The sequence below is a fragment of the Triturus cristatus genome, chromosome 3_2 (genome assembly GCF_964204655.1).
Source record: "Triturus cristatus chromosome 3_2, aTriCri1.1, whole genome shotgun sequence".
Lineage (NCBI taxonomy): Eukaryota > Metazoa > Chordata > Amphibia > Caudata > Salamandridae > Triturus > Triturus cristatus.
In genome coordinates this window covers 458611216-458683304 of record NC_140584.1, presented here as the reverse complement: position 1 = coordinate 458683304, position 72089 = coordinate 458611216, and the positions used below count along the sequence as shown (strand labels likewise).

Genomic DNA, 72089 nt, shown 5'->3' with positions numbered 1-72089 from the left:
TAGCCTGTTCTCAGGTTCGAGGGGCTCCTCTTTCCCTTATTCAGTTACCACTTACCTGATCAGGGTTAACATCTGTTCATGTAGCCGCAGCTGACTAGAAGAATAGGCTACCCTCTCATACAAGAACACGCAGCACATGTTAGTTCACTACAAACTGAGTACTTTATTACTCATTACATACACAATCACATAACATTACGATATAACACATAACCTGCAAAGAAAAGTGAAAGATTAAGTTGTACACTCTAATAAGAAAGGGTCGACATCACCTTAGTAGTATGTAGCCTGCACTCAGTGGTCATCTAGGTTCCCTTCTCGTCTGTGCCTCGGCTCGCCTGGAATCACCCTTCTCCGAGTCACTGGGACCTCTTCCTTATCGGCTACTCTCTCCTCTCTGGCTATTCTGCTAGGAGAGCATCTGTCTCTCGGTTCTTCTCCGCCTTCAAGATGGCGTCTGTCTTCCCTGGAATAAGTAGTAGCTTTACTGCTAACGGCTAGATGCCGCCTACGGACTGAACATTTAACTGCCTCAGACTTTCACTAATATAGAGGTGCGTTTCTTCATGGAAAATTCCGGCCCGTAACCTGCCGCCCACCAAATTCTTGTACCTCCCCGTACCAAGGACACGTTCCCAGCCGGCCGGCCTGATGTAGTGTCTTCGGCATGAAGAAAAATACAATCCTTCGATAAGGGCCGGCCTGAACCGGTTCTCTCCAAGCGAATAACACCTCATAACAAAAACATTACATTTGACCTAGAAGCATCCCAAGCTGCCGGAGCAGAAAGAAAGATGGAGTCTCTCCCGTTTGAGGCCTACCAGGCCTGAATTCAGAACAGCTCCATGAAATACCCTCACTACAGGACAGGTTATCCCTAATACTAACGAATCTATCCCCTAGGCTATGTGTGTAAGCCCTGATCTATGGGGAAGAGCACAGAATCATGTCGAAGTGCCTAGTAAATAGGCTCCATTCACTACTCTAACCCTTAGACTTGAATGATAAGAGACTGAAGTCACATTCCATCATTGTTCCTCACAAGAAGGCTGGGAAAATCGAGCAGAACATCTACCCAATCGACATTCCTTTGCAATCTTGGCCTCTGCCACCCCGGCATTTTGGGTGACCGATACTTGATTCCTGCAGAACGAGGGACCCACAAAATTCACCACCGGAATTCTAAAACCATCTCTGAAACCCCCAATTAAGGTTTTTGCAGAGGTTGCGCACCTATATCGATTTAACCAGGGCATCATGGTGTGGAGGAGGATGGGAGTCCTAGCTCTGGTGGAAACCCCTACCGTCGGGTTTCTTCCCCCCCCTATCTTTCTGCTTCTTAAGACACTTTGCCTCGCCCTGCCCTGCGTTACCACAGAAACTGCATGCATGTCTAAACCTGCATGTCCCTGGTGCCCTAACGCAGGAGCGTCTGTTGTAATCCCAGCAACAACCCTTCTTTCTGCCCCCCCCCCGCCCTGCGCAGCTGGGGGGAACGCCCGAAAGGGCTGAGGTTTTGGCGAGTCACTGACAGCCTCCGCTGAAAGGCCGCCCACATGATCCAACCATGAGATCCCCTCTACCTGATTCCACTTTAACGTAGGATCAGAAGCCCTGATACGCCTGAACTTCTTATCATACTCCAACCACCCCGAGCCCCCTTTTGTTGCCTGCGCCGTTGAAATCCTAGACATGTAGCATGCCATCGCCGGTGCCTCCTCAGGAAAACGCTCTGTCACCACCGCCATGTAGATTTTATATGCCAGCATCCAATGCCTAATGTTTTCCTCAACCCTATACTTTGACATTTCATTAGCCCACTCCCGCGCAGGCATATAATCCTTTTTTCTCCTCATCTCCTCCCTCTCCACATCATCTATCAGGAGTGAAAAAATATCGATATAGGTCCCCTTCCAAATGCGTTCCTTCACCTCCTGCGACAGGTGGCGCGAGAGTGATTCGTAAGACGTGCGTGCCTCACCCATGCCCAACATTGGCAATGTCTGTGGCTTACCCTGCGAAGTTCCCGGGATTTCCTTGGGGGCCCCAACCGCCGGCACGTCTTTAGGCTTTGCTAGTTCGACCAGCTGCTTCGCCCTTACCAACGCGTCCGCCCCGACAACACCCGCCGCACTCACGTTCAAACCCATGCCCCCCAGCCAGGGAAGCACAGCTGCTAAACTGGAAACAAAATCGGGAGGCAGCGTTGGAACCCCCCCAGGTGCGGGGGGAAGAGGTACCGAAAGCGCAGGCAGCGCCGGGACTGGCAGCGTTGGCGCCGGGGTAGGATTTGCCGGTGCAGGGGGAACAGGTAGAAAAGGATCTGGCATCGCTGGCACCGGAACCGCTGGTATTGGCACCGCTGGCGCGGGAATGGGGATAGGGGGTGCAGGCGGGACAAGAGGCGTCGCGGGGAGCAAAGGAACAGGCCCCCCTAGCGGGTCAACAGGCAGGGGCTCGCCCGCCGGTGCGTTAGGCAATGCGGGAAGTATAGGCAAAACTGGGGCCCCACCACTACCGGGGACAACCCACGGGCCTTTCTTAACTCTACTTCTTGGAGGTAAAGCGTCCCTGCGCGATCTCCCAGATGGCCCCTCCTGCGCATCCAGCCTTTCTGCCAGCTGTGCCATGGTACTATCCATCTCCCCAATCTTCCTCATGAGTGCGTCTAACACAGTCGCTATACCTGGGCGCCGCTCGCCGGGCTTAGCCTTTGGGGGCATGGCTACACTACTACCTGCACCAGACTTTACCAAATATTTTGATGGAGGAAACACGCGGGCCACTTCACCCTCGCTACCGGAGCCTCACTACTGGCTAACCCAGCAGGGCAGGTGGGCAAAAGGCTCCAACCCGCTTGGCTCCCAGCAGCGCCGGGGTGCAGTCCTCAGACCGTGTCCTCAGGCACTCTCCGATGTTACTGCCGCGTCCCACCGATGAGAAGGCACCTTCCTGCGCCTGGAGCTGCCTTTACCCGATCTGCGTAGTGCGTATAACAGCGTGCCTTCCTATGATGCAGGGAAAGAACAAAGTGATTAATAAATGCTTGGTATAATGCAATACTATTAACCTCTGATGGCGTCCAAGACCGTATAGATTTTACGCAAAACAACCAAATTTCAGGCGACCTGATGCCACCCTACCTGCCCACCAGCCGACAGTAATATTAAATTAGACACAAACCCCTGGTAAAACGGGCAAAACGCTGCTTAAATTGCACCCCACACTCACTACTACCAAACTCCCAGCAACGGTGAACCAGATCGCAATAGGCCCTCAAGGTCTGCTCTTAATGCACCGCCCGAGAGCGCGTTCCGGAACCCCCCCCCGCGCTACAAACCAAGAAGGCAAGGCGCGCTCGCGAACCAGCGGGACTTACAATCACCCGCACTCGGGCAGGGGAAACGGGAGCGGTGCCGCGCAGCCTCCGGGGGCCGACAATGACAATGAGATTTACACGCGCCGACCCCGGAAGCCACACGCTACACCGCCCGCGCTCCCCACACCGTACCTCGCACAAGAGGAAAAAATACCGCCGAAAAGTTATTCCCGCCTGTGTCCTCCACACGTGTCTGGCCGCAGCGTGTTCCTCGCCGTAATGTTGAAAAAACGGCCAAAGACTGCTTCGGGCGTCCCGCAATCCCCCACAAGCTGCCGCCAACTGGGTCCCGTCGCTCTACGAACTCCACACCGCAACAGGAACCTGTAATAAACAGAACTCAACACCGCAACGGGAACCTGAAATAAAAAGAAAAAAGCGGTTAAAGAGCCTCCCGAGGGAGGTAATGCACATGCACCCGATGTGCTACCAGGGGGAGGAAAAAGAGGAAAAAAGTGGTTAAAGAGCCTCCCGAGGGAGGTAACGCACATGCACCCGATGTGCTACCAGGGGGAGGAAAAAGAGAACGATTCCAGAGCTCCCCCCGGTTTTAAAGACCCGAGGGTCGCCCACGCCCCCGGAAGTGATCGGATCACTTCCGGGGCGAGGGGGAGCCTCACGTGACCCGGAAGTGATTCAATCACTTCCGGGGCACGACCGCCAGCGAGTGACCAGGACTGGGGGGCACAGTTCCGGTGGGGGGACGGCCGACCACCATAATGGCGGCGGGGCCGATGCTGGCCCCGCCTTCCTCATCTCTGTTGGTTTGGGCCTCTCCCTAAAAAAGGCCCAAATGTGGGTGGGAAGCATGGTAGGTGCCCTCCCATTTAGGATCACTCAACTGGTCGAAACCGCTCTTCGCACATAGGGGAGTGAGAAACTTGCGTGACCAGCGTGATCAGCTTATTCACACAAGACCACAGATGACAGAGAAAAAAACTGGCCCGTTTTTTACAGTAAGGGGTCTCCTACCCATTGTGGGCCACTTCCTTTACGGCTCTTGTTCAGTATGCCACCTAACCGCAGCCATAAAAACTATTGATTTTGACTCCAATCTCTGATGGACGTTTAGAAAGCACACCAATGGCAACACCACCCATGTAATCTACATGATCACATGTCCTTGCAACCTCTGTTAGAAGCAAAATCAGTTCCTTCTTGCCAGCTCCCCCTGCAACATTTCTCCTGTCTAGCTTGCCCACAGTCCATTACTCTCTGCTTCCTGTCTACCTGCTACCTCCTGTTTGGGCCTCCTCTGCTCATTTGTTGCTCTGTTTTGTCTTTTCTGATAGTTTTTCTAACCTCTGTTTTGCCTGTTTGTGCTAGTTTTACTGCCCTCTGTTTTGCCTTATTTTCAAATGTTTCTGTCCTTTGTGTTGCCTTTTCTGCTTGTTTTCTGCCCTCTGGTTTGCATTTTCTGCCCTCTGTTTTGCTCTCTTCTACTCTGTTTTGCCTTTTTTGCTCATTTCTTCCCACTGCTTCCCTACTCCTGCAGATTCCATCCTCCCACCACCCAGTGCCCCACCCACCTCAGGACCTACTTAATAGAGGCCCCAATGTGACCCTATTGAGCAGGTACTCATGCCAGCTCCCCCTGCAACAGTTCTCCTGTCCAGCTTCCAGCAGTCCACTATCCTCTGCTACTTCCTGTCCACCTGCTACCCCATGTTTGTACCTCCTCTGCTCGTTTCTTGCTCTGTTTTGCTTTTCATGCTCATTTTTCTGCCCTCCGTTTTGCATGTTTCTGCTAGTTTTTCTGCCCTCTGTTTTGATTTTCGTGCTCATTTCTCTGCCCACCACTTTGCCCTTTCCGCTCGTTTTCTGCCCTTATATTTGCCTTTTCTGCTTGTTTTTGTGCCCTCTGTTTTCCCTCTTCTGCTCTGTTTTGCCTTTTTTGCTCATTTTTCTGTCCTCAGTTTTGCCTTTTCTGCCCCCTGTTTTGCCCCCTGCTGCTCTCGTTTGCCTTTTCTGCTCATTTTTCAGCCCTCTATTTTGCCTTTTCTGGCCTCTGTTTTGCCTTTTCTGCATGCTCGTTAGTTTGTCCTCTGTTTTACCTTTTTCTGTTTGTTTCTTCCCTCTTCCTGTCGTTTCCTCAAGACCTGTTGCAGGAGGAGCTGGCACGACAGAGACCTCTCACCCCACACCCAGATACCCCCAGGGGTGACTGTGGCATGCTCTACAATTACTGTTTGATTGTTCAGATGCAAAAACTCAACCACACAGATGAGCAGCCACTTTTTGAGTCCCCAACAGTCTTCGAATAACTTGCAGTGAGTGGTCCTAGAAACTCTAGACCACGTCGACTCCCACGCAGACAGAAATCTGTTACAAAAAGAGCAATGCTAGATTTATCGACTGAAGACATTCAGCAATGGATTGCATGATAACATTCCATGGTCACAAGTTGCCCAATAAGGAATGTATAATGCGCCACATTCAGGACATCCACCATGCCCCTACCACAACCCCAGGGCAACTAGGGTCACCTCCATCTTTGTGATAGCTGATGGGGCAGCAACATAATATAGATGTAAGTATACAGATTGAATCAATTTACAGGAATTGATATGTGCTCATCAGATGATTCCCCAAATAATACACATGGCCAGACTAATGAGTGTCTACTATCGGCATTACGATTGCCGTATGCGCCCATGTAGGATGCTATTTGGATCATTTACGGGCCAGTTACGTATTAAAGATGTGAATATGCAAACTACGCCCTTCTACAAGAATAGACACATGATCACCTATTCATGTGGAGAAGTGTAGCTCACTGGTTAGAGGAGGCATACCCTGAAGCAGAGATCAGACCCGGGACCTGGGTTCGATTCCCGACGCGGCAGGGTCCAGAGCCCAATTGTCCACGGACTCGATAATTCTCGCTTCGGTGCCCACTCTAAGCACGAGTTCACACTATGCAGCTCTGGGCAACAAGCCTGCTTAATCTCCACAACGGCCCCCCGCGGCGGGATGCCTGGCTTTCACCTTGGGGATGCCCAGTACGGGTTATCTTACAGGGAAAAACCAGGACGGGTTCCCAATGCAAGTGCCAAGATGCCCGTAGGGTGATAGCTGCGCTCTATAAGTACATCAATCAATCAATCAATCATTTGATAAAAATCACATATTTCCTAACTAATGGTCTAACACTGGCACAACAATCGCCATTCACGTAACGTGCAGGATGCCATCATAACGATGACATCTCCAGAAGGGCCCGTTATTTTAATGGCCATTTCATTTTCACTTCATTTTTCACACTAGTTCTCATTTATCCCACAGTCAAAACATGTTGGAACCCTCTCCGATAAGTCTGTCCCCATATTTCATGATACAAATTTGAATATGCATGAAAACACTGAGTTTTTCCTCTCTCTGTAAACAAAAGACCCAAGCACTAGTAATGAACATTAACCATTAACATTCAGGTCGGGGAGGGTGCTAAGTATGTGCTAACACTCACGCTTTACCTGCAACGGAATGACTACATGCGCGTCTAAAATAGATGCTTATATTTAGCCTAAAGTTTCCTATCTATTTTATAGGATGCTTTGGCAAATGACCAGCCTCCTCGCGTCCTATGGGGCACATGCATTACCCTCCTAAGGTACCCCATAGTTTATTTCTTCCTTCATTATGATGTAATTTACCCACAAAGTATTCACTATTGAACAGTCCATTCCAAACTGTTTCACAATCCTATCAGCCTGCACTAATATCCCCATGCACCTCATACGAAGACTCCGTCTCCTCCCTCGTCCAATGGGCTAGATATCGAACCCATTCCTGGGTACTCCTGCAATATCACGAGGGCCGAAAAAAAAACTGTTTTAACCCCTTCGCTGCCAGGCCTTTTCCCCCTCCTGTGCCACGCCCTTTTTTGGCTATTTGGGGAAGTGCGCGCTGAGGCCCCTGTAACTTTTTGACCACATAAGGTACCCACGCCAAATTTGCGTCCTTTTCTTCCAACATCATGGGGATTCTGAGGGTACTCAGGGTTTGTGGATTCCACTGGAGGGGTCACAGAAATGAGCCAAAATACAGCAAAATTTAGTTTTTTGGGGGGAAAATGGGAAAAACGTTCTGCAAATGAAAGCATCTGGGTTTTTCCCTGCAAGTGTTATCAAAAAAGGATTTGTGGGTTTGATCTACTCATGCCTTGTGTCTTCTTCATCTTATTCACTATCAGAAATTGGAGCACAAACCGCGCGCCCACCCCATCCGCGTGTTTGACTCACAAAAGAAGTTCTGGGAACGTTCTTTGAACTGTGTGTATGCAGGTCCGAATATCATAATGCGTCTACTTCCCCGGTTACCCTACTCAAACTACAAAATCGTTCAGATTGCTGTTACGTTTCACAAACACAATTACTTTTGTGAGTATCTACCCAAAGAAACCATTACTCCTTGTTGCTGTGCATGATACACAGAATGGATGTTGTTTATACAATTTGGAAGGATGAATTAGCTACCTTGTTTTTGATTCATAGGGCACATTACCATGTCTGAATTAACAGTGGGGATTTAATAATCGTAATTATTGACTTATGCAATTTTTATAAGTCTCCCTGTCTATTTTACTCTCTTTATTTTCCAGGGAATATCAATTCACTTCCAAGCCTGTGTAAGTCAAGGCTCTTGCCATTTACATTCCAGTAAAGATTATACCATCTGGTACCATTGGGATTTTGGACATTGAGGTCCTGAAGAAACCCGATGACCTTTCCAGACGCAAGTAGGCTAAAACATATCGACCATATTGATAGATTTGAAAGATATATAACCCATCCCCTACACATCCCACTGTTTTTATCCATAACCCCATCCCAGTTTCAATAAATAGCACCCCCCTGGGATAGGAGGTAATTTTATTTCACTTTTCACAGATCCCTACATGACTCTACATCTAGAGACTTCCTCCGAGTGGAGGTAAGACCTGATGATGAAGTTACTGGCTATTAGTACATCAGTGGAGATAACATACCGCTGATGTAAACTAGTTTTCAAGAGAGTGGTGTAGTTTCACTCCCCTTGATGTTTTTTGTATTTCAATGGGAGGCTGAGTCAACCACCTTTTCCTTCTTCTTACTTCCCCCTGTAGATTTCTTTGAGCCCCTAGACATTCCCAGGGTGGTGAAGGCGAGGATGGAAGAGCTTTAAGCGGAGGAGCTGCGGGCGGCTCTACAAATGTTACCAAAAAATAAAGCTCCCAGGGAGGATTGGTTCCCAGATGAATTTTATCTAAGTTTTTCAGCTGGCATTGACTCAAAAACAGCTTTCAAGCTGGGGAGTTGGGGGTGCTCCTGTCAAGCATGTGAGAGGATCTTATATGTATGATGCCCAAACCAGGTGGGCATGAGTCGGACTCTTCATCATTTTGCCCCCTCACAATGATAAACTCCGATGTAAAGATCTTATGTAAGCTATTGGCCAATCGTCTGCCCCCACCATGAGTGGTCTGTTGCATACTGATCAACGCATCTTTATTCCCAGCAGCAGAACAACCATGAATTTGCGGCAGTTGACACATGTGCTTCATGAGGAAATGGCTTTGGCCTCAATTGACATCGAGAATGCTTTTGATACGGTGTACTAAGGGTATTTTTTGGGGATGATGCAGGCTATTGGGTTTGGCCCTCAGTGTCTGGCCTGGATACCACTACTTTATACTAGTCCGAGTGGGGCAGTATTGCTCTGGTCAATAAGCACATTGAGCGTGGAACCAGACAGGAGCTGTCCACTGTTGCCCCTCTTGTTTGCCTTGGCAATGGAGCAGCTGGCTATCCAGGTCCATCGGGTAATGCATGGCTGGGGAATTGAACTAGGGTACAATAGGCGCATTATATCAATTTATGCTAATAATGCTCTGTTTCATCTGCGCCCTGCTAGGAATACTTTGGCGGCATTGGTGGGGGTCCCTGCGGAGCAGCTCCCTGATCTGGAGTTGACGTGAGAACAACGATCATTTCTGATACCTGGGGGTGATGGTGGCGCATACTAAGGAAAAGCAATTGCTGTATAATATTGAGTGAGTGCTTGACTCTATGCATGCTTCTTTACGGTTTTGGAATACTTGCTGTCTTTAGCTCCTGAGGCACAGCCGGGAGCAGGGACAAACAGCTAATTTTACTTATTTCTAATAACTATTGTGAATTGTTTTAAAATCGCCGATTCTGTTGATCCCTCGCCACTCAGCTGATTGCTTGCTGACGTGGACAAGGTCTTACCAGCTGCCGCGACGTGATTGGCCTGTTGCCAGGACACGCCCACTAGCGAAGCCACGCCCCCTTTTAACCCCTCCCCTCCTCCGCCACAAAGCATGAGCCCCCACCGGAAGCGCAGCGGACGAGCGCAGCGGGCGCGACGATTGCGCGCCGAAGGCGCGCCTAAGGCAAGCCCGTCTGCGCCCGTCCGCGACCAGACGGGGCCAGGGGCCATAAACCCTGATCCCCACACTCTTCTGGTCAAGACCTATTCCTCGGCGGCCCTTCGTAGCATAGGCAGTGGAGTCGGTGCTCACTGTACCCATATCTACGCCCCTACAGAGCTTCCTACTCAATGCCCATTCTGTAAATATTCCTTCCGCCATCCCTATAAGTCTATTTTGGCACAAACATACCGCATGTTTGCCCTAAATTGCCGCTCCCTACCCAAACATAGCACGCAGATTGCTATGTTGCTAGAGGAACAAAAACCAGACGTCCTTTTCCTGACGGAGACATGGCTTAAGGCGCACTCCGAGCCAGACGTAGTATCAGCTCTACCTACAGGGTATCATATTGTCCGGCTAGACAGATCGGAAGGGAGAGGGGGAGGTCTGGCGATCGTATTGAAGACCCAGTACCAATGCCGCACCTCAACAGAAACCATTCCCGAGTGTGAGAGCATGGCTTTCTGCATCGAGATGAATGCTAATAGCTCTTTTTCCGGCACCCTGATTTATCGCCCCCCAGAACAACCTAAAATGTTCCACAGATCTCTTCCAGAGATTATAGCAGAAAGAACTATGGCTGCGGCCAACCACACGGTTTTAGGGGACCTTAATTTCCACTTTAACTCCCCCTCAGACCAATTCGCTAAGGAAATAACAGAGGACCTTGGAGCTCTTCAAATGTCCCAGCTGGTGTCAGCTCCAACTCACGAAAAGGGCAATTTGCTGGACCCCATATTCAGCAACTGCCCGGGTCTGACGGTCGATTTACCTATTCCCATCCCATGGTCGGACCACTTTCTGGTCCCGTTTACTTGGACCACACAAAAAGTCCCCCAGTTACCACCCCAATCCACGACCAGAAGAAATTGGAAAAAGCTCCCTGTGGATGCCTGGGTACACATTCTGGACGCTACTCGTCCACTACCCTGCCCAGACCCTAATGTGGCAAATAGTAATTTTGTAGACTGGATTACAAATTCATTGGACCCGATTCTCCCTCTTCGCAGATCTTCCTCAAAGAAAATACACAAATCTGCACCCTGGTTCTCCGAATCCCTGAGGGAACTAAAACGCCGTTGCAGGCAACAAGAGAGAGCCTGGCGACTAGATTTCCTTCCGGACAAAAAGGCCGCCTATAAAGAGGCGATTAAAACCTATAAAACAGGAATTAGGCTCGCCCAAGCAACCTACTACTCAGATAAAATTCCTGAAGCTAAATCTAAGCCGAAGGAAATCTTTAGTATAATAAAGCTATGCACCAGCCCCAATACAGCAACCCCGCCCAATAAAACCCAGGACCAATGTAATGAGCTTGCTAACTTTTTTCATGACAAAGTTGTAAAAATCTACTCTACATTCCCATCAGTAGCTACAAACCGGGACGCGACTGCCTCACCTCTTCCTAGATCGCACCTTCATCCCGAGCAGCCCTCCCTTGAGCACTTCCCTCTTCTGGATCTCGACACCTTAGATAAGGTGGCACGCCAAGTTAAATCAGGCTCCCCATGTGACCCTGCCCCCCCAGATGTCCTGCTGCAGGCATCTAAAACCACCTTGCCAATAATGCTGGAACTTCTCAACTCGTCCATCTCTGCATGCGTAGTCCCTACGACATGGAAGCAAGCCATGGTGCGGGCGCTGCTAAAAAAACCTAGCCTAGATCCCGATGATAACGCTAGCTATCGCCCCATCTCACTTCTCCCTTGGGTCAGCAAGGTCCTGGAGAAGTTTGTAAACGCCCAACTCGTTCAGTTCCTGGAGAACCATTCTCTGCTACACACATCGCAGACAGGCTTTAGACCAAAGCACGGTACTGAAACCGCCTTGCTAGCAGTCACAGAAGAATCTCGAAGGGTACTGGATCAGGGGGGATCAGTGGCAGTGACCCTCCTTGATCTAAGTGCCGCATTCGATACGGTCAGCCATAACACCTTGCTGAACCGTCTCCATGACATCGGAGTATCTGGCGACGCACTAAGGTGGTTTGAGTCTTTCCTGTCGGAGAGATCCTTTCGGATCTTTGATGGCGAGACAATGTCCTCCAGGAAAACCCTCAGCTGCGGAGTACCACAGGGCTCTTCCCTGAGCCCTGTGCTGTTCAACGTATACATGAGGCCGCTGGCGGGTGTCGTCGAACCGTATGGCATCAAAATTGTGTCATACGCCGACGACACTCAACTAGTGGTCTCATTGGCCGCTAGCAACAACAGGCAATGCCCGGCAGATCTGCTAAAATGCTTAGAGGATGTCAAGGGATGGATGACCTCCTCCTCCCTAAAACTGAATGGGGACAAGACGGAGCTAATGCTCCTAGGCCCAACCCCCCCAGTACCTTTCACCTCTCTATGGCCCTGTACTCTGGGTCCCCCCCCCACCCCCAAGGAAAGTGTGAAGAGCCTAGGAGTGTGGCTGGATAACAAACTCTCGTTTACCACCCAGGCCACGAAGTTGTCCGCCACATGCTTTGGCCTATTAAGAATTCTCAGAAAGATCCTTCCACTTCTACCGTTAGAAGCTAGAAAGGTGGCGGTACAAGGCCTCATTCAGTCTCGTCTGGACTCGAATAATGCCCTGTATGTTGGGGCTCCTGAAATGACCCTCCGGAAATTACAGATCGTGCAAAACTGTGCAGCTCGCACCCTGCTACAGATTCCACGATCCCAGTCAGCCAGACCTGCTCTGAAGAGTCTCCACTGGCTGCCAGTGAGGCAGAGAGTAGCATTCAAGGCGTTATGCATGGCACATCACGCCTTTTGGAAAACAGGCCCACCCATTAACAACGACCTTGTAACCCCCTATCACCCAAACAGGAACCTTAGGTCGATGGAAGCCTTTCTTGCTGTTGTTCCCAGAGTGAAGAGGGTCAGGTCGGGTGGCAGGCTGTTCTCTCTAAACACTGCCAAACTCTGGAACGCCCTTCCCCTCTCACTCCGATCGAATCCAAATCTGCTTTCATTCCGGAAAAACTTGAAGACACTACTGTTCGCTAAATCCTTCGTGTCTTAATTCCTCCGTTCCTGGTCTCTCCGCCTCAGCACAACTTAGCGCTTGGACGCCCCCGGGCAGCAATCGCGCTCAATAAATCTATTTTCATTTTCATTTCATTTCTCATGTGCAGAATCACTGTGTCCATGATGGTGCTGCTGCCTTGATGTTTGTACACCATCCAGAACTCGTAGTGCCTCTTTGGGCCACAGTTTTTCGAAGGGTCACTGCACTCCTCACCTCACTCCAATGGGCAGGTACACTGAGTAGAGTGGCTCATATGATGATAATGAGGGGTATGCGGATTGTGGGCTTGGGATGCCAAATCTGAATTCTTCTTATTATTATGTGTCTCGCATGCAGCATGCAGCCCAATGGATGGTTGAGGGGAAACACTGGGAAAAAGCATTGCTGGTGGAAATGGTGGAAGGTGGTAGGCTCCTGGAGATGTTGATGGCAGGGTCGGCTGTGCCATCTGCTGTCCCTTACATCGTGCATCAGACCGCTGATATATGGTGGAGAGTAGTCACAGTGGTGAGTAAGAAGACCCTCTTTCATGGGGAAATGCCGTTCTGGGTGTCAGTCCAGTTCCACCAGTTGGAAGGGGTCATGTCCTCCCAGACTTGGCATGATGAAGGCTGTGTGCTGCGTGGGGATCTGTAACCCAATAATATTTTTTTCTTTTTTGAGGATGTACAGTCTCAGTTTGGACTGGGTTCTGGACAATTCTTGCATTACGCAGGTATGGCCGAGATAGCCACCAGAACTTGTGATTCTTTCTGGCTGCACCGTTGGATGCGGCTGTGCTGAGTGCCCTGTTCAAGTTGGGTTCTGGGCGTCATCTTATCTCCTTGATGTATAAGGCGATGCAGGCGGGCATACTGCACAGACAGCTACGGGTTCAGCAGGCCTGGGAGCCGGATGTTGGGACCCTTTTACTGACGTGAATTGGGACAGGATCTGTGCGTTATTGAAATGTACGTCTACCAATGCCTGCTTAAAGTGTATTCATTTTAATTTTGTACATCGCACGTACATGACACCCGCGGGTATGCATAGGTTCAATTCTGTGCGGTCATCTGTCTATCCCCTGTGTGGTCTTGCGGATGCCGATTTTATGCATTTGGTGTGGGATTGTTAATTGGTAAGGGCCTTCTGGTTACTTGTGATGGGTAGACTACAAAGCACCATCGCCTTGACTTTTGAGCTTGCTCCTCAGCATTGTATGTTAGTGAATTTTGTTCATCCCAAGGAGCGGAAGATGGCATATTGCTTCTTGCATGTGACTCTAGTGTTGGCTAGGAGGCGGGTTGCATTACTTGGATGGGAGTTAAGGCCCCCACTGTGGACCTGTGGGTTCGGTACGTTTAAGAGTGGCCATTGGCTGCCAAACTGCATCTCCGACGTGCACGAACAGATGCTAAATTACAAACGGATCTGGAGGTTTTGGAGGCAATCTGCAACAAATTTCTGAGTGATGCGGGGGCATGCCTGACGATGAATATCCTGATAGTGACACATCTCTATCAACTGGAGAGGGCCCAGAGTACATTAGGTAAAGTATATCATCGATATGTTATACCCTCATTGATGACAGCTATATTACTACCTCTATGCACTGCATTACGTCTGTATTCGTAAATCTAGTGTGCATAAGAATGTATTCAGATATTTCAATGCAACCAATTGTTTTCAATCCTAATTTTGTACTTGTTTTTGGTAAGATGATAAATGATACATAAAGGATTTTAAAAATTTTTTTAGTTTACTGTGCAGCGTTCACTGTTCAGAGCACAGTTCAATATGTCTCAATTGGGAGGAGCCTAGCGCGCAACCAAGATGGACGCGTAGGCACAGGGCTCCCGAGACCCTCGCAGCCTCCCACGTCTATCCTGGCTATAATCCTGCTATCTTGAAGGAATATTACGGGTGAACCGAAGCTCAGGTGATTCCTGCTTTCGGAACTTAAATCGGACTTTGGGAACTCGACTTATTCTGCCCTCAAGGAAGAGGCCTACCCCGCTGCGCCACCCCGGACTCGGGTTGGCACTGTCCCCGAGCTCCAATCGAACAACAACGGTTCCAGAGTCTCGGGCGGGGGCGGGCCCGCCCCCCCTTGGTTTCACTTTCGTTTTTGACTTTCCTCTACGAGTCTGGCGGCGGGCGCTCGCAGTGGCTCTACAGTTGGACCGATCTGTGGCTGTCGAGTGGCATTGACAAAGGGGGCTGTCCATCACTGCTTGCGGTGGACTCCCCAGGGAGATCGATACGCCTCACAGGTATACTGGATCTGTTCTCCCTGCTGTGTAATGGCGGGCCGGCTGGACGGTGACAAGCAAAAGTCTAGAGCTACCCGGAGAGGTGGCTACGTGCAAACGAACAACATGGACCGTTATGCTCAGCAGAAGGGATCTCCCGGTTCGAGTGGGCTTTCGGATGTGGTCAAGGAGGGCCCGTCACCCTCGACGGAATTGACACTGCAAGATGTTATGGGTGCCATCGACGCCATGAAGGCTTCGGTCGGCCAGTAATTCGACTCGCTGGCCCATAAGCTGGACACTGTGTTGATCGATGTCAACCTACTTAGGGCGGACCTGTCGAAAACCAGTGAAAAGGTCAAATCAATCGATCTCACGACTTCGGGCCTCAAGACAGATGTCTCTGAACTACAGACGGAGATCCACAGTTTGCGGGCCCTCAACGACCTCTCTGTTAAGAGACTGGAGGATTTTGAAAGCAGGGCTCGGCGGAATAACGTGCGCATCATCGGTGTGCCGGAAAAGTCGGAGGATGGGTCGGTCGATCTCTTTGTGGAAGATCTGATCCTGAACAAACTATTGCCGAAAGGCCTCAGCAAATACTTTATGGTGGAGCGGGCACACAGAGTCCCGGGGGGCCGGCCGAGGCCGGGGGCCCCATCGCGACCTATCATTGCCAGGATCTTCAACTTCAGGGACCGTGACGCAATCCTGCAGGCCTCCCGTGTGAATGGCCCGATGAAGTATGAAAATGTGGACATCAGTTTCTATACTGATTTTACACAATCGGTTCAAAAACAGCGAATGGGATTTATGACTGTCAAGCGGCGGCTGAGAGACATGGGCTTGAAGTACTCTATGCTTTTTCCGGCCAAGCTATGTATTGAACTGGAGGAACGGACTTACTTTTTCGACCGGCCCGAGGCGGTTGAGGACTGGCTTGACACCGTGCACCGTCGGCGCGGTGGGGAGGAACGAGCCGAGGATGAGGGTGGTGGATCAGCGGATCAATTGTGAACAAATGACTGGTGGTTCCTAGACAACCTTGCGTTCACCTCCGACTTGGGTTTGATGTGTTCTTTCTTTTAGGATTGTATCACCCTTCCTTCATCATTGGGAGGCTGCGGGGTATCTGGTGAGATTCTTCCTCCTCGGGGGGTTTTCTTTCTTTCCGTAGAGTAGGGTCATGTTGGGGCGACAGGCACACTGCGAGTTGGGGTGGCTGGATGGTCTTGTGCAGGGGTGCAGGGTGGGGGGTGTGTAACGGGAGTTGGGGGGGTGGCGGTAGGGGAGTTGTTTTTGGGTGGCGTTTGTTTTGTACCAGGCAACCAGTGTTCTGTTTTTTGCTCTCTCAACGTGGGTGGGGTGACTGTTGTGGTGGGAATGGGGGGTAGGGGATTGCGCATTTTAACATGGAATGTCAATGGTTTGGGGGACCGATTGAAGCGAGGGGTGGTGCTACAATATCTGAAACGTCTCTCTCCTGATGTAGTTTTGTTGCAGGAGACGCATTTGGTGGGACACTCATGCCATGCTATGAATAGAAGGGGCTACCGTTTGGTGGCCCACTCTGGTTTCACTACCGGATCCAGAGGGGTGGGCATTTTGGTTCGAGCCTCTCTCCCGCTGGAAATTGATGAGGTGATGCATGACGACCGGGGGCGTTACGTGGTGTTGGTTGGCCGGTGGGAAGGACAGACTTTGTGTCTGGTTTCAGTTTATGTCCCCCCTGGGTTGCAAACCACCACCTTTGCGGATTTGGGAGGGTTGCTGCTTGGGCTCCCGGAGGGCCTCCTGCTGGTGGGTGGCGACTTCAATTCTGTGGTATCGGGTAGAGAGGATCGGCACCCTCCCAGAGACCTCCCCGGGGCGCACTCTTGGCTGGGTGGCTTTATCGACACTATGGGGCTTGTGGACTGTTGGAGATCGATGCATCCGGGGCTTGCCCAGTTTACATTTCACTCTGGCGCCCACGGCTCCTTATCTAGATTGGACTATGTGCTGATGCCGGCCGCCCAAGCTCAAATGATCGGGGAAGTCAGACATCTGGCTCGTGGCATTTCTGATCATTCCCCGGTGCTGCTATACTTAGATGTTGCCTTGGGGGCAGGGGGGAGGGTGGCACCGATTAATCCCTGGTATTTGCATGACCCCACAACTCGTGCCCTTTTGGTGAAGTCTCTTGACCGTTATTTTGTAGAAAATCAGGGTTCAGTCTCATCGGCCGTAACATTGTGGGAGGCTTTCAAGGTGGTCATCCGTGGGCAGGCCCTATCCTTGATCTCCCTTGTTAAGAGACGTAAAAACGAGGAGGTGGTACGCCTGGAGTCTGACATAACTGACTTGGAATAGGATCTCGGGCGGGGGGTCACACGAGATAAACTCCATGCCCTTTGCCTTAAACAGTCGGATTATAGGGCGTTGGTTACGGATGCGGCCAAGCTCACTAGTCGGGAACAACAGGGGCGCTTGTATGACGTTGGTGACAAGGCTGGAAAGTTGATTGCATGGCTGGAGAGGAGAGAGCGAGCTAGGCGTGTGGTCCCGGTGATTGTGCGTGCTGATGGTGTGAGTGTTACGGATCCGGGGGAGATTGTGAACTGTTTTGCGGATCATTTGCGTGACGTCTACTCTCCGGTCTCGGAGAGGCCAGAAGACGACTCTCGTCAACTGCTACGAGATATTGCATTGCCGTGCCTCTCTGTCGACGATAAAGAATTGATGGATGCGGCGTTGACGAACGATGAGATAGCATTGGCGATTCGCTCGGTCCGTTCAGGAAAGGCTCTCGGCCCTAATGGTCTTCCGATCGAGCTTTACAAGCTTCGTCCAGATAGGCTGGCGCCTTATCTCCGCGAGATGTTTATTGCATCCCGAGAGGTCGGCTCCCTTCCGCGTGATCAACGTCTTGCAACTATTGTGGTGATCCATAAAGAGGGCAAGCCGCGTGATTGCTGTGCGTCTTATAGGCCTATCTCACTCCTGAATGCTGAACCTAAGATTCTCGCTAAAGTGCTCGCTAATCGTCTGATTAAAGTCATTGGTGACCTGGTTCATCCAGACCAGTCTGGTTTTATTCCGCATCGCAACACCGCGCTGAACCTGCGGCGCCTCCACGGAGTCCTCGCGAGAGTTGATTCTATTCAGGAGCCCACCATTTTGGCGTCCTTAGACGCCACGATGGCGTTCGACACGTTGGAATGGCCGTATCTCTGGGCGGCGCTGGCTAAATTTGGTTTTGGACCCGGATTCATTGGATGGGTGAAGTTGTTATACGTGGAACCGCTGGCGCAGGTGGTGGTGAATGGTAGAGTGTCTACCCCCTTTGGGCTTGGGAGGGGCACATGGCAGGGTTGCCCCCTGTCCCCGCTTCTTTTTGCTCTCGCGTTGGAGCCCCTGGCGGCGTGGCTGCGGTGGGAACCCTCCATGACGGGTATTCGGTGGACACCGACGTTTGAGGATCGCGTGTCACTCTACGCAGATGATATTTTGCTCTATCTCACCTCCCCGCGGAAATCGTTGATAGTGTTATTCGATGTATTAAACTCCTTCGGTCGCAATTCCGGGCTTGTCATTAATTGGGTGAAATCCTGTGTTTATGTGCTGGTTGGCGACCCCCCTCTTCTCCCCCGTGGCTGTCCGATTCAGATTTCACATTCTGGATTTAAATACTTAGGTATCCACGTGTCCCTGAATCCGGCGGTCCGTTATGCTCTGAATCTGCTGCCCCCGCTCCAGCGGCTTCGGGCCGATGTCGCTCGTTGGCGGAAGCTCCCGCTATCGCCGCTTGGCCGGGCAGCCTTATTCAAAATGATGTCAATTCCATGCTTTTTGTATGCATTGCGGAATACGCTAGACGTGGTGCCCGCCCGATATTTTAGTGAGGTGGAGAGCCTACAGAGGCAACTAGTTTGGGATGGGAGATCGCGTATTGCTCTCGTTAAATTGACCCTTCCGTGGTATGACGGTGGCATAGCTCTTCCTGATATTAGAAGGTATTATTGGGCGTCCCAGTTGGTGGCGGTGAACCATGGGACATATGGCCCGGCGGTGAACCCCGCGTACGAGATGGATAAGCTGCTTTTGCCGGGCAGAGATTTCAATAGAGCGCTTTATTCTACGAAGGGAGGCACTAAATTGACAGGCCCTACGAAAAATGCAGTACGTGCCTGGCACATGCGCCACCGCTGCTACGGGTTGGACGGGCCGTCTGTCTCGTGCAACTCCACTGTATGCGTCTGATGCGTTGGGTGGTCTATGGCGTACTAAGGGCTTTGAGAAATGGGATTTGATTGGAATTAGTCGTGTGGGGGATCTCTGGGCGAAAGGCGCTTTTAAAACGTTTGAAGCTCTTCGGACGGAATATAAGCTGAGCGATAGGGAGTTCTTTCGCTATGCGCAGATTCGCCATGCGCTACTTTCCGCTTTCCCGAACCCTGCAGATATCCCTGAAGCCTCCCTGTTGGAAGATCGTTTACTTGATGGCTACCTGCCAGATAGTACTATTTCCCTGATCTACAAAAAACTAATCAATACTCGTGCGGACCTCCTCACACATTTGCGAGAGGTCTGGGTCGCCGATGGCCTAGAATTGGATGATGAGGACTGGGTCACGGCCATGGCCTCACCGAGGGAGGTTGCCATACCGGCTCGCCTTCGATTTGTGCAGTTAAAGATATTACACAGGGTCTATGTCACCGGTTCCCGCTTGCTTCACATGGGTTACACAAGTGATGGTTTATGTCGGCGTGGTTGTGGCCTGCTTGGTACTTTTCTTCATATTCTGTGGGAGTGTCCGATGGTGCTACGTGTCTGGACTGGTGTGCATGCAGTGATGGAGGAGGTTACGGGTGTGGCTCTGCTCCCTGAGGCTCGGCGATGTGTGTTGAATGTGTGGGAACCGACTGACTGCAATGCGGCACAAGAGCGCTGGGTGACTTTGGGTAACATGATCGCTAAAAGAGACATTGCACAGCTCTGGGGTTCCGGTAGGCCTCCCACGGTTTCGAAGTGGAAAGAGAATATGGATTGGTGCATGTTCCGAGAGAAGACTGTTTACGTGGCTAGAGGCAAACCTAAGAAATGGAGTAAGATGTGGGGTCCGTGGAATTCCTACAGTGGGGATATATGCACTCCCCCCTTGGTGGTCGCACCAGACGTAACGATGTCCCCTTGACTTTGATGTTCCTGGTCTTTCTCCCTTTCGCATTGCAGGATTGATGACTGGTCTCTTCCCTGCCCCCCACCCCCGCCTTTCTTAACACGAGTTGATGTATAGTGTGCTGCATTGTCGCTGTAGTCCCCCGCTCATGAGAGAGCAAGTTCCTGCTAATGGAGTTCCTATGCCTGGTCTAAGTTTTTTTTTGTTGTTGTCTTTTTTAAGAAAAAAGTTAATACGAAACCTTTTTGTAGTGTTGGGTTAAGTCGTGGGCGTCTGCAGCCATCACACGTGCGGTTTGCTCCTGCTCTCTTGACTGCTGTATTATTGTTGTCCTTCTTCTATGTTAGCGGCCGGCCCAGGCGGTTGTAGGCCCATGACTGTGAATATTTGATGTGTAAATAAAGGTTTTAAAAAAAAAAAAAAAAAAATATGTCTCAATTGAATACAGCCACATTGGTACTTACAGTTTTTTTTTCCAAGTTTGAGGCCTTGTTTCTGAAGTTCCAAGCTTCATTTTAATACGGAGTAAGTAGGAATAAAAAGTTGAACTTGATGTTCCTGCGACTGTAACATGAACATGTTAAGTTTTGGCATTGGTGGCTCAGAAAGAGTTCATGCACTTGTTTTTAATAAAACTCTGGTATCTGCAGCACATAGTAAAAGACACAGTGCAGTGGCTGCCTCCTCTTGTTTCTAGGCTGCACTATCCGCAGCTCACATACTACTTTATAGAATTTCTTAGTTAATGTCTGTGCTATTGAGAATGCAGTTTCAGCAAAACCGGCTCACCTTCTGGGCCTGTGCATGGTTGATGAAGATGTTCATAATATAGGTTTTTTCCCTTCTGTATGGGGGCATGCTTTTCAGGACATTATAATGTAAAGCTAAGAACAGGAATGTTGAGTTCACTGCTTTATGGGACTACATTGATTCCAGAGGCACCTGTATGCACAGTGCTTTTGTTTTGCCACAATCTTAGTATAGTAGCTTTCAGAATGCAGAGCTATAACCCACTCCCAATGACCATAATGGTTGTGCCCCTTGCCTTGGATAGAGACACCACTGAAAGGTCAGCTGCAAACCTACTGGCCACTTCACAGCAATCTGCAGTAGTCAGGGAGCTGGAGCTAAATGAGAAGAGCCATGCTCCAACAGTAGGAGTGGAATTAGGTCCAGGGAGTACAGGGGGTCAAGAGACCTTACGGATGGTCAAAAGGTTATTTTAAGTAGCGTTCCAAGCCCTTAGTGGGCTATAATGGGGGCATCCCCCACTGAAAAGTGCTTAGAGGTAGAGGCTTCACAGATACAGCTTTGGTAACAAAGGGACCCAAAGTAGTGTACGTGCACCAGAATCCAGTGTTTTCTGTTGAAAAACAATTATTTCCTTCGGTCGTGGTTTATCGCTTATACCTGTTTTTAACTGAAAACCAGAAGGTGAAGTAGACACAGGCTGGGGAGAGCTGCAAAAGTTCCAGGAAACCTGGCATCAGCTAGTGAACCTGTATTCTGCAGATCTTTGCCAGTGCACCTCTACATTTTGTCCACATCTATTAACCTGATATTGAGTTTAAGAACAGGGGAATTGTCATGATCAGGAACCTGCACTCACCTGTGTATCATATGGGGCACAGAGAAGTGCTTTTCCAAACTTCAGAGGCATTTTAGTCTTCCGCTGCATAGGAGGTCAATGGCACATGCAGAGGTGGGCATCGCTTGCTTTGAGCTTCACTTGGTATTAAGACAAGCTAGATTTCACAGAGAGCTACAGGCTGTCACCAGACTTGCCATAATGGTGACCATCTTAGATCCATAAAATATAAGTTCCTCGTGCTTTAGAACATTCCATGCTAGGCAGTTGTGCTACTTAGTTCCTACAGACTGAACTTTGTTGCCAAGATACTGGAACTGATCAGTTTCATCAAAAGTTATCAAGGACTTTTTGAACTCACATATGTATTCTGGATAGGACTTGAGATAAAGTATTTAGAGTTCATTTTGCACATTAGGACTAGAGAAATTCTTCCAAGAATTATGAACTCTATTGCACTTTGTGCATGAGGGGAAATAGAGAATATTCAGCTTGTACAGACTGTGTTTATATTACCTGAATCAAATATGGTATTAAGGTATTGTCTGTGATGGAGAAGTGAATGTCTATTTCCAGGAGTGAAAACACAATACTAATATGTATTCATTATGTTACAACTGATGAACTGTATATAGTGAGAATCATTCAGATCACATATTTAATTTACAACTCAATGAAGGTAGTTACTTGTATACAAATGTAAATTATGGTTCAGGTAATTTAGTTAATCTATTATACAAGTTTAGTCTATCTTCCACCTATAGAAATAAAGCGTTTTCATCCACCACAGAGTGCGTTATACAGAGATATAGACAGTGAACTGTAACATAATTTACAAAATGCTAATAGAGTTATTTCTTGTTGCAGGTATTAATGCCTTTACAATGCAGGTTGACCCCAGCTGTAAGAACAAGCAGATTAAGATATCCAGTGTCTCCATCTGTATAGCTCTCTCTTGACCCATTACCCTTTCCCTTGGGTTACTGCCAACTGATATAAACATTATTTGAATGATCACTACTGGGTTTAAGAAACTGTGGACACTAGCATCACTACTGTTGGATCCGGAGTACAGTTAGTGTAACTGTAAAATTAAGCCTGTAAACTATTTTTGAAGATTGGAAGCAGGCTGTATGCTTGAGTGGATAACAAGAAAAAAGTCATTCCACCACTTCTGATTTCATTACATTTTGGACCTAGCAGTAACTGATGTTGTATCAAGTAGAGAACTCTAGGGTATGGAAATAGCGTAAGGAGCTTTGTCATCAGAAAAGAAAACAAACATTTGCAAAGTCAACAGGTCCCTTTTTTTGCTAAATCTTGTTTGCTCAAAGTATTGGCTTTGCCAGTGGGTGTAGATTTTCATGGCAAGCATTATAAAACCCAATACCTATATTCAGCCATCATCTGTTTTTTCATAAATTCAAGAAGGCAGTAACTTTGTGTAAAGAGACAATGTGCCAGCCATCTTGAAGAGTTAAACTTAGAAGATTCCTGTCATATTCTGTCAAGCAACATGGCAGCCTTCTGGGATTTATAAAAATATAACACTCCAAGATCCCAGGATGATGTTGTTAGTTCACTGCAAGTGCTGGTGATGAAATTCAACAAGCATTGGCAAAACCAAAAGTATGATTAGAGGTGGGTGGCAGCGGGCTGTGGCTTCACACTGAAGCAGGCCCACATCCTGTGTGGGGGGCACAGAGACAGCAAGGTTGGAGCAGAATGATCTGGAGAACAGAGGAGAGGTTACTGCCATAACCGCATAAGGCTACTTAAAGCCCACTCAATCTGAAAAACCAGTGGGAAAAATAAATGGCAAAGCCATGTAACTTTCCACAAAATTACATTTATTTAGTGATAACCCATCCAACTAATGTCTTAAAAATACCACTGCCAATGGGTGAAGACTGACTAAACGCCCACCCTCACTGTACGGCATGTTATATGTACATAGGATTGTACTGGTAACGAGATCTCTTGACAGGAGCTGCAGCTCTCCAGAGGCAAGACCCAAAACAAGCACTGGCAAAGCCAATAGGTCTGGTTTTTATTTTGAGTTAAAGCCTGTAATGTGGGGCATAGGAAACGGACGATAGGACCTCCGCAGCCAGGGAGGCGGGGACAAGGCGGGATCGGGGAGGGACAAGGGGTATGCCCGCGAAAGCCGGCAGAGTAGAGTAGGCTGGCAACAGAGAAGGTTATTGGAATAAAGGGTTAACACAATCCTGACCTCGTGTCCGAGTTCTTCATAAGTAGGACACTACAACTGGCGACGAAGATGGGATCCCTGCGAAAGTGCCCTGACGTCTGCAGCCATCAGGAAGAGCTGCGCGAGCGTGAGGAGCGCTCCGGACCGGTGGGTCCACGAGTTGCGAGTCGGGAGCCTACCTCGATCGCGTCTGATTCCGTGGGCTGCGACGCGGGTGCTCACCCCGGTCGCCTGTGCAGGATTGACCGCTGAAGCGGTGATGGTGTGCCCACAGCCGAAGTGGCGGAAAGCGAGGGGGTCGTCTGAGGACCCCGGTGGTAGCGTGGAGGTCCCACGCTCCGTGGACGCGACGACGATCTGGGAGCCCACCCCAGTCGTGTGCTGCCTGTGCTGGAACTCTGGGGGTGAGTGCCTTATGGTGTACTGGCACGTTTGAGGAAGATCGGAGTGCCTGAGACGCTGTGGCTGCTTGGTGTAGGTCGAGCATCGAGGGGCGTGTGAGAGTGAGGCGGCCATCTTTGGGTCAGGCGCCTGCACCAATCCCCTGCGAGGAACCCCCGGCGGCCATTTTGAAGTCAGGCAAAAGGCTGGGACCTGGCAACAAGCACTGTTCCATGCAACTGCAAACACTGAAAGCCATCAAGCACTGGCGAATGTAACAAGTCAAGCGTGGAAGTCATCAAGCATTGATAAAGGCAGCTGCAACAGCTTTCAAGTCATCAAGCATTGGTAATTGTAACATAAGGAGGGAAGAGTAATCAAGCCTTGGCAAACTCAACGCAAAAGAGAAAAGAGACAGTAAAGAGTGGCTAACACGACTGTCCATCTGAGCGGCACTCACGCGCTGCCACGGTAAACGGGTAGTGAGTAAAAATCTCGTCGACAACGCACTAATCTCAACCAACGGCCTGGGTCCTCACCATGTCTACTTCACCGGTTCGCCCATCAGGGTCAACGTTGGCCAATGCTGGGCAGATGGGAATGCTCAGAGTATCATTTCTGCGTCCACCCGAACCGCTAGTCCTTGAAACAGGCGGAGGCATGGGTCTCCAGTGGAAGGAATGGCTCGAGGACTTTGAGGACTTGATGAAAGGGTCGCAAGTGACGGATCCTGGTCAACAGCTAATAGCATTACGCAACCTAATAGGCAAAGACGTCGGGCAAATAATAAAGGAACTACCTACCGCCGATGCGGCATCTTACACGGATGTGTGCGTAGCACTCAACAGGAATTTATTGCACAAGAAAAATATTGATTATGAGAGATACACATTCAATCTAGCGGCCCAAGAAAAAGATGAGCCCATGTGCACGTTTATCACTCGCCTTCGACGTCTGGCACGCTATTGCGAATTTGACTCTTTCTCGACTGAGGATGCCCGTCGCCTGAGGGTCATTGAAGGGTGCTAGTCCGAATCTCTGAGACGGAAACTGCGGAAGAAGAGTTATTCGCTGGATGAAATCGAAGAGATGACGCGTGTGCATGATCAAGCCGAAGAGCATGCAAAAAAAATGGAAGCTGGGAGAAGTGAGAAGCGCGAGCAAGCCTTCCGACTTCAATCTCACAACGGACACAGACGCTCTCCAGCAAAATCAAGGTCGTCTAGGGCCAAGAGGGAACACCAGCCAGTGCGTTGGCGACATCGTAGCTCCAGTCGAAACAATAGACGGAGAGAACGGCATCTCAAGTGCTATCGGTGTGGATATGACTTTCCTCACATGGATGGATGCCCCGCCATGGGTCAGGAGTGCCGAAAGTGCGGAGGGGAGAATCACTTCGAAAATGTCTGCGGAAATGACAGGAGAAGTACGCTGAGAGATCAGGAAAGGGCATCTCGATCCACAAGCACGTGGCACCAGGCCAAAGCAGTACGTGATCGCCGAGATTCATCAACAGGCTCCTCCCGCTCTAGCTGTCAATCTCGCAAAAGCTATAGACCTCGGCACACGTCATCTCAAGACTCAAGGTCGCTATCGCCCATCTCGCACGGTAGTGACGAGTATGTATGCATGGTCGCTGATCCTGACCGACTCAAAAAATATCCCCGGCTCAGCATACAAGTCGGAAAGCACTGGACAAAGTTTGTCATGGACAGCGGAGCCTCCCTAAACTACATGCCAGTGGCAGAATACCAACGAATCAAGCCGCTTCTACCACTGAGCCCTGCTCATGTGAAAGTATACACGTGGATGTCGAGAAAGCCACTCCCATGTCTGGGGAAGTTCTCAACGCAGCTCACGTACAAAGATCGGACCATTCCTGCGTACATCCATGTCATTGAAGGGCCGGAAGCCGACTGTCTCCTGAGTCTTCCGACTGCGGAACGGCTACGCCTTGTGGACATCCTGTACCGTGTGGATGATGAACTTGACGTGACGCAGAAATTTCCAAAGTTGTTCACTGGCCTGGGGAAGATGGCTCACTGCCAAATTCGACTACACATCAATGAACAAGTAGCTCCCATAGCTCAACATCATCGACGGGTTCCTTTTCATCTTCAACATGCAGTCGAACAGGAGTTACAAGATCTGCTTGATGCGGACATCATTGAAAGGACAGAAGGACCGACACCCTGGGTCTCTCCCGTGGTCGTAGTACCAGAGAGGGGTGAACCTGACAAAGTCAGGCTGTGTGTTGACGTGAGGGCGCCCAATACGGCCATCGAGCGAGAGAGGCACCCAGGGCCACACATCAGTGACATGATTGCGTCACTTAATGGAGCTAAGATATTTTCCAAACTGGATCTCAATAAAGGGTACCATCAACTAGAACTACATGAGAGGTCGCGATACATAACAACTTATTCCACCCACATTGGCCTCTTCCGTTACAAACGACTTAGCTTTGGCGTATCCTCCGCGGCTGAAGTCTTCCAAGAAGCCATCAGGAAGACGATTCATCATATTCCTAATGCCCTCAACTACAGTGATGATATCCTGGTGTATGGGTCCAACACACAGGAACATGACACTGCTCTAGAACAAGTCTGCCATGCACTGATGGAAGCTAACCTCACCTTGAACAAAGCTAAGTGTGAGTTCCACAAGACCACGCTGAAGTTCTTTGGCCACATCTTCTCCCAAGCGGGAATGAGACCAGATCCAGATAAAGTGGCGGCGCTGAATGACACCCCCTGCCCCCGAGATGTAGGGGATGTTCGCTCCTTTTTAGGGATGGCCAGCTACTGCGCTCGATATATCCAAAACTATGCGACCATCAGCTATCCCCTGAGACAACTCACAAAACAGGGTCACCCATTCAAGTGGCCGGCTGGGTGTGAACAAGCTTTCAATGAAATCAAGGCAGCTGTGGAATCAGCTGACAACATGGCGTACTTTGATCAAAAGAGAAAAACGGAGATTACGGTAGACGCCAGTCCTGTGGGGCTGGGAGCCATTCTTGCCCAATATGACTCAGAAGGTGATCCAAGGCACATAATGGCCTACGCAAGCAGGAGTCTGACGGAGGCAGCGAAAGCATACTCGCAGCCCGAAAAGGAGAGCCTGGCTGTCGTCTGGGCTTGTGAGCATTTTCATATATTCATATATGGAAAACACTTTACACTAATCACTGATCATCAGGCCCTCATCACCATCTTTGGCAACCTTCGGGCCAAAATGCCACCGAGAATAGAACGATGGGGCCTTCGCCTCCAAGAATACACATACACGATTGTGCACAAGCCTGGCAAGGCTGAAAACCCAGCTGACTATATGTCAAGGCACCCCAAAGAAACAACCAAGTGCAAGTCGTCTGTGGCTGAAGAATACATATGATTTGTGGTGGACCAGGCCCGACCTCCCGCGGTCCCGCTAGAAGCCATCATAGACGCCACTCTTGAAGATGCTACCCTGCGCGAAGTAAAGCGACATACGCGGAGCAACGAGTGGAGACACATAGATGCTGACACCCCAGATTGTGCTGTTGACAAATATGAACTTGCAGTGTTCAAGCATGTAAAGGAGGAACTATCGGTGGCTACAAATGGACTACTTCTCAGAGACAGTAGGATAGTCATCCCAAAACATCTACGCCAGGGCGTCATCAATCTGGCTCATGAAGGTCATCGAGGCATTGTGGCCACCAAGAGAGCCCTGAGGGAAAGAGTATGGTTTATGGTGCTCGACCAAATGGTAGAGACTACACTGAAGGACTGTCCTCAATGCCTACTGGTCAGTTGACCTGATCCTCCCGCACCGTTACAAATGTCCCGACAACCGGAGGGTGTGTGGCAGCAAATTGCTGTAGACTTCTTTGGGCCGTTTAAGTCGTGACAGTATATTCTGGCCATCATGGATGAATATTCACGGTTCCCAATTGCACAACTCATCACATCAACGAGAGCTTCAAGCACAATATCGGTGCTGGATGAAGTGTTCGCGGCATGGGGCATACCCGAAGTAGTGAAGACAGACAATGGGCCCCCGTTCAACAGTCAGGATTTTGCTGACTTTGCCAATCACTTAAACTTCAAACATCGCAAGATTACACCTCTGTGGCTGCAGGCCAACGGAATGATCGAGAGATTCATGTCCACCCTAAAGAAGGCCATTCAGCAAGCAGAAGTAGCACTACAAGACATTCAGAAAGTTCTAAATGAAGTTCTGCGGGCGTACAGGAACACCCCTCACTCAACAACGGGCAAGTGTCCCGCTAGTCTAATGCTGGGCCGGTCCGTGCGCACTCGAATACCCATGGTTGACTGGACTGACAAATCGGTGGGTCATGAATCTGATTCTGATGACATATCCCGCATGGATCGACTCCGGAAAGAGAAAATGAAGACATATGCGGATCATCGTAGAAGAGCTGCCCCATCGGGGATTAAGGAAGGTGACTGGGTGTTAGCGAAACAAGAACAGCAAAAGAAGACTGATTGTCGCTTTAACGTAACACCACTAGTTGTCACCAAACAAAAGGGAACTATGATCACAGCGGAATCGGATGACAAAAGAATAACCAGGAATGTAGCGCATTTTCAGAAATGCAGCCCCAAAGTCAGAGAGCTCCTTGACGGCTCAACTAGTCGAGAAGCCAAACTAAGTGCAACGGAGAGTGGCACTCAGTTTCCGAGAGCAGCTTCCAGTGGAGGAGAGCCGGATGGTCCCGAAGTCACTGTTCGTCCTCACCGCAATGTCAGGAGACCGAATCGCCTGATCGAAGAACTGTAACTATGTGACATGTGTAAATGAAGAGTGAGGTAACTGATTTTGCTAAGACCACATTCCGTAAACTTCAGGAAGAAAGATCTCCACAACTCAGCATAATCGTAGGTCACAAAAATATAGGAAACGGACGATAGGACCTCCGCAGCCAGGGAGGCGGGGACAAGGCGGGATCGGGGAGGGACAAGGGGTATGCCCGTGAAAGCCGGCAGAGTAGAGTAGGCTGGCAACAGAGAAGGTTATTGGAATAAAGGGTTAACGCAAACCTGACCTCGTGTCCGAGTTCTTCATAAGTAGGACACTACAAAGCCCTCTTTGTTTTTTCAGTTGTGATGTAGGGCTGAATCTTGCCATATAAATTCAAAGAAGCCAGCCTTAATAGCCTGCTTGTGTCAGGATGCGGAGCATGAAGTGCTGCTAACCGTCATGTCTAGGGTGACCAGGCGTCCCGGATTTGCCCAGACGGTCTGGGTTTTTCACCAGCTGTCCCGGCAGATTTCGGTAAAAGTGCCTCAGGTCCCGGTTTTTTGAGAGCCTAAACTGAAAACAGTGAGGCACTTATTTAGGTGTTCCAAAGCAGGGCTACTAAGCAGCTGTTATGAGTAAGCAAATACATTAACGGGTATGATGCTGGTTTTAAAAATTACATTTTATTTATTTTCTTAGTGTTTTTTCTGTGTTTCTCTGGGGATGAGGGTTGTCATTCTTTGTCACTTTATTGTTGTAAATTTGTAGTCCTTCTTCTATTCTTGCGTAATGTCCCGGTTTTTGGGTCGCATGATCTGGTCACCCTAGTGATGTCTGACTCATGTGCAAGGAAGCAGTACCATGAGATAACTTACTCTGATGATATTCTGGCAAAGGAAAGGCTTGCAGTCAGTAGCGAGTGAGGGCGTTGACTGAATTCAAGCTGTACGCATGTTGGGAATGTGCCACGTGTGTTGAGGTTGTTCACCGTGGGCCACGGACTCTTGCGAATCTAGAAAAATTGCGACCTTCTTTGATCTTCAGGTATAAATTTCCTCATGGTACTTACCATTCAGGCTACTGCTAGTCAATTTGTGCTACAAAGTTGCCGCAGCAGACCTCGCGACATGGATATTGTGTTTTTAAGCGTCAATACATCTAGTTTATTAAGAAATTGTTTATAGACATTTTGGCTATCAGAGAAGAGTCCTGAAGCCTCCTGTGATTAGGAAATGAACCTTGAACTCGTTTTGCACATTTTGTTTGACCTCTAAAGACTGGGGTTTATAAGTTCTTCTAAGGTTCCTGTGAACGGAGAGGCGGAAAACAATATAGCTTCTGTTGGATCTTGCAGATGAGGTGAGTGCCAAACCCGAACATTTTGAATACTTTTGGGTCTACAGCTTTGCACTGTGCATTGTTAATTGCCATTATGCAGAGTATGTACGTCTTCCTTACTGATGCGTATTTGAAATGGGCATTTCTTTTGACGCCTGTATGTCGTTGCAAATAAAACCCTCAATGACCAAACGCAGCTACTGTCGTGTATGTGAGAATTTCCCTACTCAGTACATGGTCTGAGTCAAAATAACACTTTTATCCATAGCCAATGACATGCTTTGTAATTATTGTAGTGATCAGTAGGGATTGATTCATAACCCCATGAGAAAAGGAACTGAATTTACAGTATACAAAAAAAAAATCAGCTAGGAACAAATTCTTATTTTACTTGTAAATTTGTGAAGACAATCACGTGCAATGTTGTGGTCTCCACGTTAGCTTTGTTGCATTTTAATTTGCAATTTAATTTGCTGTTTGAGGTGATTTTTCAGATGAAGGAATCCATTGTTTTCATTATATTTTATTTGTTCGATATAAATAAATAATAGTATTTTATCCTCAAAGAGCCTCATCTATAAATATGGGCACATTTCAGCCTTATATTGAACTGACAGCCTCCTTGGGGCAGTATTTACGAGGACATCTGACGCCAGGGAGATACATGCTCCGCTTTCGGATGTAAGTGAAATGTTATTTTCTATAGTCTCATGCAGTCATATTATCGTTAGGCTACCCTATGTGCAAGCCTTGATACCCATGTTATTTTACCTTTCTTTGCGTGGAGTGGGATGAGTTCTGACAGAGCAAGAACTCTGACCTCCTGGTCAGGGAAACTGCGCTCCCCTCGCGCAGCTCTGTCGATGCACCTCTGTCCCCTGCACCTCTGAGGTCCCAGGTAGGTGTTCGAGGCCCTCCTCCACCCGCAGGCTCCTGCCTGCGCCTCATTCCTGGTGGTCCATTGGGAGAGCCTTACTCTTCTGCTGGTCCGTTCTGCCAGTCTTCTGTTGTTTCTGTTTGTTTTTCTCTGTTTTTTGCCTATTTTTGCCTCTCTGTTTTTGTCTGTTTGTGCCTTTTGTCTGTCCGTACCGTTTTTTTCTGTTGCTGCCTTCACTGTTTTTCTTTATGTTTCCCGTTGCCTTTTCGCTCCCTTTCTTGCTGCTGCTGCCCCCGCGGCCCCTCTCCCCCCTGCATGTTCCCGCTCCCACCTCCCAGCTGATTTCCTGACCTCAACCCCTGCTTAATACCAGCTACTGGCGCGCCGAAGGTGTGCCAAATGCAAGCCCATCTGTGCCCGTCTGAGACCTGACCTGACCCTGGTCCTCCGATCCCCTGCTGCTACGATTCAGCAACCCTCCACGCACTCAACCCTGGACGCTATAACAACTGTCAGCTCTCGGTGCCGAGCATCATCCAAGGCCCGTTCTTCTGCCGACACTGCTGTCGCACCTTCACCCGCCTCAGGACCCGGACCACAACTGCTACTGTCAACCCACCTGACGCCAGTGCACCCAAACCCCTGAGCTGCATCCTTCACAATGTAGGCTCCCTGCACAGACATGCAGTAGAAATCTGGGACCGCCTCCACAACCTCTTGCCGGACACCGCCTTCTTCACAGAAACCTGGACCAACGCCAGCTCCGCACTTGACATCGCAACTGCCATCCCCACCGGGTAAAAGATCCAGAGTAAAGACCGCCCCAACCACCCTGGAGTAGGCTTCACCATCATCCACAAAAGCTCCCTCCGACTGACAGCCGCCATCTCGAACGACTCCTCGCCCCCTATGGAACACATCCACTTCGAGATCCAGGTCAACCACAGAACAACTCTACGCGGAACTCTCGCCTACAGACCTCCGGGCCCCGAACCCCGTTCACTAACAACATCGCACGTCCCCGCCTCCACGGACTACGTACTGCTCGGAGACTTGAACTTCCACCTTGACAACCTCAGTGACCCCCAACTCCACTGCCCTCCTTGACAACCTCGCCAACCTGGAACTGAAGCAACTTGTCACCACCCCCTCCCACAAGGCGGGACACACCCTCGACCCCATCTTCACCGGAGGAATCAACTTTTGCTTCAGTCACACCACACAACCCCTCTGTATGGACAACACTGCATTCACTTCTCCTTCTCGAAACCCACCGCACACACACCAACGCAAAGCCACGCCCCCTGCGCAGAAACTGGGGCAAGATCATGAAGAGGACCTTGTCTCCGCCCTTAGCCACACTCCTCCACCCACCACGACCGACACCAACTCTGCAGCCAAAGAACTCCACAAATGGATCGCTGACTGCGCCAACAAGTTAGCGCCCCTCCAGAACTCCGACAGGCAACAGACCACAAAAGCCACCTGGTTCTCCCCGGACCTCCAAGAATCCAAGCGCGCATGCTGACAATTCGAGATAGAATGGAGGAACAGCAAAACCCCGGAAGCACGCAGCGCCTACAGGATCGCTACTACAGCACACCACCAACTTATCAGATCTACGAAGAGGGACTTCATCCAGGACAGAATCCTCTCCAACTCTCTTCAACGTCATACAAGAATTCACCAGACCCCCCAGCGAAACCCCTGACGTCCCTCCCTCCCAGGACCTCTACAACAAACTCAGCTCCACCACAAGCTCAGAACTCTCTACAACAACTTTGACAAACAGAACCAAGGCAACGACCCTACACCTTCCACCAGAAACTCCACTCAGCCGACCATCCTCGCCTGTGCCCCTGTCACCACTGAAGACTCCGCAAAGACCATGAGGAGCATACACTCCGGAGCACCCATGGACCCCTGCTTGCCGTACATCTTCCACAGGGCCACCCCCACCATCACAAGAGAACTACGATGGACAATCAATTGCACCCTCAAAACAGGCACGTTCCCTGATGAATGGAAATGCACAGAAGTCAAACCCCTCCTCAAGAAGTCCTCCACAGACTCGACGGACCTCAAGAACCACAGGCCCATCTCCCTCCTCCCCTTTGCCACCAAAGTCACCGGGAAGATCGTCAAAATCCAACTAACGAACTTCATAGAATCCAACGACATACCCAACACCTCTCAATCCGGCTTCCGCAGCAACCACAGCATGGAAACTGCCCTCCTAGCCAACACGGATGACATCCGCCCACTCCGTGACCAAGGCCACAGTGCAGCCCTCATTCTACTTGACCTCTCAGTAGCCTTCAACACCGTCTCCCACCGCACACTAGCCGCCAGACTTCATGACGCAGGCATACAGGTAAATGTCCAAGACTGGATCTGCTCCTTCCTCGCTGGCCGAACTCAAAGAATCAGACTCCTGCCCTTCCATTCTGAACCCATAGAGATCAGATGCGTAGGACCCCAAGGATCCTCCCTCTTCCCTATGCTCTTCAACAACCACATGAACCCCCCAACAACCATCATCAGAAAACACAGACTCAGCATAGTATCCGACACCGACGGCACTCAGCTCATCCTCTCCCTCACCAAGCAACCCAACATCACCAGACGCAACTTCCAGGATGAATTGAAAGACGTCACAACCGGGATGAGCAGCAGTTGCCTGAAGCTCAACTCAGACAAAATGGAAGTCCTCATCCTCTAATCCACCCCGTCCACGTGAGACAGCCCCTGGTGGCCCCCACCCTTGGCAACCCACCCACTTCCACAGACCAAACCCGCAACCCCAGCATCATACTCAACTCCTCCCTCACCGTAAACCGACAGACCAACGTCGTAGCCTCCACATGCTTCAACACCTTCCGCATACTCCGCAAGACCTTCAAATGGATCCCCCTCAAATCCAGGAAGCCCATCACCCACGCACTCATCACCTACAGGCTGGACTACGGAAACGCCCTCTACGCTGGCATTGACAAATCTCTACTCCACAAACTCCAAACTGTCTAGAACGCCACAGCCAGACTCATCCTCAGCATCCCACGACAAGACCACATCATCCAGCACCCATGAGACCTTCACCGGCTCCCGGTCGAAAAAAGAGTAACCTTCAAGCTACTCACACACACCTATAAAGACCTCCAGAACACCGGACCCCAATACCTCAATAAAAGTATCTCTTTTTACGCCCCCAAGAGAAACCTCCGCTGACCGGGCCTTGAGAGCCAGAACAGGAGTAAGATCCTTCTCCTACATTGCAGCCAAGACTTGGAACTAACTCCCCCTCAGCATCAGACGAAGCCCCACACTGCAAGCATTCAAGAAGAGCCTCAAGACCTGCCTTTTTGAATGACCGGAGCTGCCGGAATGCCCCCCCGTAGCGGATTAGCACAGTGCCATCCTACCTGAGCTGTGAAATGACAAAAGCCTTTTGCCAGGCACAGTATTACAGCTTTGGATTGGTAAAAATCCATCAGAGGAACCCCTGGCACATGTTTTGCTATAATTATAGCTCTTCAGAGAGGTTTAGCTTTGACCAGACACAAGGGAGTACCCAGTATAAGCAAAGCAGTACCCTTCCAGGTTTAGAGTGCCACATAAATTATGCAAATAGAGAAGCTGAGAATTCTTGGTAGTTCCCAAGTTTAGGTGGAGAGCAGCTCCTGTACAGAGCACCCTACAACACCAGCAGCACTCTGAATCTGCTCACCTTGAATGTCTGTTTTTCTAGCAACGTTTTTCAGCATAGGATTAGCATAGTGCCATCCTCGTGGAACTAGAAAAGGACAATGTTTCGCGATTCCTACAGGAAAGTGTTTAAGCACAGGATCAGCACTGTTGTGCCATTCAACTAGCTCTTGTTCCCAGAGATGATGTTGGAACTCCTATCTCTACTAGGGTGGCATCTGATCAGGAAATTGTGTAACCCTTAATTCATTGCCACCCCAAAAGGAAAGGGGATTTGGAACAAAATTACAAACAGAGAGACTTACATGCCTTAGAGCTCAGCTATCTTCTTCTTGGAGTCGTACGTACGTCTCTTCTCAGTCCTGGAGAGCGTCATTGTGATGTGTGCATAATGTAGTGCACGGTGAACTGTACTCTAAATACAAGTAGAGAAGTTATTCAACAAATGAGTAGTCGTGAAATATTCCCTCCCGCCTTTGACATGTATACTGACAGTCGCTTACACGATAATGAATCTGTTGCTGCATAGACTTCCAATAATCAACTGTTACCCTTGGAAGTGCGGCACTCCCGGCAGAAGCTATATAGTGTTTTCACATCAAACACAAGGTGCGCAAGAGTGTGCTTTCAGATTTACAGACTACAGCACAATAAAGGATGGCACATAAGAATGTCACTCGGTGCTAATACCAAAGCCTCGATATGCTGGTGAAATAATACCCACAATGTCTCAATGTTCAAGAGTTGTCTTGTTTTCTGATTTTCAGCATCATAAAAACAACTAACCTTAAGGATGGTACTTAATCATGTTTTCTCCTTTTAGGTGCATTGTTCCAGGTATGGTGTTTACTGCGTTGCAGGATCTTTAGTGGAGAAAATGTCCACAGCATCAGAGTTTCGCAGGAGAGCCGTACAGCGCTGTAGGGATGGAGTTTGCTGTGCCGCTGGATTTGCAGCGTAGAAGATGTCTGCAGCGTCAGAGAGTCGCAGGAGATACGCAATACAGATAAAGCTTGGACAAGTCTTGAAGACGTTCAGATGAACAGGATTGCTGAAGAGGATCTCTCTTCTTCAACCAGTGGGTAAGCCAAGCAAGAACGGCTTGCAACATCCTCAGGTAACATACATGGGTTCATCTCAGTTACACAGTAAAAGGGCGATATCCCGGTAGCAGTGTGACTAGAAGTTATTGTATGAAAATTCTCCCTCGGTAGTAGGGCCTCGCATATAGTGGGATTGGTTCTCAATAAACATCTCAGGGTTTGTTCCAGGGCCTGCCCATGAGTTGTTGGGTGGTAGGCAGATGAGAGCTAAGCTTCAATGTCCAAATAATTGCACAGGTTGTGCCAAAATCTGGAAACATTTTGTGGGTCCCTGTCTGATACTATGACTGAGGGGAGTCCATGCAAATGCATTATGTGTTGAACAAACAAAAGGCAGAGGGTCTTGGCAGTTGGTATCTGTTTTAAGACAACAAAATGTACCATTGGTGAAAACCGATCTCCGATTACCCATATGGTAGTAAAACCATTGGAATCAGGTAAATCAGAGATGAAGTCCATGCTGTTGGTATGCCATGGGTGTGGGAACTGGCAATGGACTCAATAAACCCGCAGGAGCGGAGTGGGAAGCTTTATTGTGGCTACATATGGAGCATGTTTGGACATGATCGTAAACGTCTTTGGACAACGTTGGCCACCAAAACCACAGTTTGCAGTTTGTTTGTGTTTTTTGTATCCCAGGGTGCCCTGCTAATGGGGTGTTGTGGCACCAAGTCAAGGCTACCGGTCTCAGATCGTTAGTGGGGATATACAATGTAGTGCTGTGATAAAGCAACCCATCACATATATTATGTTTCTCTTTTTCCACCCCCTTGTTTATATCTGCTTGTTTAGTGCATTGACGGATTTTGTATAGAAACGGGTCTTAGTTCCATTGTCCAATTATGTGTTCTGATGCTAGGATGTTTTGTGGAGGTGCCAGACTCGTTTCCTGGCGTCATGTCCTCATCGTGCTAATAAATCAGCTTTAGTCTGTTGGACACCAGGTCTGTACATAATCACAAAATGTAATTCACTAAAGAACAGAAGCCACCTGATTTTTCGTGTGGTCAACCTTTCAAAGACTTGAAAAACAGATGGTTTTTATGATCTGTGTGTATGGTGATGGTGTGTTGTGCTCCGAGTAAGTCCTGCCGTCATTCCTGAATGCAGAGTTTAATGGCAAGCAACTTGCGTTTAGCCACTGTGTTATTCTGCTCGGTGGGCAGCAACGTCTTGAAAAAGTAGGCAATGGGGTGCATGTGTCTTAGAGAAATGTTGCGTTGTGATAAGATTCTCCCTACTGCCACCTGCGAAGCATCTACCTCCTGTCGTGTAGTTCTTATAAACCTATATGTGATCTGCACATTTAGACAACATACACTGTAGGATTGGTGTCAGACTGATTCTAGACACCCCCACTGGGTATGTTGCCCTGTGTAACAGCTAACTCACAGTGTCACTAGAAACTCCTCTTACCAAGGAGATAGCAGTTCTTGGCAACTATCGAACACGACAACCCTGATCCTTCAGAACCGTGGAAACAGTGTACTACTTTTCGCTCAGTCACTCGTGCTCACTTAGCCTCAGAGTGATACTCAGAATAAACAGTATGGACGTTTTTCAATAAGCATTTATTTAACAGTCGTTATTCTAGTGTAAAATAGGTGTTCTGAAACAACCACTAGACAGAAACAGATATAAATGATAAGAAGCACTAAGAAAGTAAAAGGAAGGTAGATCTTTACCATCTTGCTATAACCACGAATAGAGGCAAGTATGTAAAATGACAATAAAATGCATACTCCTGTGATGCTACCCTAACTAGATGTACCTAAGTGTACCTAGCATGTGTGTAGTTGTTAAGCCAAGAATCCCTCTTGGATAAAGACACCCCGTTACCTGAAGTGAGAGACTGTGGGACCCGTCTTGGTCTCGAGCTGGACATCCCACAAGGGATGTTAGACCACTGCAAGCTGGAGTATCTGCATGCAGGAACCTCAGCGTCTCGTGTCAGTGTGTCGGCAGGGGAATCCTGATCTCCTCTGACTATCTCAGCAAGATGTGATGTTTATATACCCCAAGGTATCCCCAGGGGTTCTACCTTGCTGTGCCATTGTCAGACTTAGGATGACGTCGGGAATGAACCTTGTACATAGTTCTTATGCAGGAGATGATAGTCCTGCTGAGTTTCCAAGAATCCAAGAATCCTCATGCATAATGTATGAGGCTATTGTTCAGGGAAAACCCCACGTTCTGTAAGCAGTACCGTAACTAGGTAATAGGTCAGTCCTAGCAGCCCGTTATGTATGTAATGTAGGGACGAATACAGGTGAAAAGTTGGGATGTTACCTGAGCCTATATTGGGGTACCTATATGAGATATAACACCCACTCCTCACTTTTCCTGTTCCCCTTCTGTCGCGCTAGTCACTTTGCGCACGCTTACCCCATCCGTACCCCGAGACGCCCCTACTCATCCCACAACCATGATCCTCTACAAGGACTGCCTCACTGGAATGAGCTGTTTTCCGACATTTACAAAATTAAGGAAACTTGTAATGGCATCTGCATTGAGCTGGAGGGAAAGGTTGTTACCAGAACGGAAGGGGGAATTGACGATGCACTTATCGGTGGGGGGGGGAATGCATCGGCAGAGTGCACAGAGGTTTAGGGGTCGGATCCAACAACAGTCAGCGGTGTTGATATAGGATTGAACCATCACCTTCTGGAGACTGGCTTTACCAAGGAATGTTACAAACAGTATATTAAAGAATATATGAAATCAATAAAGGCCAAACTTGAAGAGACCAAGTCTGATCGGGTGAAACCATTCATGTCGGGAGCTGCTGAGAAAGTCAAAGCTATACTCACTAACTTAAAAAATCAGTTTTACACCGGGGGAAAAAAATGATCCCAGAGTGCGTGGTTGGATTGCTGGATTACCGTGAAGATGGAGTGACGCCATATATGATTTTCTTCAAGGACGGCTTAGAAATTGAGAAATGCTAATGACCTGCATTAAGCACATTGGATTGATCGTAACTGGCTGCTGCTTTTTCATCCACACAAGGACTGAGTTGCGTGTAATTGGACTGGTATCGCCTTCAGCTTTGTTCATCTATTCACCCTGACTCTTGAGTGGAGGACTTGTTTTAACCAAGTCGTTAAGTTAGTGAAATAAAATGCATTGCACCTTCTCCGGCTAAGTCCTTTTTCTAAGCTTTATAAGCTATTTGCAAATGGATCAGTGAATGTTTTCAGCTATTACACTAGTTTTGTTGACTTGGTGTTAATCATCATTTGCCAGATTGCATTCATTTGAAGGCATTCATCTAGAGGAACCAAAAGAATGACTGGCAAAAACTGTTTTGAACCCTAAATAAAGCATCTTCAATTTTACCGTAAAAAAAAAAAAACACCCACTCCTCATCCGACTGGACGACATAATTAAATTCTAATGTACTACCAGGCAGTCTAGGTACTAGTTCGCAAACAACTGAAGTAAAAACAATAGTTTTGCAAAAAGAAATGAAAACTCTAAAAAGTGCTAAAAGAGAAGATTTGTAACTCAAACAATAGCGTTGTGTTTGTATATATGTATGTTTTGGAAGGGCGACGGACAGAGTGCCCAAGATTTTGTTGATTCTATCAATATTAATGATCTAAATCTTAAATTTACTGCAATTATTGATGATGCCAAAGTCGAATTTCTTGACATGTCTCTCTATGTCAGTGAGGGCAAATTACACGCTAAATTACATCGGAAGGTTACCGCAGGGAATTCCATTCTACATGCGGATAGTGCCCATCCCCAACATACTATTCGTAGTATTCCATACGGTGAATTCCTTAGGATTCGCCGTATATGTAGTGAAGAATTAGAATGTCAGACATGCCAATCAGAAGCCTTTGTTCGTTTCCTCGAACGAGGTTATTCTGGAGAAATTCTGAACTCAGCACTTACTAAGGCCAATTTGCTGCCTAGGGTCGACCTTTTGACTGTAAAAAAAGCACAATTGACATATTTTTCCCAACTCAACTTTGAGACAGATGTTACCAATGTGAGATTTGTTACCACCTATAGTCAGCAAGAGAAACAGATACGCAATATGATTTACACTCAGTGGCCTATTGTACTAACCAACATGACACTCAAATCTATTTTGCCAGAACTACCGGCAATTACCTTTAGAAGGGCACCCTCTATGAGGGATGCCCTTGTTAAATCAAGCCCAGAAGTAATTTCTAAAACAACTTGGTTGACTAAAAAGGGCTTCTTCAAGTGTAACTCTTGTCGGGCGTGTACTTTTGCAACTAATAGCATTGATTATAATACGGCATTTGACAACATAAGAGTTCCTATTCAGGACTATTTAACTTGCCGTACAGAATTTGCGATCTATAAATTACGCTGTACTTGTGGTCTTGAGTACATTGGAAGCACTAAGCTCCCTGTACATAAACATATTCTACAGCATGTCAGGGCAATCGTCAATTCGGATCCCAAATATCCGGTGGCGAGGCATTTTAAAATGGTCCATAACAACAAACTTAAGGATCTTGAATATACTGTTTTAGGGGCTGTCCCCATTTTCGTGAGAGGCGGTAATCGTGAAAAAAATCTCTGCCAATTGGAGACTCACTTCATTCTGTTCCTAAATACAAAGATGCCTAACGGCCTTAACAACAGCGAAGATTTACACAATTTTCTTTAAACATGCTGTCTGAGTTTCTCCATTGGATCTCTGTCTTGCTGACTTTTGTTTTGGTATTGATGACATATGTCTTTAACATTCTAGTCTTTTATGATATGATGTAATATCAAACTGGTGTCTTTCTGACTTTTTATCTCTGAATCGACTTTATTCAAGTCTGTATAATTCACTTTATATTCTATTTATGACTTGATTGAGTGTATCTCTGGGTATATCTGATCAGGCTTGAACAGATTTTGCCAGCTGCCTCCCGTAATCAATACTTTAAATGTTTTTAATTTGTTTTTGCACAATGCACTGCATCACTTTTTTGACTTCTTGGTATTTTATGCTTATTGATAGACCTGACAGTCTTTTTCTCAGTCCGTTCTCTTTTTGCTGCTATCCATAAAATGGCCATTTTTAGGTCTCGGGACCATCCGGTCGGCAGACCGGAAGTCCGGAGATTTAATGTCTTTGAGAAGAGGGGCTTGCACCCGCCCCTCTTCTCTCCTGTTCTCCATTGGCTGGCCTCTTAAATGCTGGCCAGCCACTGGAGAAGAGGTCCAGTCACTCCGATTATGCCCCGTCCTTTTCGGGTCGGGGGGCGTGTTTTTTGCGAGAAGTCTCAGGGAGGAGACAACAGCAAAACACGCCCCCCGATCCGAAAAGGACGCTGCCTTTCTCCGGTGGTGTGCTTTTGCTGTCCTGTTTGGCACTGACTGGCACCGGTGAATTCAATCAGGACGGGAGGCTCAGAAGACGCTTCTCAAGCTTGCCAGCGAAACAAACAGCAGCCAATAAAACTTTGAAAACTGCATTCACTCGTGAATTAACTCCCCATGTACATTACGGATTACTTTAAGAAATGGCATGTCAGCACTTCCGGGTCACATGACAACCAATCCAATGGCTGCATATGTTTTTGGGAAATTGTCTAGGACTCGTAGCGTGTAAAATACCATAGGATTGGAGCATTGGCATCACCTCAGCCAATTACCTTGTGCTATACAGAATTCCGACGTGCACGTGCCTCTATGGTGTTTAAACATCACCCTAAGCTCTTCTCTGTCAGTCGGGGTTTCTTGCGGTTTGCTGGAGGCTGATCTCGGCTGTTTAGTGACATGCGGTGAGTCAGTCGTAGACCTGATAGTGAACTTCAGTCTAGCGGCGATAGCCGTTCTTGTTTTTAACATGCCCTTCTGGTGCCATCCGCAATTCCGGGCAGTTGACTGGGAGTGGGTAGGAAAGAGGGAAGGGCGGCGCAGCTTCATTGTGGGTTTTTGGAATAGTTCGAGACAGTCATGGTCGACTGTCTAATAACTAAGTACCGATATTGTGACTGACACCTACCATGGTTTTGCACTGATTATCTGTGAAAAAAGTTAGTGGGCTGGTCATGCCATACAGAGAACCTATGCAGCTGGAGGGGCTTCAGTGGCGCTGATGTGCCAGAGTTTGTCTTCCCATTTAAATGGCACCGACATTTTTAGACTGTAATCAGAGCCTCCTTCAGCCTCTCGGTCTCCGCGCTGTGGTGGGGTGTCGGACTGATCCAAGTCTTGGTTGGCTAGGGGGTCCTAAAAGGAGCTGACGATCTACGCAATGCCATGGTGCCTGGGTTCGCCGCCTTCACTTTGGGCTTTTTTATCATTGGAGTCGTCGGAGTGCTTTATGACGATGTTCCGATTGCTTTGATGGCGTTTGCCATTTCCTATGCCAGCATGCATGGGATTGCCATGTACTGTGACAGCACCTTCGGCTCCTCCGCCGTCGCTTGTAACATACATGCCAACACTCCCGATTCAGGCGGGAGACTACCGATTTGAAGGCTAGTCTCCCGCCTCCTGATTCCTGGAAGCAAAAACCCGATTCCTTGGCGTTTCAGCTGACAGGGCTTGTGTATTGTGTAACGTGCTAATTCTTCCAGCAATAGTCAGAATGGCGATGCAGGGGCTCTAGAAGGGGTGAAAAACCAACAAAGCCTCATTAACAACCGAATGGTCTTTTAAACACCTGTGAAGTACTGGGGGGGAGGTGGCTGTGTGTGTGCCCGGAGGCTGACGGGGGAGGGGGGGGGGGTGTATGCACTGACCGCAACCTGCCAGGCCAGTGCACAACTCTTGCATCCCCTCTTTCTCTGCCTGCCATTGCGCTCCATGCTTCTGAAAGGTGATAAAAAAACACGTGAATTTGCTTTCAAATGTCCGAACCTGCAGGAGCACACTTCCAAAGTCCATACATGACAGAAACCCGATTGAAGGCCCCATTCTCCCGAATTTTTTATTTTTTTGTTAAATCTCCACTTTGCTCTTCTGAAATGTTGGCATGTATGCTTGTAACTACCTAATTGTCACCATTGTCAGCCTGTACCTGGTGGGAGCAAGGTCTCTTCATTTCTTAAGCCGGAAGAGAATCGCCCTCCCTGGTGCGGAATTGCCGAACGCTAAAGCTAAGATGGCTTCCCTCCTCATAGACTCCAGCAGAAATGACGTGGTGGTGATCGGACTGATCGTGAACTGCGCCTCGGCTAGCGTCTTTGGCTGCAAGATCCTTGGCCTAACCACCAGTTTCTGTGTGGGGCAGGTGCCCTGGCTCTGGATGGCTGGATTCTTTCAGGTTGGGGTTTGCATCTTGTCATACCGCTCCTTCGACTCCCTGACTGCTACCCTATTCGGTTTCACCTCCATCCTGAAGTTTGCAGAGGGTTATTCTCTCCTGTACCAAGTCTGGCAGCCAGCTGAGCCCCTGTTCCCTGTCCCATTATTTGCGGTTTTTGCTCTCCTGTTTTTGGTCTTAGCGTTTTTCATGGCAGCAAAGAGCCTGGTGGAAGGCTTATACGTACTGATGTTTGTGGCCTATTGCATCTCAGTGGCCTGTCATCCCAGTGGTTTCTTCCACAGTGGATACCAAGGGGTGAACGTGGTTCTTTATGTGGCCTCGGCTCTTATCGCATTGGCTAAACTTTACAACATGAAAGCGACCACCAAACATGGTCGAAACAAATGCATCCTTACAAAAAACATGAATCGTTTTTTTAACCACATTTTATTGATTGTTAATAAAACAAGCATTTACAATGCAACGGTCTCGGCATTGTTAAAGTTAGAGCTATTGCCATTGCTCATGACAATGCCGTTTCTTTAAATGTTTTATGTTTAAAACGTTTTTTATTGAGACAAAACAAACCATGGGGGAGGGGGATAGGAGGCAGGATACATGGAATACAGTCAAAGAAGAAGGGATGCATCTCCAGAGGGTTGGCAATAGGTGGCGCGGTGGCTCAGAGGGAAGAACACAATAACTGAACGCTAGAATTACAAGCTGTGGAGTCCCACGCGCGTATCCGACACCCCAAAGCTGAGCAAGAGCATCCCCCCCCCATCAACACCTCAACAGAACACAATCCCCCCCCTCCCATCCCCCCTCCTCCCAGTAACAAAACAACAACACTCCCCCCTCCCCCCGTCCTATGGTCCCGCATCAAAGTAGCCCTAACCAGGAAGCCCCGCTCCCCCCCCCCTCCCCGGGGGTCCCCATCTCACATGTAAGCTAGTCCGCCGGGGTCACCGGCGGCCTCAGCCTGAGAAGCCTAAGGTACCTCGGGCAGGTGAGCTCCCGGAATTCAGTGGACAGCAGCGCTAGAAAGGGTTGCCATAGCTCTTCAAATTGGTCTATCTCCCCCGCAACCGCAAGCGACAGCTTCTCCATCCCCAGCACATGCCAGAGCCTATGCAACCAACCGGTGATGGAGGGGACGGTGGATGTGCGCCAGTGGATTAGGATGTTCTGAACCGCAGACCCCAGCGCTATTGCAATCTGCCTACCCCTGCGGGACTTCAGTGGGTACATTAGATCATTGGGGAGGCCCAGCAGGACATACGCCGGGAGTCGCGGCAGCTCTATCCCAAAGTGCTCATCCACCTCGTCCAAGACTTCTTTCCAGTAGGCGGTCAGCACTGGGCAATCCCATAGAATGTGTGTAAGGGTACCTTCCTGCCCGCAGCTCCGCCAGCACCCCTTGTCAGTGTGTTTATGCATTTCATACAGTCTCTCCGGGGTGTAGTACCAGTATGTGGACACCTTAGTGAATGTCTCCGTAAGGCCCGTGTGATATGCAGAGTGCCGAGCCCGATACGCAATTTTGTCCCATTCCTTGTGGCTGAGTGTCCTACCCAATTCCCTGTGCCAGCGCTCCCTCCCCGGGTTGTAGTAGTGAAACGGCGGGGGTTGTAGGTGTTTGTACAGATCAGTGATCAGTTTAGCGTCGGAGGTCCGAGTAGCCAACCACCGCTCGTACGGTGTGATTGGACGGGCAGCGGCGGCCCGCACCTGAGGCTGGATGGCCCAATGCCGAACTTGCATGTAGCGCAATCTGTCCAGCTCCGTCAGGCCGAACTCCTGGCGGAGTTGCTGAAAAGGAACCACGCCTTCCGGGCCATAGATCTGGAAGAGTGCCCTACAGCCCGCCCGTACCCAGTGGGAGAAAACCCCCGGCTCCATCCCTGGGGAGAAGTCCGGGTTGCCCGTAATGGGCGTGAGCGGCGAAGGGAAGGTGGTAAGGCCCCGGGTCTCGCAGACCGCGTCCCACACACGCAGGGGGACCCGCGTAACAAAGGAAGCGTAAAGATTAGGGGGGCGATGCGTGCGGCGCAAGAATGGAACCTCTTGTAAGGTGCGGCCCGCCACTGCCTGGTCTTGGAAGAGCCAATGTTTGTCGGACTCCCACCTGCTCCACTCCACCAGATAGCGAAGCTGTGCCGCCTGAAAGTACTTACGGAGGTCCGGAATGCCGAGACCCCCCGCTTCCGGAGCAAGCGTGGAGAGGACCCTCTTCATGCGTGGCCTGCGGCCCTGCCAGACAAAGCGGGAGATGTCAGCCTGCATTTGTCGGATCCAGCCCACCGGGGGTTGGAGCGGAAGGGCTCGGAAAAGATATAGTATCTGGGGCAGCACCGTCATTTTGACCGCCGCGATTCGCCCCAGCCAGGACAGCAGGCCTTTGTTCCATCGGCCAAGCTCGTCCTTGATCTTCCTGCTGAGGGAGGCATAATTGGCCGTAACCATCTCCGATAATGTAGGCGCCAGCAGAATCCCCAGATACGGCACCGTGGACGAGGACCACTGCATGGGGAAGAGCCGTTGAAGATCCCTCCTGGTTTCCGCAGCCAGGGACACGTCTAATGCCATCGACTTGCTCATATTCATTTTGAAGCCGGCCACCCCCGCAAAGGCGTCCAACTCTCGGAGGCAAGCAGGCAGCGACCTCCTAGGGTCGTCCAAAGTCAGCAGGACATCATCCGCGTAGAGACTGACGGTGTGGACGTACTGGCCCATCCGGACCCCGACAGCATCCGGATTATCACGGATCCTCTGAGCAAACGGCTCCATGTAGAGGGCAAACAGGAGCGGCGAGAGAGGGCAGCCCTGCCGCGTGCCGCGCTCGATGGCGAAGCCACCAGAGCTACACCCGTTTACCCGCACCGACGCTGAAGGATGCTTATAGCAATTAAATACCATGGTGCGGAACTTATCGCCGATTCCCAGTTTTTTGAGGACCCGCTCAAGATACGGCCAGTGAACTCTGTCGAAGGCCTTCTCCGCGTCAACGGACAACAACATCCGCTCCCCCGAGATCCTTGAGGCCTTCTCCAGAACATGCGTCACCCTCTTGGTGTTGTCAACCGTCTGTCTACCGGGCACAAAACCAGCCTGGTCCGCCTCCACCAGGTCGGGGAGGTGTGGACCCAGCCGGGATGCGAGAATCCCCGTGTACAACTTGAGGTCGACATTTAGGAGCGAGATGGGCCGGTACGAGCCGCAGAGGGCCCGGTCCTTCCCAGGCTTCGGGATTACCGCGACCGTCGCCCTCAGGAGATCCGGAGGGATGGCTCCCGGTTCGGAGAAAGAGTTAAACAGCCGCGTAAGAACAGGGGCCACGGTCGTGCAAAAAGTCTTGTAGAATAGCGACGTGTACCCGTCCGGGCCCGGGGCCTTGCCATGTTTCAGCCGCGCGATAGCCGAAATCACTTCCTCCACATGGATGTCCCGCTCCAGGTGGTCAGCCTGAGCCGGGTCCAGCACCGGGAGGGTCACCGACTCCAAATAGCTATCGGCATCCCGTGGCGAGGAGGGCTCCTCAGCATACAGCGCCTCGTAGAAGCCGCGGAAAGTCTCCGCTACCTCCGCGTCCCCGGAGACAACCCCCCCGGCCGCACCCACCAGTTCTTTCACCACGCTGCGCTGTTGCGCGACCCGGAGCCGGTGTGCTAGGAGCTTGCCACATCTGTCCCCCCCAGTGTAGTAGGCATGTTTCAAGCGTAAGGCGGCATACTCCGCCCTATCAAGATCCAGAGCGGAGAGGAGCTTCCTCGCTGCCTTCAACTGCCTCCATACCCTCGGCGCTCCCGTACGGCGGTGGACCTGCTCAAGCTCCCGGACTTGAGCTGTCAACTCATCCCTCTTCAGTTGCCGCTCCTTATTCTCGGCTGCAGAGATAGAGATGAATTCCCCCCGTAGGACGGCCTTCAGTGCCGCCCACTGTGTCGCCTGCGAAGTGTCAGTGTTGCTGTTGTGAGTGAGATAGTCCTGTATGACCTCCCCGACGCGTTGTACCACCGATTTTTTGTGTAGAAGTGTGTCCCGGAGGCGCCACGCCCCCGAGAGGGGGAGGCCGCCGGCCACCGGAAAACGCCGGTGACTGGAGAGTGGTCAGACAGGGTCAGGACCCCGATGTCCGCCGCCGTGGCAGCGGCACGCATCGGTCCACTCACCAGGAGGTAGTCCAGCCGTGAGTAGGTGCGGTGTGCGTGCGAGAAGAAAGAGTAGTCCCTATCCGTGGGGTGCAGGGAGCGCCAGAGATCATGCAAGTCCATTTCCGCAATCCGGGCCCTCCCAGCCTGGGACAGTTCCCCCGTCTGCGGAAAGCGCTGCGCCGATCTGTCCATCCCAGAGTCAAAGACAATGTTGAGGTCTCCGCCCAAGATAATGTGTCGGTCTGGGGAAGCAGTGACATCCACCAGCGCGGAATCTAGGAAGCGCTCTTGATGCTCGTTTGGGCTATAAACGGAGCCAACCGTAAATGCTATGCCTCCCAGGCGCATGCGGTACGCAAGGAGCCTCCCCTTCTGTTCAGCACACTTATGCAACACCTCCCCCCGAAAGGAGCTCGCTAGGAGAATAGCCACCCCCGCCGTCTTGTTCGCTGCCGAGGAAAAGAACTGGGTGGGGAACTTAGCAGAGCGCATCCTATGGCAGTCTCGGGGCAATAAGTGTGTCTCCTGCAAAAGGCAAATGTCCGCCTGCGTCCCCTCCAGCAACGACAGGATCGCTCTGCGCTTCACCGGGTTATTCAGACCCTGAACATTAAGGGTCACTACCTTTAGGCCCGGCATTCCTCGCAGGGATCGGGAGCGCCATGCAATGGGTAGGGAATCAGCGGGGGGGGCGCGCGGGGCCGCAGCGCGGGACAAGCCAAAACAAAGCGGGCATAGACAACATCGGACGGGACCTTCCCAACCCCAAAACAACTCCCTCCCCCACCCAAAACACAACCTCGGCAACTAGCCATCCCCAAACTCAAACACCCCATAGTCTCAGTCAAGCCCCAAAACGGGCAAGTCCGTAGAAAAAAGCAAAGTGGACGTCCAGCCACTCACCTCCACCCGCTCCCCCCAACCCCCCCGCCCCGTGCCAAGCATGTTAAGAAGCTAAAGACAACTCCCCCCGGAGTGTGTGTTAGGCCGTCAAGGCCACGCTAGAGGAGCCGGTCGAGTCCCCGGCCGCCGCCCTCAGGGCGTCAGCCCTGTCCGCCCTAATGGTAGGGGAGTCCGGGCGCCCCGCGCTGGTCGCTGAGCGCCGCCTCGTTGACCTCCGCCGATTCCGTCCTTCCGAGGACCTCCACGACGGCGTAGCTCCGTCCTCCTCCGCTGCCGTGAGCCCCAGGACACCACAAATGTCTTGCAAGGAGCGTAGCTGGTGTAATACTCCGTTCCACCGAAAAATCAGGCGGAAGGGGTGACCCCAAGAGTACGGCGTCTCATGTTCGCGCAAAAAGTCAGTGGCAATCCTAAAGGACCTGCGTTTCTGCAGAGTGATGGCGGAGAGATCCTGGTAAAGCGCCACCGGCCGATCCCGAAAGGTCAGGGGCTGTTTCCTGCGGGCTTCAGCCATGATACGCTCCTTTAGTGGAAAGTCGGGCAGGAAGGCCAGAATGTCCGGTGGGGGCGCCGATGGCTGGCGCTGGCGGCCAACCCTATGCGCCCTGTCGATGCTGATGGGAAAGTCCGTGGCCTCCCCCAGGATCTCTCGGAACAGGGCCCGCAGGTAGCCCCCCAGATCGGACCCCTCATCCGCAGTCGGCACGCCACGCACTCGGATGTTGTTCCTCCGAGATCTGTTCTCAAGGTCCTCAGAGTGGGCCTGGAGCTCCACACACTGTTCCCGGAGGCGAAGAACGTCCTGCTGGAGATGGACTATCTCCTCCGCTCGCTGTTGGCCCTCCGTCTCCGCCGCTTCCACACGCTCACCTAGGCCCTCCACCTCTCTGCGCACTTCTCGGACCTCGCTGGCCACCTCCCGCTTCAGTGTCTGGAAGTCCTCTCTGAGGGAGCTAAACAATTCCTCCATAAAGGCCCTCGTGACAGGCGGCACCCCTCCAGTCACATCTGCCGGAGCCCGGGAGGGCCCCGGTGAGGGCTGTGTCCTGTCCCGCAGATGCTGGGCCCTGCCAAGCATGTCCGGCAGAGTACGGTCCCCTTTCTTCGGGCCCCCTTTGCCAGACATCGCCAGCTCCGCAGTCGGGCACCGATCCAGGCGCCCCAGGGATGCTCAGCCGCCGGCAAGCACTCGGCCCGGGTATCCCCCACAAGTGAGGTCGCTGCGTCACAGGTGACAAAATGGCGGCCTAGTCCGGTCACCGTCAGCCGCAAGAGCTAGCGTGAGACAACCAAGGGGACCGCAGCGGAGGGGTCCCAACAGCTCATCCCTCCGGTAGTCAATCCAGCAATAGCGGGAGGTCGCCCGCAGCCAGCAGCCAGGACTCCAGCGGAGGCCGCCACCACTGCTCCTTCGGGGACAAAATGGCGGCCGGGCGGAGCGAGCCAAAACGACTAGGCCCGGCGACACCTCCGGGGCCTCCGAGGCACCCCGCAGTAAAATAAGTTCCACCACCGGCCCCCGATTGTCACGCACAGGGGGCCAGATGATCCGACCCCATCAGAGAGTCCGCCGTACATCGGCTAGGGGTCAGGGCTTCCGCAGTGCAAGGTGTCGCCATCACCAGTCCGAGTGCCGGGGCACCCGTCCCAAGCCTTCCACACCGTCGGGCCCCTTCCCGCCAGGCTCCTTCAGTCACCGTCGAGCGGCGGGCCAGATCCCCTCCAGACCGCAACTTTCAGCACCAGGCCCAACCGAGGCGCCCGGACAGCTCTCCAATACGCTCCGCCCCTCGGGCTCGCCGCCGTCGTCCTTTGATCTCGGGCGAACTTTTGGGGGGGTTCCCCCGGGGCGATCCGGACCAAAACAGCACCGGTGTATGCCCCTGATGTTCCGCCACGCTCCTCTCCCGCGCTGAGCCTCAGCGGGGGGAGAGAAGCATAAGAAAAGGGCTTTAGCTTGGCCGGGCCGGAGGAGCTACGGGAGGAAGCGTCCGCTCACCCCGCCATCTTGGCCACGCCCCCTCTTTAAATGTTTTAAAAACAAAAACATAAACAAAAATAATGTCATGAGCAATGCCAATAGCTCTAACTTTACCAATGCCGAGACCATTGCATTGTAAATGCTTGTTTCACATCAGATCAAGATTGGAATTTACCACCATATAAATCCTGCGCTATTTTGCACTATTATATATAGTAAACCAATTTGTAAATTGTTATTTAGATCTTGATTATGATAAGTATTCCCTTTTTGCTGCTATTATCAAATCCTATTTGCGTCATTTTTTGCACATATGATTGAGCTGATTACCTTTTTTGCCTATTTGCACATTGTTTTAGAATTTTGATATTATAATAGGAATTTTCCTTGATGTCATCATTATTCTATTTATGCGCTTTTGTTGCACATTCTGCTCAAGCTGCTACTTGCTATTGCTCATTGAGATAAGACCAATGTTTGGGGGACTATTTTCATATGTAAATGATTCAGCAGTAGATATGTTACCATCTCATTTTGCACTCGCACTTTATTTTGCACTTGCACTTTATGAAATGACTAATGTTGTTTTTAATGCTGTTGCTCTACTGTTGATCATTACCAATGGCACTCGCCTCGTGTTCTTTTCCCCAGTGGTTTTTACTTGTTTATGAGCATTCCTACTATGGTTAGTGCACACAGTTATATTGTTAGCCATCTATATGTTGATTGCCATATTTGCAGCATAACCATTTGTATATATATATATAGATGAGGTCTACCTACACTGCTGCTTTTGTCAACTTTTGTGGTTTACTTATAACAAAAAGGGACTCATACCATGATAAATTTGTATATATGACGATGAGTTCATTTACAAATAGGGACACATATCATATCGTTTTTGTATTTCTACGATGAATTCTCAGTATGGCTATTGTCTAAAATGCTTGAATGTGCTTGCAGCAAATATTATTTGACTTTACATGATTCTAAAGTAGAGTTCATATTTGATCTGATATATATATATTTTTTCAAGTTCCAAGTACTGTCGGTAGTTTCATGGCAATTTTACAAATTTTTTAGAAGTCTGTTGTCTAGTTCTATGCACGTAGTAGTCACTTTCTAAAGGAACTAGTGCATGTGCTGCAATTTATCTAAGTTCATCCCTAAGCGCGCCATGTGATCAAGCTCGCGGACGCGAGCGAAACGCGTCATGGCGGACACTATGTCCGATGAACATGCTGGAGTTATCTATGCCGAATAAACCTGCATTTGCACTGAATCCCTGTTGGTTCCTGATTGTTTGAGCGCATTTAAGAGGTCCTTGCCAGACTTTCCCCGCCTGTGCTTGCAAGTGGCGGGGCTGGATCAGTTTCCTGATATGCTATTGACAACAGGTTAAACACTCATGTTCATAGTCATATGTTATTTCATTTTACTAAAAATAAAGACCTACATGATTTCGCGTTCAAAATTGATTACTAGCAAATTTGCCTTCGTCAATTATTTTTTAAAGTAGTAATGCCCAAGTGGGCCTTCTTGTTTAACCTCATCATTCTAGCCCTAGTGGGCAATTGTCAATTGCAATGCATCAATTTATTGAAAACACAAGTCTTGAAACTATATAATAAAAACTTTTCTTTTGTAAGAAACACAATTATAAGAACTGATTACTATAGATGCGTGTACAAATCCTCTTCAATATTTAAACCATCTGGCTGTTTCGAATTCAATTCTATTATGTACCGTGACTCGAGTCTTCTCAATTTCTTTTCTCTGTTGCCTCCCCTTGGATTCTTTTCAATGGCATCTATCACATAGTACGTTAGTCCCTCAACTCTTTTTTTATGAAATCTCTCAAAATGAAGCCCATCGCACATCCCTTGGTTTGTAGGTAAATTTCTTCTCCAAAAAGAAACACGTTTTGGGTTAAGCACATCTGGATCATGTCCATCAGCATCTGGTTATGATGTTTAAATTTGATCTCTCTATCTTTCAGAAAGAAGCCACATGCAGTTAGACCAATGTTGTTGTCAATGTTTGTATATAGTGATATCACGTCCATCGTGATTAGTAGGTATGATGCTTGCCACGGCAGTTCCTGGAACCAATAGCCAGCTACATTGACCATTTCTTGATGCCCTTTGTGCTCAACCTAAACTCATACATACAGGATACAACAGACCTCCTTAGACATTTGCAGGAACTGCCCAAAAATGTAACAGAGGTTGCAATTCAGGAAGGAAACAACAAAAAATGGCAAATAAAGAACTGATTACCTGCAAAAGCCAGTTCGTGGTGTACGTAATCGAATGTCCGTGCTCACTCAAGTACATCGGGAGCACCAAGTGTGAACTAAAAAAGAGGATACTTGAACATCTGAGAGCGACGGTGAACAAAGATAGGAGCAACGCCGTTGCTAAACACATGGAGACCCACCATGGGAGTGACTGGAAATTACTTTGTTTTTATGCTTTGGAGACAATCCCTGCACATGAAAGAGGAGGAGACCGGGAAAAAAACTTGAGACGTCGTGAATCACGTCAAATATTGAACTTCAGGACTTATACCCCGTGGGGGTTAAACCAAAGTGAGGAACTATATGTTCACCTGTAAGAATTTTTAACTATTGGTTTCCCTGTTACGATGCTGTCTGGTTTGAGGAAGGGTACACAGTGGTATTATCCACAATGTCAATATCAATGGTAATGATGCCCAATTTTCGGGCTATGTAAAACCTTTTTTGTCCCTCTCACTTGTCCGTGCAGTAATAACTTAAACTGTCGTCGTCATAATTGTTATAAATATTATATGCCCACTGGAGGGCATATTATTGTTAATTTATTATTTTATTCATTTGTCAAAGGCATATACCAAAAATTTGAAACTAATGAAAGCAGTGCATGACGCCGAATTTCATTCTTTGCAAAGCCGCGTTCAAACCTGGTAGGGGTGTTAATGTTCATCAACACACAAGATTAAGACTCACCATGTTTGCTAATTGGTTTGCTGGCGTCAAAAACATGCAGAGGGAATGTTTAATTTCATTTTATGTGGTATATGTATAAATATATACACAAAAAAACGTAGTGTATTTTCACATGACATGCAAAAAGTAGTAACTAACCACGGCATTGTTCGGTGTTAACTACAGGGACCATAAGTCAGTGGGTAGAGGCAACAAGATGATTTGCATCACCAATCACATGACCTCACATCACATTGTTTTTATTGGTTGGTTTGAAGGAGGAATACTAACCGTGATCAAGCTATCGGCTGATAGCGAGACGCGTTGGTTTGTCCCTCATTGCTGAAGCAGAGCAAGCTGAATAAAGAACTTTGGGGATTGAAATTACAGAGCCTGTGAGTGCGTGCCATTTATTTCGTACGGAAATATGATGTTTGGGATATATATATATATATATATATATATATATATATATATATATATATATATATATATATATATATATATATATATGTGAAGAAAAAGGTTGCCCCTAGTTGAGCAGCACTCCCAAAAGGTAAGGTAGAGATCAGGGGAAGCCAAGTTGTGCTCCTTGCGTCCAACAGTCCTGACGAGTTTCGAGCATGAGCTCTTCATCAGAGGCCACCTGCAAAGAACCACCAGCAAACGTTATTCCAGAGTCTTCCCTTTATTTAAATTTCAAACAGGCTCAGGTGAGTATTTCGCTAAGCATTTTGGGTCTGGAAGTCCTTTCACATATTAACCCCAGTGGGCTGCTGGCAGGTTGCAGTCGTGGCTAAAACAATCCGGTGCACACACAAGCACTGCCCCCAGTGCTAACGATCACCTTCTGTTCCGTTTAACGCTGTAAGAAATCACAGCACGGATCCGCATTCTCAGCGGCGGTGCAAGCTCGCGACCAGGCGGGCCGCAAATATGTGAAGAAAAAGGTTGCCCCTAGTTGAGCAGCACTCCCAAAAGGTAAGGTAGAGATCAGGGGAAGCCAAGTTGTGCTCCTTGCGTCCAACAGTCCTGACGCGTTTCGAGCATGCGCTCTTCATCAGAGGACACCTGCAAAGAACCACCAGCAAACGTTATTCCAGAGTCTTCCCTTTATTTAAATTTCAAACAGGCTCAGGTGAGTATTTCGCTAAGCATTTTGGGTCTGGAAGTCCATTCACATATTAACCCCAGTGGGCTGCTGGCAGGTTGCAGTCGTGGCTAAAACAATCCGGTGCACACACAAGCACTGCCCCCAGTGCTAACGATCACCTTCTGTTCCGTTTAACGCTGTAAGAAATCACAGCACGGATCCGCATTCTCAGCGGCGGTGCAAGCTCGCGACCAGGCGGGCCGCAAATTATTTGCGGCCCGCCTGGTCGCGAGCTTGCACCGCCGCTGAGAATGCGGATCCGTGCTGTGATTTCTTACAGCGTTAAACGGAACAGAAGGTGATCGTTAGCACTGGGGGCAGTGCTTGTGTGTGCACCGGATTGTTTTAGCCACGACTGCAACCTGCCAGCAGCCCACTGGGGTTAATATGTGAATGGACTTCCAGACCCAAAATGCTTAGCGAAATACTCACCTGAGCCTGTTTGAAATTTAAATAAAGGGAAGACTCTGGAATAACGTTTGCTGGTGGTTCTTTGCAGGTGTCCTCTGATGAAGAGCGCATGCTCGAAACGCGTCAGGACTGTTGGACGCAAGGAGCACAACTTGGCTTCCCCTGATCTCTACCTTACCTTTTGGGAGTGCTGCTCAACTAGGGGCAACCTTTTTCTTCACATATTTGCGGCCCGCCTGGTCGCGAGCTTGCACCGCCGCTGAGAATGCGGATCCGTGCTGTGATTTCTTACAGCGTTAAACGGAACAGAAGGTGATCGTTAGCACTGGGGGCAGTGCTTGTGTGTGCACCGGATTGTTTTAGCCACGACTGCAACCTGCCAGCAGCCCACTGGGGTTAATATGTGAATGGACTTCCAGACCCAAAATGCTTAGCGAAATACTCACCTGAGCCTGTTTGAAATTTAAATAAAGGGAAGACTCTGGAATAACGTTTGCTGGTGGTTCTTTGCAGGTGTCCTCTGATGAAGAGCGCATGCTCGAAACGCGTCAGGACTGTTGGACGCAAGGAGCACAACTTGGCTTCCCCTGATCTCTACCTTACCTTTTGGGAGTGCTGCTCAACTAGGGGCAACCTTTTTCTTCACATATTTGCGGCCCGCCTGGTCGCGAGCTTGCACCGCCGCTGAGAATGCGGATCCGTGCTGTGATTTCTTACAGCGTTAAACGGAACAGAAGGTGATCGTTAGCACTGGGGGCAGTGCTTGTGTGTGCACCGGATTGTTTTAGCCACGACTGCAACCTGCCAGCAGCCCACTGGGGTTAATATGTGAATGGACTTCCAGACCCAAAATGCTTAGCGAAATACTCACCTGAGCCTGTTTGAAATTTAAATAAAGGGAAGACTCTGGAATAACGTTTGCTGGTGGTTCTTTGCAGGTGGCCTCTGATGAAGAGCGCATGCTCGAAACGCGTCAGGACTGTTGGACGCAAGGAGCACAACTTGGCTTCCCCTGATCTCTACCTTACCTTTTGGGAGTGCTGCTCAACTAGGGGCAACCTTTTTCTTCACATATTTGCGGCCCGCCTGGTCGCGAGCTTGCACCGCCGCTGAGAATGCGGATCCGTGCTGTGATTTCTTACAGCGTTAAACGGAACAGAAGGTGATCGTTAGCACTGGGGGCAGTGCTTGTGTGTGCACCGGATTGTTTTAGCCACGACTGCAACCTGCCAGCAGCCCACTGGGGTTAATATGTGAATGGACTTCCAGACCCAAAATGCTTAGCGAAATACTCACCTGAGCCTGTTTGAAATTTAAATAAAGGGAAGACTCTGGAATAACGTTTGCTGGTGGTTCTTTGCAGGTGTCCTCTGATGAAGAGCGCATGCTCGAAACGCGTCAGGACTGTTGGACGCAAGGAGCACAACTTGGCTTCCCCTGATCTCTACCTTACCTTTTGGGAGTGCTGCTCAACTAGGGGCAACCTTTTTCTTCACATATTTGCGGCCCGCCTGGTCGCGAGCTTGCACCGCCGCTGAGAATGCGGATCCGTGCTGTGATTTCTTACAGCGTTAAACGGAACAGAAGGTGATCGTTAGCACTGGGGGCAGTGCTTGTGTGTGCACCGGATTGTTTTAGCCACGACTGCAACCTGCCAGCAGCCCACTGGGGTTAATATGTGAATGGACTTCCAGACCCAAAATGCTTAGCGAAATACTCACCTGAGCCTGTTTGAAATTTAAATAAAGGGAAGACTCTGGAATAACGTTTGCTGGTGGTTCTTTGCAGGTGTCCTCTGATGAAGAGCGCATGCTCGAAACGCGTCAGGACTGTTGGACGCAAGGAGCACAACTTGGCTTCCCCTGATCTCTACCTTACCTTTTGGGAGTGCTGCTCAACTAGGGGCAACCTTTTTCTTCACATATTTGCGGCCCGCCTGGTCGCGAGCTTGCACCGCCGCTGAGAATGCGGATCCGTGCTGTGATTTCTTACAGCGTTAAACGGAACAGAAGGTGATCGTTAGCACTGGGGGCAGTGCTTGTGTGTGCACCGGATTGTTTTAGCCACGACTGCAACCTGCCAGCAGCCCACTGGGGTTAATATGTGAATGGACTTCCAGACCCAAAATGCTTAGCGAAATACTCACCTGAGCCTGTTTGAAATTTAAATAAAGGGAAGACTCTGGAATAACGTTTGCTGGTGGTTCTTTGCAGGTGTCCTCTGATGAAGAGCGCATGCTCGAAACGCGTCAGGACTGTTGGACGCAAGGAGCACAACTTGGCTTCCCCTGATCTCTACCTTACCTTTTGGGAGTGCTGCTCAACTAGGGGCAACCTTTTTCTTCACATATTTGCGGCCCGCCTGGTCGCGAGCTTGCACCGCCGCTGAGAATGCGGATCCGTGCTGTGATTTCTTACAGCGTTAAACGGAACAGAAGGTGATCGTTAGCACTGGGGGCAGTGCTTGTGTGTGCACCGGATTGTTTTAGCCACGACTGCAACCTGCCAGCAGCCCACTGGGGTTAATATGTGAATGGACTTCCAGACCCAAAATGCTTAGCGAAATACTCACCTGAGCCTGTTTGAAATTTAAATAAAGGGAAGACTCTGGAATAACGTTTGCTGGTGGTTCTTTGCAGGTGTCCTCTGATGAAGAGCGCATGCTCGAAACGCGTCAGGACTGTTGGACGCAAGGAGCACAACTTGGCTTCCCCTGATCTCTACCTTACCTTTTGGGAGTGCTGCTCAACTAGGGGCAACCTTTTTCTTCACATATTTGCGGCCCGCCTGGTCGCGAGCTTGCACCGCCGCTGAGAATGCGGATCCGTGCTGTGATTTCTTACAGCGTTAAACGGAACAGAAGGTGATCGTTAGCACTGGGGGCAGTGCTTGTGTGTGCACCGGATTGTTTTAGCCACGACTGCAACCTGCCAGCAGCCCACTGGGGTTAATATGTGAATGGACTTCCAGACCCAAAATGCTTAGCGAAATACTCACCTGAGCCTGTTTGAAATTTAAATAAAGGGAAGACTCTGGAATAACGTTTGCTGGTGGTTCTTTGCAGGTGTCCTCTGATGAAGAGCGCATGCTCGAAACGCGTCAGGACTGTTGGACGCAAGGAGCACAACTTGGCTTCCCCTGATCTCTACCTTACCTTTTGGGAGTGCTGCTCAACTAGGGGCAACCTTTTTCTTCACATATTTGCGGCCCGCCTGGTCGCGAGCTTGCACCGCCGCTGAGAATGCGGATCCGTGCTGTGATTTCTTACAGCGTTAAACGGAACAGAAGGTGATCGTTAGCACTGGGGGCAGTGCTTGTGTGTGCACCGGATTGTTTTAGCCACGACTGCAACCTGCCAGCAGCCCACTGGGGTTAATATGTGAATGGACTTCCAGACCCAAAATGCTTAGCGAAATACTCACCTGAGCCTGTTTGAAATTTAAATAAAGGGAAGACTCTGGAATAACGTTTGCTGGTGGTTCTTTGCAGGTGTCCTCTGATGAAGAGCGCATGCTCGAAACGCGTCAGGACTGTTGGACGCAAGGAGCACAACTTGGCTTCCCCTGATCTCTACCTTACCTTTTGGGAGTGCTGCTCAACTAGGGGCAACCTTTTTCTTCACATATTTGCGGCCCGCCTGGTCGCGAGCTTGCACCGCCGCTGAGAATGCGGATCCGTGCTGTGATTTCTTACAGCGTTAAACGGAACAGAAGGTGATCGTTAGCACTGGGGGCAGTGCTTGTGTGTGCACCGGATTGTTTTAGCCACGACTGCAACCTGCCAGCAGCCCACTGGGGTTAATATGTGAATGGACTTCCAGACCCAAAATGCTTAGCGAAATACTCACCTGAGCCTGTTTGAAATTTAAATAAAGGGAAGACTCTGGAATAACGTTTGCTGGTGGTTCTTTGCAGGTGTCCTCTGATGAAGAGCGCATGCTCGAAACGCGTCAGGACTGTTGGACGCAAGGAGCACAACTTGGCTTCCCCTGATCTCTACCTTACCTTTTGGGAGTGCTGCTCAACTAGGGGCAACCTTTTTCTTCACATATTTGCGGCCCGCCTGGTCGCGAGCTTGCACCGCCGCTGAGAATGCGGATCCGTGCTGTGATTTCTTACAGCGTTAAACGGAACAGAAGGTGATCGTTAGCACTGGGGGCAGTGCTTGTGTGTGCACCGGATTGTTTTAGCCACGACTGCAACCTGCCAGCAGCCCACTGGGGTTAATATGTGAATGGACTTCCAGACCCAAAATGCTTAGCGAAATACTCACCTGAGCCTGTTTGAAATTTAAATAAAGGGAAGACTCTGGAATAACGTTTGCTGGTGGTTCTTTGCAGGTGTCCTCTGATGAAGAGCGCATGCTCGAAACGCGTCAGGACTGTTGGACGCAAGGAGCACAACTTGGCTTCCCCTGATCTCTACCTTACCTTTTGGGAGTGCTGCTCAACTAGGGGCAACCTTTTTCTTCACATATTTGCGGCCCGCCTGGTCGCGAGCTTGCACCGCCGCTGAGAATGCGGATCCGTGCTGTGATTTCTTACAGCGTTAAACGGAACAGAAGGTGATCGTTAGCACTGGGGGCAGTGCTTGTGTGTGCACCGGATTGTTTTAGCCACGACTGCAACCTGCCAGCAGCCCACTGGGGTTAATATGTGAATGGACTTCCAGACCCAAAATGCTTAGCGAAATACTCACCTGAGCCTGTTTGAAATTTAAATAAAGGGAAGACTCTGGAATAACGTTTGCTGGTGGTTCTTTGCAGGTGTCCTCTGATGAAGAGCGCATGCTCGAAACGCGTCAGGACTGTTGGACGCAAGGAGCACAACTTGGCTTCCCCTGATCTCTACCTTACCTTTTGGGAGTGCTGCTCAACTAGGGGCAACCTTTTTCTTCACATATTTGCGGCCCGCCTGGTCGCGAGCTTGCACCGCCGCTGAGAATGCGGATCCGTGCTGTGATTTCTTACAGCGTTAAACGGAACAGAAGGTGATCGTTAGCACTGGGGGCAGTGCTTGTGTGTGCACCGGATTGTTTTAGCCACGACTGCAACCTGCCAGCAGCCCACTGGGGTTAATATGTGAATGGACTTCCAGACCCAAAATGCTTAGCGAAATACTCACCTGAGCCTGTTTGAAATTTAAATAAAGGGAAGACTCTGGAATAACGTTTGCTGGTGGTTCTTTGCAGGTGTCCTCTGATGAAGAGCGCATGCTCGAAACGCGTCAGGACTGTTGGACGCAAGGAGCACAACTTGGCTTCCCCTGATCTCTACCTTACCTTTTGGGAGTGCTGCTCAACTAGGGGCAACCTTTTTCTTCACATATTTGCGGCCCGCCTGGTCGCGAGCTTGCACCGCCGCTGAGAATGCGGATCCGTGCTGTGATTTCTTACAGCGTTAAACGGAACAGAAGGTGATCGTTAGCACTGGGGGCAGTGCTTGTGTGTGCACCGGATTGTTTTAGCCACGACTGCAACCTGCCAGCAGCCCACTGGGGTTAATATGTGAATGGACTTCCAGACCCAAAATGCTTAGCGAAATACTCACCTGAGCCTGTTTGAAATTTAAATAAAGGGAAGACTCTGGAATAACGTTTGCTGGTGGTTCTTTGCAGGTGGCCTCTGATGAAGAGCGCATGCTCGAAACGCGTCAGGACTGTTGGACGCAAGGAGCACAACTTGGCTTCCCCTGATCTCTACCTTACCTTTTGGGAGTGCTGCTCAACTAGGGGCAACCTTTTTCTTCACATATTTGCGGCCCGCCTGGTCGCGAGCTTGCACCGCCGCTGAGAATGCGGATCCGTGCTGTGATTTCTTACAGCGTTAAACGGAACAGAAGGTGATCGTTAGCACTGGGGGCAGTGCTTGTGTGTGCACCGGATTGTTTTAGCCACGACTGCAACCTGCCAGCAGCCCACTGGGGTTAATATGTGAATGGACTTCCAGACCCAAAATGCTTAGCGAAATACTCACCTGAGCCTGTTTGAAATTTAAATAAAGGGAAGACTCTGGAACAACGTTTGCTGGTGGTTCTTTGCAGGTGTCCTCTGATGAAGAGCGCATGCTCGAAACGCGTCAGGACTGTTGGACGCAAGGAGCACAACTTGGCTTCCCCTGATCTCTACCTTACCTTTTGGGAGTGCTGCTCAACTAGGGGCAACCTTTTTCTTCACATATATATATATATATATATATATATACCTCAAACGACTTCAGGCATTGCAAAGCCATGCAGGTCATAAAAAGTGTCAATTGTTTTGGAGGTCCAATTCAAGTTTGTTTTAAAAAAAAGCTGAATTATTCCCAGCACACGACGAGCCAAATGTTTATGTGTCCTGGCTGGTACACAACATTGCTGTTGCCTGCCTTTGCAGATGACGATCCCTGTCACACCTCACAATATACATCAATTGAGGACAGATGATCTTCTGTACTGCCTGCAGCCGATGCTGGGGCAGCCTGTGCGCCATACAAGGCCTGGGTGTTAGTGGAGGAGCCGGTATCTATTCCAACAGGAGCAGAGACTTCCTGTGGGGGCTCTAAGAATGGCGCCATCAACATGGGAATATGCTGGGGACACTGCAGAACATGGGCTGTTATCGGGTCCAGTAATGCATCAACGTCCGGTTAGGCAACTGATGGAAGTGCCAGACAGAGATCCAACACGCATTCTTCTCCACATTAGAGAACAGGTAGGATGCAGTCCATCCAGACTGGTCTAAATGACAGAAACCAAGAGGCACTTAGTTCCCCTAGGTGAGGTGTGCCCAGATGTTGTACCATTAGATCACTGTATGTTTGCTCCAGGGGGGCTTTTTCCATCTCCTTGGTGACTGGGATGTCCATTGCGTAGCAGAAAAGATCAAAATAAGGATGCCTGCTATAAGAAACAGGATCAGTGGAAGTCCTCCAAAAATGCTTCAGAATACGGAGTGTATAAAGTTTGGTATAACTCCGAGGACCGTCTGAAAGGTGCTCGACAGTCCCAATCCTATGGTCTTAAATAGGTGGACTATACCCGTCGTATCAGACATGTTAAAGATACATTTTACCATTTCTTTGAAATGGAAGGAGCAGGTCGTACGTATGAGTGCCTGTGTCTCAGCCGAGGACTTTGCTATTTGGAGATCAAAAGTCTCCCGGGCGGAGGTTAAGGGCACGGTTTTCTTTAAAAGCATGGCTTTCATTCTGCTCAGAGTGTCAAACCGTATAAAGGAAACATTTAATGAAGGCCATAGTGGCGCTTCCCTGACTGTGTGTGACGGTGGAAACAATACTTGCATACAGCAAGTAACCTTGGAGCTCACAGTGACTAAATATGTGATGCCCGGAAGCATCCCACAACAACATTGATCGTTCAGCATCAAGACACTCCCATTTGAAAGTAGCCTGAATACTGGAGTAATCACGGCTGCAGGGGTACCCCTCAAGTGACAGGATAGGTTTGCTACTGAACCATTGGCCAGTGCATCATAATATCCTGACATATGAGGGATTCACTTAAAGCGTTCTCACAGTTTGTACCACTTAGAAACACTTTTAGATTCCCACTCATGCATCAAAATCTGTACAGTAATTCCCAGGATTACTTGACGAATTCCCTACCCATTTCTTCATATCAGCCTGTCTGTTGTTGCGATCCATGTTTGGTATTATTCTATCCCTCACTCCTGGGATCTAAGCAAATGGAACGTTATTTGCATCTAACTTGTGCTTGAGTGGAAAACCTTTCGGCAGTGCCTTGTTGTCTTTGCGTGAGGCGATGACAGCTATCATTATCTGTCCGTCTATTCTCGTTTTTGACCAAGTGATTGCAACTATGGATGCAGTTCATACTGCCCCTTAGCAGCTTCTTCAGCCAATGAATTCCCTTCAACGTGAACGCCATCACGTTGATGACTCAGCGTGTGTATCACGTGAACTCGTGGTAGTTCGTTTTTCAACTCAGCTACCTGTTCCCATAGCATTTTATGCTTAATTGTGCCACCTTTCGAGTCCTTAAATCCATTTTGTCCCCAATAGTGAAGATATTCGCTGTATGACTGGACACAGTAAAATGAATCGCACACAATTAGTGTGGGGGATTCTCTATCCGTATTAATCAGTGCCAGTAAAAGAGCTTTTAGTTCTCCTAGAGACTGAGTTTTTGTACAGTGTGGATGGAACTTGCCATCCTGCATACAACCTTTTACAATCGCACATGCAGCTCTTTATTGTTGTTTACTTTCGGATGGCCGGCTGAGTGGATCCATCAGTGTAAATTATGTATTCATACTGATCTAGAGTCATTATTTCATTCGGCAGAGGATATTCTTGTTCATATTGCAGAAATGCTTCTGTTTTTAAAATTGGATTGTATCTGTATTCTACATCTGATGCAGTGAGAGAATTAGCCCTTTGTATCCATCTCGGATGTAAAGCTTTAGCATTTGGAGCACTTGCCTTTGTCGCAGCCTCTAAGGCCGGTACCGGAGTCACGACAATTATTTGTTTCCCCTGAGCCAGTGCTCTTTCTCTTACTAGAGCAGTCAGTACGGCTGTCAGAATTTTCTCTGTGGATGCAAAACGCATCTCAGCGTTCGTGTATAAGTGTGATTTGTAAGCTATGGGTACCGTTTCACCTTCATTGTATGTTAGGTAGGTGTACCCAGATTGACCCGCAACTATACGGATTACTAGATTGCGTACATTTACACGTGTCTGTAAGTGTTTGGATGCTATCATGTCACCTTGTAGGGAAAGAAGATATCTGTGTGTTCCGGTGTCCATTGCCTAACTGAAAAATCAGGTCTTATGAGGTCGTAGAAAGGTTTAACCCTTTCTGTGTAATCCAAAATGTATGTTCTACCAAAATTCAGGAATCCCAGTATGGATTGTAAATTTGTCAATGATTTAGGAGGTTGGAGCAACGCACATTTCTCTAAAAAAATTAGCTGCAAGGCTTTTCCCTTCACTTGAAAGCTCATATTCCAAAAATAGGACATTGAGGTGGGCTATTTTTGATTTTTTTAAAGTGAACTTTGTAGCCCTCCGAGGCGAATCCCAGAATAATGGTGCTCACCCTGGTCAAGTGTCGACAAAATTGACATGGGACCCCAGCGCTGAGAATGCTGTCAAATATCTGCTCTCAGGCGCTATATTTTGGCAGAAGAATCCATTTGAGATATCTAGTGTTGTTTTGTATTTTTTCCGCACAATATTATTCATCAATACGGCACTGTGTGCGTTTTGTACTGCAAATGTTTTTGTGCATGATGTCTGTAATCTAAAACTAGACGATATGGATTATCGGGTTTCATTACGGGAAACAAAGGATTATTCATTGAAGAGGTGCAAGTTTCAATCACACCCTGGTATTCGAGTTGATCTAAGATCTCCCTGACCTGTTTTTTCACTTGCTGTTTTATTGGATACTGTCTCTGTGGAGTTGGAGTAGAATTTAGTGGTATCGTGTGGTGAGCTGACTCATCATCCCACCCCACATGGGTGCGATATAGTGCAGGGGCAAGAGCTACCGCCCACTCCTGCGCATAGGTGCGTTTTAAGTGTGTGGGAATGAGGTAGGAAAAGGCTGGAAAAATGACCGTTTCTCCCTTTGGGCAATCCATAACAACAGCAGGTGGCCAGAAAGTCATAGCCAAAAGTCAGGTTCTCCCAAAAGAGACCTTTAATTTTTCTGGGCTTGTCTCCTTCCATTTGGAGTATTATTTCATGTAACCTATGTGGGACGCTTACCCTAGTGTCAGGTGTTTTCACCATGATATGTTCACTCAGCTTCTCTGTCACCAGAAATTCCATCGGGTTCCGGTGAGCTATTGTTACTTCTGCTGTACTGCCTAGCATCGTCAGAGCCGATTCCCCGTTCAGTAGTTGAGTCCTCAGAATTCTGGGCATGTCTGATCTTAAGACCTGCTACTTTCTTCTTTTTGAATTGAGGTTTTGGTTTAGGCTTTTCTTCCTTTGTGGATGCGTAGTCTAAAGTGTGTTGTATGTCTCTGGACTTTATATGCTCTTCCTGTCTGTGTTCTGACTGACCTTCCCTCTCTGAATTTTTTGATGAACCCTGAAAGGAACGAGAGGAACGTGTATCAGTGTCCTGATACCTGTCAGGTTTTGTAATGTTATCTCTATTCCTAAGGTTATATCTCCTTTCAGAGGGTTCCTGCTGAGGAGACCTATCTCTGGATTGAGATCTATTCTTTTGTTGTTTGTTAATATCCCATTTCTTCTTTGAAGAAGCAGGTGTTTGCTTGGTGTGTTACTTTTCTGGACCTCCCTTTAGTTGAGGTTTTACTGTTCTAGCTCCCAAACTATCTGTACCTAATTCTGCATAGGCAGTTTTAAGAATTTTAGGTAATTCTGTCTCCTGTTGTAAAGGAGTGAAATCCCTCAGGCATTGGCGTATTGCCACTGCTGCTGCGTCCCATTTAAGATTTGCTAATATTATAGCTGACACGTGGGCAAATGTACATAGTAACTTCATCTCTAATTTCAGAGCAGGTTCTGCTCCATACTCATTCTGTATTTGTCTTAATACATCTGTTATTACTGCTAAGAAAAGGATACCATGAGTCCTGGTATATATAGCAGCGAAGACTGTACCCCAAGTGGTACAATCCCCTATCTGGGGAGCTATTCCCATGGGCAAGCAAATTGTTAGCATTCTATGCTTTTCCTGTGGACCAGTGTGTGGATATACTGCCTCTAACTGTGTTATTATTTCAGCTATCCAGAATGGCATTTGTTCACGTTTAGTGGGAATTTTACCCATAACTGCGTGTAACGTTGTGGCGTAATTATGGTTGTCAATATTTGAATCGGACCTGTTGGTATAGTCATGGTTGGCTGGAGTGTGAGTGTTCTCATCACAAACTTTGTCATGTTTCTGTAAAGTCTTATTAGTTCTTTATGAAGCGACGTAAGTCTCCTACTGGCATTGTGTCAATGTCAGGATGTGGTGTATAGGCCTCTAGTACTGGCCATGTAGCACTGTCTCTTCTGAGCAGATCGAGTCTTTCTTTATTTCTTATATAGGGTAGGGCGCCTTTAAACCAGTTTCTATGCTCCATTGATTATTAAAGGGCACTATGGGAGATGGAGTCTTCTATACAGCAAGTAACTAAAGGCACTGTACCATACTTTGTTTTTGTTCATTTAAATTTATCTGTTTAAAAACAAGGTATTTGATCAATAACAGACAATTCTGTGTACTGTGGACATTTATATATTAAATTCAAATGAGAGAAATAATTTGTCTATGTTGAGAATGTCTGTGAAACTTGAACGAGCAACTGTGTTCTATTTTCTGTTTTCTATTTTGTTCACTGGTCGTCGCACTGACGTATTTAGCTGCTGAATGAACTGTTGTTATCATGTTACCAAGACACTTGCAACAGTTTCCGGAGTGGCTGGTTCTGGGAAACGTCTTCTTCTGCATATATATATTTTACCTACTGGCGATCGCCAGTAGGTAGTTATAGTTAGGACCTTGTTTCTATTCAAAAAGCGTTTTTTCTTTTGCCAATATCTTTGGCGCCGGTTGACGAATCTTTGCGAAATGTTCAAAACTAATGGGGCGGACCGGTCAGCTCCCTTGTTGAAAGTTTCGGGGTAATTTGTCAAGCGGGGGCGATTAAAAAGGGGGGTCCCAAAGCGCGTTTTCCCATGTTAATTTCCATCTGAATTTTGAATCAGGTTACAGCCTGAACTGGTGAACGGAATTACACCAAATTTGGCAAAAAGGTAGGACTTAATCTAGAATGCGTGCTTTTTTAAAAATGGTGCAAATCTGTTCAGTAGTTTCTAAGAAATTCAAAAATAAAAAAATATCAATATCTGGGCAAAGCCTAACCACACATCTCATCGTGAGATCTGATTGGCTGTCAGCACTTCACACTGGAATTGCTGGCAGCCATCATGGGACCAATATACATGATAGGACCCCATTGAAATGCATTGTAGTAAATAGGAGGTTTTGAGAACTATAAAGGGTGATAACAGACTTTAGTTACATTAGAATTCATTTGTTGATGGTACCATACTAATTTTAGGAATTGTGGTGTGTTCTAATGTGATTTTACCCTGTGTAAAACCTTCTGATGGCATATCATGAATCATGTTCGAGAGATAACTATTTTATCATGCTTGTCCCATAGAGGTTTGGAAGGTGCTCCAGAAGCTAAAATGGAAGCATATTTTCTTTAAATTCACATTATCTTTCTCAGTCATGTGAGAATGAAGTCTGACATTCTCAGTAAAACATGTACTTCCAACAAGGGCAGAAACTGTCAGTTGCTTCCTTTGTGTTTTCCTGCAGCTTCCCAGAGTGTTCTAAAGAACAACTAGAGCGCTAACAGTCTTACTTATGACAATATTATAGCACACCTGAAGCCATCTTGATTGGAAGAAACTGGTAACACTTAAAACATTTAATTTAAAAAGGAACAAAATGAGAGGGTTTATTTTGCCATAGAAATTATGGTTAGTGCTGCAGAAAGAAAAATTAGGGCATGTTTTAAGTGAGATCTCAAATCCTCTTCGATTTCATTAGAAAATTCTGACATGCAGACTGAAACAATCCCTTTCAATACCAGCAGCAGACTTTCAGTTAACTCCCTGGTGAGCAGTAGCTTTACTACATTGATCTAATGAGCAACTAGAGTGCTAACATTCTGAATGTATGGCAAATGTGTGACACGTCTGATTGCCTTCTTGATGGAATCAAAGTAAAAAACTGAAAGCACTTCCTACTGAGTAGACCCCAGTAAATGAGGAAATTAGGAAACTCCATAACAAATAAGTCTCCCAAGATGGCCACCAGAGAAAATAGAGCCCAAATGTAGCACAAATATCACCCAGATGTAGCCCACATATAGCCCAATGACAGAAGTGTGCAAAACCCTTTTTATTTTTTGCTTTTTTGAAGTTATATATAGTGCAGACTGGTCAGGTATTGGAGAGTTGCATCTTACTTGGACCCCTTATTGCATATTTTGCACAAAGTACATGAGATTGATAATGCGAAACATTGAAATTTACTATTCTGTTAACCTGAAGTTGTTCTGAACCGGGCTTTGTAACACCCGTTTTTACCTACTGGTTTTAATTAATTCTCACTGTATTGTATTAAGAAAGAGGATTTACTGTTTTTATGTACACTTTTATGATCTATGTTTTTGAATCAGATCAAATAAAGTTTATTGAATTTAATTGAAGTCTCCAAAGATGGCCATAAGAGAAAAAGGAGCCCAAATGTAGCACAAATATCACCCGATGTAGCCCACGTATAGCTCAATGACAGAAGTGTGGAAATACCTTTTTATCCTTTGTTTATTTGCAGTTTTATATAGTACAGGCTGGTCAGATATTGGAGTGCTTTTCATGAGCATTGGTTACATCATACAAGGACAAACTCATTTTGGTTGTAGGCATGGAGAGATTAAGTGATTTGACCAGAATCACAGAATGTCGAGCTGAAGCAGAAACTCCAACTTGGTTCCTCAGTTGCAAAGTCTTCAGCTCTGGAAGTAACACCACATTCTCTCCCCTAAGTGTAACATTTAATCAAGTGGTCAACTGGATAATAAATATAAAGATAACAAATAATTTAAAAGTGCTTTGTCGCTATTTGAGAACTCAGAAAATATGCCCTCATTTTAGACTTTTAGAGCACTAACCATAATTTCTATGCAAACAAGACCCTCTCATTTCTATAATTTCTAAAGGAAATGCTTTAGTTATTACAGTTTTGATTACATCAAGATGACGTCAGGCATGCCACACTTTTTCGAATAAATATAGCATGTTAGCAATCTAGTTGTTCATTAGGATACTATTGGGAGGCAGAGGTCAGGGGCACAGACTCAGAAAATTGAAGGCAGGTAGGATAATGCAGAGGCAACAATTTGACCACACTGGGCAGGCAGGAAGGGCAGTGGCAGCACAACATGGAGGGCAGTGGAAAGGGGGGCATGGGCAACAAACCAACAATGCAGGACAGGCAAGAGAGGCTGTGGTAATATAGAAGACAATTGAGGGCAGAAGAAAGAGGCAGTGGTAGTCCAATCATACATGCCAACAGAGACGATTAAGGCTTTATTTTATCTGTCTCTAGTCTACAATCTCCTCTTTTTTAATGCAAGTCAATGGGAAAAATCAATTCCCCAGTTTTTTTTTCAAAATCTCCCTCCTACCAACTTCAAAATGTTAGCAAGTATGGTACATTGGATCATGGAAAGCAGGAGGAATTGGAGTAGGCACATGGACTCGGATAACAGAGGACAGGATGGACATGGACAAGTGCACTAAACTGACCTTACAGGGCAGGCATCAGGGTTCGCAGCAGCACAATACACCACACAGGGCATGTGGGACGGCAGTGCAGCACAACAAACCATGGAAAGCAATAGGAAGGAGACAGGGCCATGTACATGTACAACAGACAACAGAGGGGAAAGAGGCAATGGCAGCAAGCTGACCATACTGGACAGACAGGAGAGAAAGCTGCAGCATAACGGACCATAAAGGGCTGGTGGGAGGGATCAGGGGCATGACAATGGAACAGACAAGCCACAAGCCAGGAGGGAGTGAATAGGGGTCTGCACATGAAAAGGGAGGGCAGGAGGCAAGGGGGGCAGGGCAGGAGCAGCAAGCTGACCATGGAGGTTAGGCAGGATGCGCACTAGAAGCACAACACACCATGGAGGTCAACAGTAAGACTTCAAAGGCATACACACAGACCATGGAGGGAAGGTGGGGGGTAGGGGCAGCTAGCTGACCACACAGGGAAGGTGGGTGGGGCCATGGCAGCACAGAAGACCATGCATGGCAAGCAAGAGGGTTAGTGGCAGCACAATTTGGCCATGATCGGCAAGAAGGAGGGTGCAGGGGCATGCACAACGGATCATGGCGATTAGAAGGGAAGGGTAGGAGCTGGGCACAGACAAGAGGGTTCAGGGGACGGAGCTTAACAACAGACCACGTGGGGCAGGCAGGAGGAGCAGTTGCAGCACAACAGACCAGGGAGGGCAGAAGGATGTGGCAGTAAAATGGACCATGGAAGACAGGAGGGAGGGGATAGGGGCATGGTACGTGGACAGGCAGGGTGGAGGTAGCAGGGAGAGGTTACAGTCATCGGACAATGCTAGGCAGGTGGGAGGGGAGTGGCAGCTCAACAGAACACTCAGAGTAGATAGGAGTGGCAGGTCCATGGAACATGGTGGGCAAAAAGGATGGAGCAGGGGCATGCACAAAGACATCGGAGGGCAGGGGGAAGGAGAATAGGGGCAGCAAGATAAGCACAGAGTTTAAGCAGGAGGTCAATGATGGGGCATAGAATTGGGCAATGGAGGGCAGGAGGAGTGGACTGGTACATCATACTAAATTGAGGGCAGTGGCGGCACATCAGACCATGCATGGCAGGAGGGAGGAGGCTTGTCCATGGATTCACACAACAGAGGATAGGGAGGAGGGGGATGGGGCAGCAAGCTAACTGTTCAGAGAAGGCGGGTATTAGGAACTGTGCGAACTACTTAAAATATGAACAAGTATGCAGCATAATCTCATTTTTATTCAGGAAGAAGAGGACGTTTGTGACTGTGACTCCGGGCTCACTTGGCAGAAACACCCCCTGACCCTCCACCCCCTATCGCAAAATGTAATGCCCGTGAAAAGGGTAGGTGAACACAGTGTTATATAGAACATAGTCCTGAGAGCACGAATGAAAACTAGATATAGTGTATGGTATAAACTATGCACCAAAAAATGTGATATAAGATGAACCAGGCGTGGAATATAATATGAAATACATTGTGCGCAATTACAGATTCATTGGAGAGCGCGAGATAGCACAGGCACTAGCGCGTGCTATGCGATATGCGCCTTGGAGTGTAATATGCACAGGCCAGTGTTGTGTAACTTAACTAGTCTCTAAAGTTGTAATATAAAATATGTGCTGGGAAGTGTAACGTTGCATATGCACTGTGACAAAGATATGGATCCCAGATTGTAATATGTATGGCATAGCACTGTGCGTTATAACATAGGCATCGAGGAAGGCACGTTAGATGGGGCAATATAACCCGTGCGAAGACAAGTGTGGCATGACATATTCACGGGTGGTGTTACAGTGCACATGGGCTAGAGAGTGTCATAGCATATGCACTAGCTAGTGGAATACAACACAGAGGTGTGTGGCACTCAGCAGGCAATGGTGGGTGTAACACAGCATTGGGCTCTGCCAGGAGCGCGCTGTGACTCTCAAGTGATGTTCGTCCCCTTTCCAGAGAGTAAAATAAAAAGTATTACACATCCGGCAGTGGATGTGTGTTTTATTAACCGTGAGGGGGGTTTCTTGCATAGTTTTGGTCGAATTTTTGTCGAATCCTCTTTGAATGGCTTGGTGTGCATGTGTATTAAATGTGCCCGTCAATAGCTATCCATGTTTTTATAAATAAACGACAAGGGTGTCTACCGGGATTAGGCACGGTAGGGCATCAGACATGTCAGAGCTTCACTAGTGGTGTAAATACATTCCACGTGGATTCATTGTATGCATAGTTGCCTTTTAATGAATATCACGCAAATCGTCATGGTGATAGGTACGTAAGGTTTGTCCAGCATGTCCTAGGTGTGTCTATAAATATATATTTTTTAAAAATAATAAAAAACAGTGGCCGGCCCTGGGGATTGAGGTCAAAAAAATATAATTAGGAGACAGGCCCTGGGGGATGGGGTCATCAGGGCCAATAAATTAGAATAAGAAGGAGAACCACACAGCCCCCCTTCTAAAAAAATTAAAATAAATAAAAGACTGGCATCGTGCCGGAGGCCACGCCCCCTCCTTGCAGCACTCTGCAAACGCGCCCCCTGGCGAATTGTAAGTTGGGGAATTAATTCCTCTTCAATACTGAGGGTCCCTGAGGGCCAACTAGCCCAACAGGCATCTCCAGTATGCGCCAGGGAGCTGCGCTGCAGACAGGTGTTCTGAGGCCAAGCCCCTTTTTACACCTCTCTGCAACGCAGCTCTGTGGCGCTTACTGGAGGTACCTAGTGGTCTAGTTTGACCCTAGGGACCCTTAGGATTCAAGGGGACTTAATCTCTCAACTTAGAAC

The 72089-nt window shown here is 48.6% G+C and overlaps 1 pseudogene; it reads left to right on the top strand.

The window, feature by feature from the left end:
- Positions 1-38600: 38600 nt before the first annotated feature.
- LOC146857538 (translationally-controlled tumor protein homolog) lies at positions 38601-39245 on the top strand (annotated as a pseudogene).
- Positions 39246-72089: the final 32844 nt, after the last annotated feature.